Source organism: Pelobates fuscus, chromosome 6 (genome assembly GCF_036172605.1).
Source record: "Pelobates fuscus isolate aPelFus1 chromosome 6, aPelFus1.pri, whole genome shotgun sequence".
Lineage (NCBI taxonomy): Eukaryota > Metazoa > Chordata > Amphibia > Anura > Pelobatidae > Pelobates > Pelobates fuscus.
Window position 1 is genome coordinate 113240815 of NC_086322.1, and position 72089 is coordinate 113312903.

The following is a 72089-nucleotide window of genomic DNA, read 5'->3' on the forward strand; positions in this document are numbered from 1 at the left end:
GAAAATCACAGTGAGAGCACGCAAGCGTCCATAGGAAAGCATTGCAAATGCTTTCCTATGCGACCGGCTGAATGCGCGCGCAGCTCTTGCCGCGCGTGCGCATTCAGCCGACGGGGCGGAACGGAGGAGGATCGGAGGCAGAGAGCTCCCCGCCCAGCGCTGGAAAAAGGTAAGTTTTACCCCTTTTCCCCTTTCCAGAGCCGAGCGGGAGGGGGACACTGAGGGTGGGGGCACCTTCAGGGCACTATAGTGCCAGGAAAACGAGTATGTTTTCCTGGCACTATAGTGGTCCTTTAACTATCCCTATAAGGGAACCAATAAGATGTTCAGTCTCTTGGGGCCCATTGATGTCCCTTCAATGGATGTAGTATATGGATATGACCCTGCTACAGCAGGATTTCTAACTCTATTCACTTAAACGATTATCTATATCTATTAATTAATCAATAAGGTCCTCCAAAAATACAGGAAAATCTCTAGCTACCACCTCATCTAGACCCCCTCTAGCTACCACCTCATTAACCCCCTCCATAAACACATATTCCAGCCCACTATTTGTCCAATCCACCTCTGATGCAAGAGTGCGAAAATTAATGGCATAACCAGCTAATGATTTGTTCCCCTATTTGATTTTCATCAGGGCTTTGGCTGCACTTCTCTCCCTACCTGGTGGGTCAAACACTTTAGGGAAAAATGTTACAAAGCTCTGACAATTGTATACCAGTGACCTTCCATAATGTATTAGTCCACTAGAAGGCCTTGTCAGTAAGTTGGTGCATGAAAAATCCGATCTTGGACCTGTCAATAGGGAAACACCTACTGAGAGATATCTGGGAGATATCTCAAAATGAAATGTACTTAATAAACCCACTACAAGTTTTCTTATCATCTTTAGGAGGTGGAGTAAGGTTAGTGAACATACTGCTGTGATTGGAAGATTCCAATACAACAGGCACTGTCTGTGGTGGCATGGGTACAGGGTGTAAGGATCTTACCTGATGTGGAGTCCGACGTGCAGGGTAATACGCTCACCCTTGCAAATAAACATAGACCAAGATGACCAGATAAAAAGTCACCTGGGCTGTGAGTCTGTGCACAGGTGATTTGCAGGAATATGACTCCAAGTCGCAGTACAGGCAAGGACAAGCAGAAGAGTAGTCATGGAAACCCGAAGTCAGGGAAAGCCAGAGGTCAGAATAAACGATGAGATAAACCAAGGTCAGGAGCCGTCTGGAGAACACTGGATCAAGAACACAAATACAGGGACCAGAATCAATGAACTGACACTGTCCTCAGAGAGGAGGCAGTGTTTTATATTTGGCTGATTAGGCATCTGCTTCAGGTGGACTGAGATAGACAGGAGCAGTCACAGGAAAAGTCCAACCCTCTACTGCTGGAGACATAGTCAGGTAGAACAGGGCTAGAAATACAGGAACTGCTTTGGCTTAAAGGCAGTAACACATGCTCAGGACTGCAAAGTCCCCAGGTTCAAATCCTCTGTTGGGCACTTATGGTATGACCACGTCTTGATGAGAATCATAACATAGGGTTGTCGAGAGAGGTAAGCAGTTCTTGCTAATCTATTTATTTATAAAACATTTTACCAGGAAATGTACATTGAGATTTCTCTCGTTTTCAAGTATGTTCTAGGTCCACAAATCATTGCATTGTTACATTGGGGTACAATAAAATACAAAAACAATAAATACAAAATTTAACATAGAACAGGTAGGAAATATATAATCAACCATGACAGGTGCATTCTGTTTTGAGGTATGTAGAGAAGAGAGGGATCTCTTAAAGGACTTTAGGCTTAGGGAAGATTTTAAATTGTGTGGGAGGTCGTTCCACAATTGCGGCGCTCTGTAGGAGAAGGAGGATCTGGCTGCTTTCTTTTTGTATTGAGGTAGACTAAGTAAAGTGTTGGTACTGGATCGGAAGTTATAGGAAGTGGGAACAGCTAATAATATCTGGAATGCTTGAGCCAAGTGATCCGACCTGTGATCTAATTCCTTAAACTTTGCCCTATCGTAATTTTTTGTTTTTGTTGAGATGCCCTATCGTAATGTCAAGAGGTAAAACCCTAATTTACAGGAAATGGCTAATCTCACTATCAAAGGTACTAAATAGACATATAAACAGGCTTTAGAGTGGCCGGACTTAATGTAAGAAAGATAAAGACAATGTTAGTAAATGCTCAAGTCAGGATTAGATAGAAATACGGATAACTGAATACAAGCCAGGTCAGGATTCCAGAAATACTCAAGGTCAGGATTCCAGAAATACTCAGCCAGAAACAATCCGGGTCAGAATACCAAAAATACACGAAGTATATCAAGATAGACTTATTATAAGCACTAAACATGTATCAGGACAGAACCAACATCAAGGCACTGAATACTGGCCCTTGTTGGTCAAAAAATATGATAATGGGGATCGCCTTGATGACATGGTCACTTTATAGGCGGGTGTGATGTAACATTATTTATACTATATAAGGATGCGCCATTAAAGTGGGCAGCATCCAACAAACAGTAGGGAAGAAGCGGCTGTCTACTTGAATTCAGCCAGCACAAACCAAAAGGACCGGTTCGCCAGCACTGAATTGGTAAATATGATTAACATTCGCTATTTCCCTTTTCTGATTACACGTCTTTCCTGTTTCCTTGAATTCAGCTTGCACGAACCAGAAAGAGGAGTTGTTCTCCGGTGCCAAATTGGTAAGTATGATCAGCATTCGCTATTTCCCTTTGCCGCCCGACGAGGGGAGCAGTTCGGGTGTGTTGAGCAGGTAAGTTGGTTACAGTCACTCCTTTGTAAAGCCGTCATGCTGACATCATTGAGGAGATTTGCCCTGCTTGGAGAAGCATCCCCAAAGCAGATCAAAGCAAAGAAGACAGAAGGTGGAGTGGAGGACACAATGTCTGCCCACGAAACTCGAAGATGACAATGCTGGAATGGAGGAGAGGTTAGTAAATCTCAATATTTTACATTGTTCACTTTAAGCAGCTGTAATGATTCATGGATAAACTGTGTATCCAAGTAAAAGGACAGGAACTGAGAAACTGTCTGCAACCATGCTATTGAACTTGAAAAGTGCTATAATGCTGTCCTCCACTAGGTGGAGACATACATCACATTTCAAGTTATAACATATTTGAGAACTATTGCAAATACTACAATATCAAGTGAAGCTTTATTTATTTTCATTGTTAAACATTATTTTGTTAAAATGTATAGTTGTTAAAAAAAAAATAGCAGGATATGAAGAAACATTTTGTTATTGTTGTCATTTCCCAGGTGCATGCCAGAAATAAGAATAATTGTGGTCTGCTGGAACCTGTTAATATATATATCTTAAATAAGACCTATTTCCGTTGTCTGAGTTAACCTGCAAATGTGGGAATGTTAAATTCTCTGATATATCAGGACAGAAGAGGGCCTAGTTATAGACTATTAGTTTAAAAAGGCACAAGAAAGAAGTACAACACAATGAGGTTTATTTGCTCATAAATAATATTTCTAATAGTGCCAAAATTATTATATAAGAGGTGAGCTATCATTTATATGCACATATTTTAAGTGCAAATGTCACAAGCATTTATTTTAAATATAGAAGAAAACTTTTGCTTACCACCATAGTGTATGCTAACTAAATACTATATTTAATTACATTTTATAAAATGAAATACCTAAATATCACACCATCATAACAAAATCACCAGAAAAGTAGAATAACCTGCCCTTGTATTCCTTAGAATGTCCCCAGTGTTTCTACACAAAACATACAACAAAGAGAAATAAATATAGACCTAGATCAAAATCATGGCGAATTACATATAGGTTAACCGGATAATTATTGTATGTAACGCACTCACAAGAGTGAATAATAAACAGGCCAATTACCAAATCCTGTATGTTTATAGACTCATTTAAATTGTTTTGTATTCTTTCATTAGTTATATATTACACCAAATGAAAGAGGCTATTGGTCAATAGGTCAATCAGACAAATGGCAAATGTGTAGAACAAATTACACTCACAAACATATATAATACAATTGCATATAATAAATAGAACACTGTTGGGCAGATATTGTACCATGTTGATTTGAGAAGGCTAGTTAAATTATTCAAGTTGCCTCTTAATATTCATTTAATTCATCTGCATTATATTTTTGAAAGATTGCCACCTTTTTTTCTATGTGTATTGATCACTGTCAGTAATTAAACATGTAGTATTGCTTAGGACTAGTTTTAACAATAAAGTATCACTTTTATCCAGAATGACAAATCAGGTTATTCCTGCCAACTAAACACAATGGAGTAGTTTATAAAGTTTCTCAATACGGGCAAAACTTACTTTAGATCACACTGGGTGACAACCATGATAAGGCAAATATAAAAAATAAAATAAAAACAATGGAACATAATACTGTGAAAAAAACGAATATGTACAAGTGTTGCTTCAAGTATAGAGAAAATTTATTCTTAATATTATGAACAAACTAACCATTACAATCATGTATAGATGATTACAATCATTGCAAATGATTTTGCTACCAGCAGAGTCGGAGCTACATTTTAAGCGACGGCTTTGCTAAGGTCCCTCACAGTCCCCACTAGGGAAGGTGATTAGAGCCCCTCTCACTGCTAAAAGGTAATGAGCAGTAGGGGGCTGAACAGGGAAATACAGCCTCCCCACATACAATCACTCCGTCACATCATCTCATCCCAATCCCCCCCACACACCGTCACCATATCACATCATCCCCCTCCCCACACATCCAGTTACCCTGCCACATCACCCCCTCCCTCCTGCACACACACAGAGTCACCCCCACAGTAACGCCTCACATGTCACAGCCACTCACCACACTTACAGTGCCTTGCAAAAGTATTCACCACCTTTGACTTTTTACCTATTTTGTTACATTACAGCATTAAGTTCAATGTTTTATTAATCTGAATTGTATGTGATGGGTCAGAACACAATAGTCTAAGTTGGTGAGGTGAAATTAGAAAAATATATACACAAAACTATTTTTTAGAAATAGAAAACAGAAAATTGGCATGTGCGTATGTATTCACCCCCTTTCACCCCTTTTTGTTATGAAGCCCATAACAAGTTCTGGTGCAACCAATTACCTTCAGTCACATAATTAGTGAAATGATCATGTGCACCTGTGTGCAATCTAAGGGTCACTTGATCTGTCATTACATACACACACTTTTTTTGAAAGGCCCCAGAGGCTGCAACACCTAAGCAAGAGGCACCACTAACCAAACACTGCCATGAAAACCAAGGAACTCTCCAAACAAGTAAGGGACAATGTTGTTGAGAAGTACCAGTCAGGGTTAGGTTATAAAAAAAAAATATCCAAATCTTGATGATCCCCAGGAGCACTATCAAATCTATCATAACCAAATGAAAAGGCACAACAGCAAACCTGCCAAGAGACGGCCGCCCACCATAACTCACGGACCGGGCAAGTAGGGCATTAATCAGAGAGGCAGCACAGAGACCTAAGGTAATCCTGGAGGAGCTGCAGTGTTCCACAGCAGAGACTGGAGTATCTGTACATAGGACGACAATAAGCCGTACGCTCCATAGAGTTGGGCTTTATGGCAGAATTGCCAGAAGAAAGCCATTACTTTCAGCAAAAAACAAAATGGCACGTTTTGAGTTTGTGAAAAAAAGGCAATGCCGCACATGCGCATTAGCGCTCCCCATAGGAAAGCATTGAAAATGAAAATCCTTGCTACAAACCAGGAAGTGACCTCTAGTGGCTGTCTAGTAGACAGCCACTAGAGGTGGAGTTAACCCTGCAAGGTAATTATTGCAGTTTATAAAAAACTGCAATAATTACACTTGCAGGGTTAGGAGTAGTGGGAGTTGGCACCCAGACCACTCCAATGAGCAGAAGTGGTCTGGGTGCCTGGAGTGTCCCTTTAAAGATTGCTGTTCACAAGCGCAGACCATTCAACTTGAAAAAGCTGGAGCAGTTTTGTAAGGTGGAATGGGCAAAAAACCCAGTGGTAAGATGTGGCAAGCTCATAGAGACTTATCCAAAGCGACTTGGAGCTGTGATTGCCGCAAAAGGTGGCTCTACCAAGTATTGACTTTAGGGGGGTGAATAGTTATGCACATTTACTTTTTCTGTTATTTTGTCCTATTTGTTGTTTGCTTCACAATAAAAAAAAAAAAAAAAAATCTTCGAAGTTGTGGGCATGTTCTGTAACTTAAATGATGCAAATCCTCAAACAATCCATGTTAATTCCAGGTTGTGAGGCAACAAAACACGAAAAATGCCAAGGGGGTGAATACTTTTATAAGGCACTGTACCCCTCACACAGAGTGGCACTGCAAAAGTCACCCTGTTATACTCACTCTACAGTGACCATGTCACACTCGCTCAGTCACAACCACCCTGGTACAGTCACTCTCATAAACACACAGGCATAGGCACCACTCCACAGACAGTAACCCTCATACATACACAATCACCCCTTACACATACAACAAGGCTTTTCTGTAAACCCAATGCACACAGCAAGACTAAAAGCAGTCCCTTTCATACACGCAACACAATGCAAGCAGTTCCCTCCACACAAACACAGAGATGCACAGACACACACAGATACAGACATGCATTACAGCCACAGTCATGTATACACATACACACAGATCTACACTCACAGATTCACAAGCATACTCACTGCCAGATACATACTTTCAGGTACATACATGCTACTCAATGCCAGACATTAACACACAGGTACCAATATACTAATGCACACTGTCAAACACACACTGTGATTGTGTGACTGGATCAGTCAATGTATGTGTCATTATGTTAAAAAAGAAGAAAATTATTATTATTATTATTAATTTATTATTTATATGGCGCCATCAGATTCCGTAGCGCTGTACAATGGGTGGACTAACTAGCCAACCACTCTAGCCAATCAGCGGCACCCATGCCTGACGTCAATCTGCATTTCCTGACATTCCGTTTCAGAAGCCAAATACCACTAAGTGACCTGGAGATTTGGAGCTGGAGGAAGCCTTTTGAGAGAGGTTTAACCCTTTAAAGGAAATAGAGCATCCAGGGGCCTCCTGGCATCATAGAATTTTGATTTAGTTGAAGTTGTAATGGTGACCTGAATGTTCCTTTAATTTGATTAAAGGAACACTATAGTGTCAGGAATACAAACATGTATTCCTGACACCATAGTTGTGAAAACACTATTCACCCTGGCTTTATGTGATAATGACTATGCCCCTCCCCTTCATGACATTGTAAAAAAGGGGTCAAGCATGGATGTCATTACAATTATGCCCCCCACCCCCCCCCCCCCCCGGAAAAATTCCATGGTGCCCATGGAGTCCCCCTCAAAATTAGCACGAACTGTGTATATTAAGAGTAAGTCAGACTACGCATAGTGTAAGTAGACATTACTTATAAATAATCTGCACTAATGGGATCTGTTGCATGGTTGATGACTATAAGAAATATTTGGAAAATATATTGCAATTATGTTCTAATTGGTTATGTATATATTAAAAGACCACTATAGGCACCCAGACCACTTCAATGAAGTGGTCTGGGTGCCAGGTCCATCTAGGGTTAACCCTGCCTGCTGTAAACATAGCAGTTTCAGAGAAACTGCTATGTTTACCTATGGGTTAATCCAGCCTCTAGTGGCTGTCTCATTGACAGCCGCTAGAGGCGCTTCTCACTGTGATTTTCACAGTGAGAAGACGCCAGCGTCCATAGGAAAGCATTGAGAATGTTTTCCTATGGACTGACTGAATGCGTGCGCGGCTCTTGGGGACTCTCCTCCTTCTTCGGTCGTCATCAGCTGAATGCGCATGCGCACGCATTCAGTCAGTCCGTAGGTAAGAATTCTCAATGCTTTCCTATGGACGCTGGCGTCTTCTCACTGTGAAAATCACAGAAAGGTAAGTGATTTAACCCCTTCCTCCCACGTCAGCCCAGCGGGAGGGGGGCCATGAGGGTGGGGGGGCATAGTGCCATGAAAATGAGCTTGTTTTCCTGGCAGTATAGTGGTCCTTTAAGCATTTTATCTTAAAAATTGGAACTATGTGAAACCATTTGATGTAAAATTTTATTTATAATGTATTTTGCCCACTCCTGGTGACAGAGAACATTTTAAAGAACTTTGGGAACCCTGTCCACTGAAATGCAGTATTACTAAGGAAGGGAGGGCAGGAGGCTCTTTCAGCACATGCTAAATACTCTGCAAGGAAACATTGAAAACATTTCCCAGCTAAACTGGCATATCCAGATTAAGTTTTAAGAAAGTTCACATTTGACTTAAAAAGAAGAATGTTATTTATTGGTAATTGCAATTCTATGTCTAACAAAATATACCCTTACACGTCGCTATGAGAACAACAAACACGAGCCAGTTGAGAATAAATTGTCTCTGAGTTTGACTATGACTTTTGTAGATCTGTGGAATAAGGGCTGCCAAAGTATACTTCACTGCATTGACGATATCTTTGAAAACACACAAGAAAGAGGCTGTTAAGGGAACTTAGATGTATTCATCTTTAGGGATCTAAAAGAGACACAAACAGTAAGCTAAATCAGTAGAGATTGTATGACTCACTATTGCAGTGTCTATTACACATTCTGCAAGCACTACCTGAGAAGTATGTCTACCATTCTGCTTGATCCATTGTGGTTGCTAAATCTCTTTGATGTGTGCTGCAGTATAAGAGACTTTTGATGTTGTAATCCTATGATGTTACTTTAACATCCCAAAACTCAGCACAGCAAGGCCAGCCTCACAATGCAGACTGTGACTTTAACCCAATTTCCTATGACTAGAGTACATAATTAACATTTTCATGACTCACATATGCTATGTCTCTTTGAAGGTTATATTCTCAATTTGCAGGTCACAGTACATTTACATTGTTGAAACGGTACTTTCAGAAAATGTATTCCGAAAAGACAAGCAATCAGTTGTTCTTACTTTATTTAGAATAGTCCTTGGCTGAAAAGGACTGTGCAAGATTACTAGATGGCAGGGAACAGACTGGCACTGGCATGGAAATGCACACAGGGCACATGATACATGGGTCAGTAACTACTTCTTCCTTACGTCATTGCCAGATAAAACTATGCTGGGGTACGGCGATCTACATGCCAACTATTCTGTATTTCCATAAGGCGTCTTTGACCAATAGCTGGTCTCAAACACATATCTCTGATACTGTTCATTTGTTATATAGAGGGTGATTTATCAAAGCTAAACATGCTATTTGGGGTGCAAAGTGCTAAATGTTGTAATATAATCTACTGATTTCCATGGTAACTGCACTTTATTCCGCACTGTGCCCCAGAATAGCACATGCGTTTTCATACATATATCTCTCCTATAGTTTACATGCACAAGCAACTTGTATTAAAATGTACACATAGGCTTCTGTCAACTGGAAGATTATAAAACACACCATAGAGGCTTAAAGGACCACTATAGTGCCAGGAAAACAAACTCGTTTTCCTGGCACTATAGTGCCCGGAGGGTGCCCCACCCCTCATGGCCCCCCTCCCAAAGGGCTGAAGTTGTAGGAAGGGGTTAAATAAACAAACACTTACCTTTCTCCAGTGCCGGGCTCCCTCCTCCTTTGGACGACATCGGTTGAATGCGCATAGGTGGCAAGAGCCGCGCGCACATTCAGTCAGTCCATAGGAAAGCATTCTCAATGCTTTCCTATGGGCACTGGCATCTTCTCACTGTGAAAATCACAGTGAGAAGCGCGGAAGTGCCCCTAGCGGCTGTCAATGAGACAGCCACTAGAGGCTGGATTAACCCATAGGTAAACATAGCAGTTTCTCTAAAACTGCTATGTTTACAGCTGCAGGGTTAACCCTAGAGAGAGCTGGCACCCAGACAACTTCATTGAGCTGAAGTGGTCTGGGTGCCTATAGTGGTCCTTTAATATTTAATCTTAATGTGTCCATTGTGGTTTAAAGCCTATAAATGCATTCCTTGTCGTTTTATCCAAAAGCAAGGTGATACAAAGGTGATCATATGATTTTTGTTATTAAAAAAAGCTGATTGACGGGGGGCGGGGCCTGACCGCCAAGCAGAGCGGACGCTACTCGGAACAGCTCCTGCTACCAGAGGCAAAATATTGCGATATAACAGCCCCAAAACTACCTAAGCTCGAAATATAAGACTACCGAGATAGCGGTGATGCTAAGGAGCTTCTAATGACACCAACCATGCAGAGCTACCTGCGAGATTACTCCGATCGTCCTACGAAGCCGGCAGGCGCGGGAGAGACGGCCGCTCTCCCGCTGCCACACGAGGCTGGAAGGCTAAATACGAGCCCACGCCCTCCCCCCTATGGACCGACGGGGGTTATCTCGGCCCCGGGAGGCCACTCTCCTGCTTTAAGGCAACAACTCCAATGTAAGCTAACTGATCCCGACATGGCGGACCACCCACATGGGCCCTCAACAGCGACGCAGCAAACCACAGACGACAGAATCAGCGCCATCTTTGAGGCCTTCTGGCTTAGGCTGGAGAGGAGAATGAGAGACTCTCCCCGGTCCACACAAGGGAACTCACTCGAGAATGACCAAGAGGGACTCCCAACCGGGCAGGTAACCACCAAAGCCCACAGCCGACGGGACAAACCTCGGAGGCCTCCCAAACCAGAAGCTCAACCCTCTGCCGACCAACAAGGAGCCCCAGTAAACGAGAAGAGAGTGATACCTAACCACTCTCATGCCAGGGGCCACCCGAAAGCTCTGCAATCATCAACAATTACTTACCCCGCAGCCGCGGTGAAGTCGCAGGGGCAAGGAAAGTCTGACCACACCGCACTCCTTCCTGGGCCGAAGGCCCCCCGGAGAACACCTCCACGGCACCAGCCACACCGCCGGAAGCCCAACCATCGCAGGCGATGGCGAAACACCCGAGCTCTCCAAGGCGCCCAACAGAGGGTAGACCCGGCCTCAACTACAAGATACCGTGTCTGTGGCCCGCAGGTGCTGGCCTTCATACCGGCCTGGGGCTGGGGTGCTCACTCCTTATATCTAAAACCTACCAAACTCCTGCCGACCCGACCAGCGCGAGATGCCAGCCTCCCCAGCAGGGGCATCGGCTGACAGATGGCCCGCCGGCCCGCAGCCCCACTTCCCGCCGCCCACAGCCGAGAACACCTTGGGGCACAGCCAGGACTGTCCGTGTAGATCCCATTAACTGAGCTCCCACCGAACAGCCGCGTTTACTCTGCGATCTTCTAGATCAAAGCGCATAGGACTGGCTTCGGAGGGTTGGTGGGCAACCTAGTCTGGGCCTCAACATGCTTAGCAACCTCTAATGGCTACCCACACCGGGACATTGCTTTCTGGGCGACTATGTCAGCGACCAGTGAGTCTCATTGGACTACATCGCTTAAACTTGACAAATTGTGTAATCAGACGACCTAGCATGCAACACTAGTGACACTGCCACTTTTAGACTAAGCTTGTTCAAAAGCATTACAAAGCCCAACCTGCATGGCTAGTGCTGCAAGGTTATATTGTTATTCACCCCTGGCACCAGCTGAAATGTACATATTCTTGCTAGCCTAAGTTTTCTCTGTCCTTTTTCAGTATTTCATTATACATAGTTTAAGCTGGCATTGAGTTTCCCATGCCTGCACCATTATAATTAGGCTGTATTCTCTTTACATAGCCGTACTTAATAAGCTTGTGTCATTGCGATATTACTAATATTGGTGCAATGACGCCTTAGGAAATCATGCATAAAACAAAGCTATGTTTATCTGCTCTATCTGGAAAGCACTTCAAGCGAGGAACTATGTATTCCTACTCAATAGAAATGTATGATCTGCCTAACGTGTAAGATAAATGTTAATCTAGTTATGCCTTATTAATTCACTCTGGATAGTAGATTGAATTAACTTTGCTTACCACGTTGCCAACTCGTATAACGTTATGCTATTATCTTATTTTAATCTCTTTTTTTAAATTTTATTTGGAAAACTACGCTACAACCCTTTAGCTTACTCTTACCATAGCGAGACACAGGGAATACACTCAACCTACACAGCCTAGCAAACATAGGCACCTCATACATGTGTACACGCCTGTCATGTGGCCAGTGAAGTGTAAAAGTAAGCTCTCAGTAAACACACACAGCCATATTTGCTTAGCCTTGCGCATAGCCGTCACTGTATGCACGTTTAGCGTAGTTTCCTCCTTACAAATGTTTCTCCTACTGATGAATACTCAAACAGTTATCTAGCTTGCAATGCTCTTGAGTGTTCAGCCTGACACCTTACTCCTCTAATGCGTGTCTATGATGTTATATAGCCTACCAACTATCTATTTTAACAGTTCACCTAGATAGGAACTGTTTTTGGTTATAATATGTTTATGCTACAACACCACAAGCCAATGGAAAAATGTCTTAACAAAGAGAGTGGCGTCCTATAGATGTTTAAAGATCTTTGGCATATACCTGTACATACGTATTAACGTTGAAAGCTACTGCAAACATACGACTGCCTGCTAAGGTATTACCCATTCTTGTTTCATGCTCAGTTTACGTTAAACGACTTACAAATTTATATAAAAAATGAGGCACTGATAACATGGAAATGTAACTAACGATGTTATTGCTATTTTAACCCCACTCTGTGAAAATCCTTGCATTTCCCTCTCTTTTTTTCTGTACCCTTCAACCGTGCCTTAATAAAAGAAAGATTGACAAAAAAAAAGCTGATTGACAAATATATTTCACATAAAACTAAAAGGAAATGTATTGTTAGAGCCAAAATCTAAAGAACTTGACGTGTTACCCACAAGGTTTCATCTTATGCCATGAAAAGGGCAACAATTTAATAAAAAAAAAAGTATAAAATGAGAAAAAAACAAGATAAAACATACGAAAATGGAAAAATCAATAGTCTACAAGATGATTCCATAGTTGTGAAAAATAGCACTGAAGCAACATTGGATTTATAACCCCTTGTTTATCACGTATGGAGCAGACAGTTCTAACCAATTCCCTTTATCTGTTATTCACTTCCATGAGAAACGATTTGCTATCACCCAAGGGCATTTAATGGGGGTTAACTCCTGAGTATCATGTGTATATTTGTCCAAGCACATTTATTAACTCAGCCAGTGCTGTTTTTTTTGTTTTTTTTATTCTATTTTTTTAGATTTAACTGTTGGTAATTAATGTAATGGCAAACGATGAAGAGATTACTTAATCCAAATTTTGAATGCCAACATTCTATCCAAGAAGGGTTTAGCGGCTCCCAGTTGTGTGTTGGTTGGTAAAGCCAAAATGTAGTAAATGCTTCCTTTGTAACTCTGTAAAGTGGTATAAGTAATACCTACACCTTAAAGGGACACTATAGTCACCTGAACAACTACAGCTTAATGTAGTTGTTCAGGTGAGATCTATTGCTCCCTGCAGGCAATCTAATGTAAACACTGCATTTTCAGAGAAAATACAGTGTTTACATTGATTGATAGGAATACCTCCAGTTGCCGTCACTCAGACGTCCACCAGAGGGACTTCCTATCAGGTATGGCCCTAAAAAGGCGCCTTCTCGCTCCTGCCTGTCAGCAGAGGAGAGGGGGCAGGCAAAGACAGCTCAGCTCGCGGCCGCGCACACCGTGCGCATGCGTGGTAGTGCGCTCAGGACTACATAGAAGTATGTGCACATGTGCGGCTAAGCCGCACTTGCGCACAAGAGAGCAATGAAGCTATCGAATGGAAGCGTCTGATTGCTCCCTGCTCGCGCTCGCCTATTTCACTTTGACGAAATAGAGGGCGCGGCTTCACGAGGCTCCCGGCGCTGGAACGAGGTGAGTAAAAAGGGCTGCCTGGAGTGTCCCTTAAAGTGGAGCGCTAAAATATATATGTAAAGGGGTAAACTTACCCCATGTAACCTTGTTAAACTCTTTGACTTGTGGTACATTTAAAAGATAAAAAAGATACCATATAGTGCAGATGGTATACAAAATTGGATAGCATAAATGGTGGGGAAGTAAAACACTCACATTTGAGGGAGCCTATATATAAATACTGGCTCTGTGCTTTTAAGGCAGCATCACACCACATGTCCACTTGTCCAGAGCCTTACAATCCTGGCTCTGAGGTATAATGGTATTGTGCCAATTTTGTGGGTATGGAACAACCCCTATGAACTATGTACATACTATGTATGAACTTTGTAACTATTCACAGCAGCCAGTTGATTTTATTGTGAAGAGTATGTTCAGTTTTAGCAACATACAGATTACAAAATATATTTTACTTTAATACTATAGAGCTTTTCATGTTACAATTTTCAAAGCCTAGTTATATAAGCAAACAAGCATTACTGAACACACAAAAATGCATAGATATTAAAACATTTATATAATTCCAATAAATGTTTTCCTTTCGTAGTCCAGTTACATTGAGAATGGCAATTTGTGACAATTTTCTTATCATCCCTCCTCTGCTGCTATGATCCAATATACATCATTGCACAGTTTAATGCCCAGTGCAAGGATTTTACCACCCTAAGCAAAATCCAGCTCACTGCCTTCCTTCAGCCTATTTTTAAAGGATCACTATAGTGTCAGGAAAACAAACCCCCTCCCCGCCCCCAGGGTTCCCCTCCCTTGGCACTGAAGGGGTTAAAGCCCCTTCAGCTACTTACTTTAATCCAGCGCCGGGCTCCCTCGGCGCTGGTAACCTCTCCTCCCACTCCAACGTCAGCTCCCGAGTGAAGCGGAATGCGCATGCGCAGCAAGAGCTGCGCGTGCATTCAAACAGTCCACAGGAAAGCATTTCTCTGAAACTGGTATGTTTACATCTGAAGGGTTAAATCCTGGGGGATCTGGCACCCAGACACTATAGTGTCCCTTTAATATTTGAAAAATACTCCGTACTATCTGAGGCTGTAGTGTAGTGATCAGCACAGGTTGATATTATTGTAAGAACACTTACCTGCTCCATGAGGAGCTGCTCCCCTCCTCATGCCGCATGGGCTGAACGTGGGCTGAAGTATTATAGGAGAAAACTCTAAGCTGTTATCTTGGAAAAGGGAGTTAGCACAAAGAATTTACTAAAAGGGTACTAATCATTCTCCCACACATATATTTAAAAAATATTCGTTTTAATAAATCCGTGTTGTGTTTGCAATTGTTTGATATCCAAGAAAGCAGATTATTTTTGCGTATATCTCTTGAACAAAACATCATAAAGTTAAACAGTAAGGACAATTTGTCACAGCCTTCTTTTCTCATATTAAGCAAGGGTGCCAATATTAGTTGTGAGCACCAGATATTGTATGCTACCCCTGCAAAGGTGACTTATCTGCCCTAGCGTTTCTATCTTAGGTCTCTTCTTTCTGTCATGTCTCATGTATTATTACGTTAATGCCCAGCCTGTGCCACTTCAAATGAACCTCACTGTATTGTTCTTGTGGGAGACATTAGGAAGGCAACATGTTATTTTCAAATATTCCTCAAATGAAAGCGGTAAGACTTCCACTGTGTCTAGGTATGTGTACTTATAAATACACATTTAAAAATATATACTTTTAATATAAACATGGAGCATAGTGTCATATTTACAGTTCTTCCTTGAAGCAGAGCTAGAAAGAATTGGAAAACATATCAGTAAAATATTCCCCATATCTCAAAAACTAACAATTACTTATATCAATATTATAATGTCATATTATATTGGTGACTATAAAATAACTGTTAATGTCGTCTACTCTTTGACATTTGACAAAAGGACCTTCCCCCATCACCACCCAAAATAAAATCACAAGACTTCACATTTTGGTGATTATAGGATTAACTTGACATTTTATCTTGACCATAAGCATTTGTTTAATTCTCAATGTGCCCATAAATCTGTCCCCACCTCTCTGCCTTCTCTGGTGACTTAATCCCACTTCCGTGTTCTTGATTTAAAGGAAGCATGGATGTATAGAGAGTTATTTCATCTTATGCCCACCCAAGATGTCACTTAGCTATCTTTGTGTTTTGTCCGATTTGTTTAATAATGTGCCAGGTGCACATTATAATAAAGTCTACAATAAAAACATATGATCAAAAAAAATGACATTTTATGGTTCATCATATCAAATCCAAGGTCAAAACTATAACTTGTAAATAATGTTGAATATGAGACTTTTCTAGCTGTGTTTATTGAATTTTTTTTTTTTTTTTTACATAAATATGTGCTGTGGGAACTTGCTTATACACGTTTTTTTTTTTTTTTTTGATGCATTGAAATGTAACAATGACAAATGAATAAGGATCAAGAGAATTTCCATTCCGGGCAGAAAACGTTTAATAGGGGCATGCATTTGTGTCAGAGCTGTAACAGTGCAACTAAAGAATGAAAGCAAAATGACCACCTTGGTTTGAATAATGTCACCGTATTGACCTTCTGTGCTTTAATGCAAAAGTTTCAGAGCTATAAAATACATATTTTTATGAACCTTCCAGCTTTTCTCCTCACTATGTATTCATCTATGTGTATGTGAAACACTGTGCAAGGTACTTTATTCTAAACTACAATAAAAAAGCCCGCAAACTACAGAAGATTGGTACAAATTAGAGAACTCTAAAACCCTTAAATCAAAGTGGTATCTAGCACCACTGTGTGGACAAAATTATATTTACACAAATATGTACTCAATGTCAATTAAGGTAAATTATTATGAGTCTGTTTTTAGCAATATCATTTAGGAGTGAAGTGGCAATGGGGGTATGGGAGTGGGGGAGGCGGTGTGCGGGGGGGGGGGGAGGGGGAGGGAGTAATTGGCCCTGTAAAGGAGGACTCCATTGATATACACTAATCAGCCACAACATTAAATCCAGAGTGTGTATGTCTTTAACCCCTTAAGGACACATGACATGTGTGACATGTCATGATTCCCTTTTATTCCAGAAGTTTGGTCCTTAAGGGGTTAATGTAGTGTGTGTAGGTGGTGTATTGTGTGCCTATAGGGGATCTATTGTGTGCATAGGGGATCTAGTGTGTGTGGAGAACCCAGAGTATGCATAGGAGATTTAGTGTGTGTGTGTGTGTGTGTGTGTGTGTGTATAGAGGATTCTGAGTGTGTATAGGTATTCTAGTGTGTAGGTGTGTAGAGGATCCATAGTTATGTATGGAATCTAAAGTGTGTGTATAAGGGATGTAGTGTGTGTCTAGAATGTAATGTGTGTTCAGGTGCAGGGTGTGCACTGTGTGTGTGTAAAGGGTGCAGTGTGTGTGAAGGTTGCACTGTGTGTGAAGGGAGCACTGTGTGTGTGAAGGGTGCACTGTGTGTGTGAGGGTGCACAGTTTGTGTGTGTGAATGGTGCACAGTGTGTGTGTGTGCATGCTTGTGAGGGGTGCAGTGTGTGTTTGGGGTGCAGTGTGTGAAGGGTGCACTGTATGTGTGTTTGAGGGTGCACTGTGTGTGAAGGGTGCACTGTGTGTGAAGGGTGCTCTGTGTTGTTTGGGGTGCAGTGTGTGTGTGTGGGAGGGGTGATGTGTGGTGTGCAGTGTGTGAGGGGTGCTGTGTGGTGTTTGGGGTGTAGTGTGTGTGTGTGTTTGGGGTGCTCTGTGGTGTATGGGGTGCAGTGTGATGTTTGGGGTATAGTGTGATGTTTTTTGTGTAGTGTGTGCATGTGAGGGGTGTAGTGTGATGTTTGGAGTTTAGTGTGGTATTGGGAATGTAGTGGGTGCATGTGAAGGGTTCAGTGTGGTGTTTGAGGTGTAGTGTGTGCCAGTGGCGGATCCAGAGCCTGATCTCGGGAGGGGCACTTGTAGATTATTTAAATAAATAATCCTGGCACAAGGACCACTACAGATCAGTGTAGTAGTTATGGTGCCAGTAGTGCCAGGATCCCACCCCAGAGTAAGTAGTCATACCGTTTAAGAACAGTTTGAAAACTTACCTGGGGTCTGCTGGGATATAGGGCATAGGAGCAGTGGTGTGTGTTAGGGGTGAAGTGTGTGTGAAAGGTGCAGTGTGTGTGTGAGCGGTGAAGTGTGTGTGTGAGTGCGTAAGGGTGGCAGTGTATGTCAGGGTTGCAGTGTGTGTGTTAGGGGGCAGTGTATGTGTGGGGCAGTGTGTGTGTGTGAGGGTGGCAGTGTGTGTATGGGGGCACTGTATGTGTGTTTAGGGCAGTGTGTGTATGGGGGCACTGTATGTCTGTGTGGGGCAGTGTGTGTATGGGGAGCACTGTATGTATGGGGGGCACTGTATGTATGTGTGGGGCAGTGTGTGTATGGGGGGCACTGTGTGTATGGGGGTCGTGTGTGTGTGGGGCAATGTGTGTATGGGGGGGCAGCAGTGTGTGTAGGGCACTGTATGTGTCTGTGTGTGTATGGGTGTGCAGTGTGTGTATGGGGACAGTGTTTGTGGAGCAGTGTGTGTATGGGTGTGCAGTGTGTGTGTGGGTATGCAGTGTGTGTATGTGGGGCAGTGTGTGTATGGGTGTGCAGTGTGTGTATGGGGGGAAGCGTGTGTATGGGTGTGCAGTGTGTGTATGGGGGCAGTGTGTGTATGGGTGTGCAGTGTGTGTATGGGGGCAGTGTTTGTGGGGCAGTGTGTATGGGGGGCAGTGTGTATGTGTGTGTGGGGGCAGTGTGTGTATGGGGGCAGTGTATGTGTGTATGGGGGACAGTGTGTGTATGGGTGTGCAGTGTGTGTATGGGGGCAGTGTTTGTGGGGCAGTGTGCATGGGGGCAGTGTGTATGTGTGTGTGGGGGCTGTGTGTGTATGGGGGCAGTTTATGTGTGTATGGGGGACAGTGTGTGTATGGGTGTGCAGTGTGTGTATGGGAGCAGTGTTTGTGGGGCAGTGTGTGTTTATGGGGGGCAGTGTATGTGTGTATGAGGGCAATGTGTGTATGGGGGGCAGTGTATGTGTGTATGGGGGCAGTGTGTGTATGGGGGCAGTGTGTGTGTATGGGGACAGTGTGTCTATGGGTGTGCAGTGTGTTTATGGGAGCAGTGTTTGTGGGGCAGTGTGTATGGGGGGCAGTGTATGTGTGTATGGGGGGAAGTGTGTGTGTATGGGGGGCAGTGTATATGTGTATGGGGCAGTGTTTGTATGGGGTGGGGAAGGAGGGTAGGGAGGCTTTTTAATAAAAAAAAATGTATTTAATAAAATATATATATTTATGTCCCCCCTCCATTCTTAACTTTATTGAGGAGGAGGGGGGACATTTCTCCGTCCCTGGTGGTCCCAGTGGGAATCCCTGGTGGTTCCAGTGTGGAGTGAACTCTAGCCCACGCCCACCGCGGCAACGCTCCATGCTCACGAGAGGAGGACCCGGAGGAGCTGCAGGCTGAGCTCACTGATCTCCCTCCCCGGTCCACAGGCACATAGCAGGGCTGGCGCTTGGACAATGCCAGCCCTGCATTAGCCGTCAGGGGAGAATCTGGGGGGGCAATTGCCCCGTTGCCCCCCCCCGGACCTGCCAATGGTGTGTGCATGTGAGGGATGCTGTGGGGTGAAGTGTGTGCATGTGAGGGGTGCAGTGGGGTGTTTGGGGTGTAGTGTGTGCATGGGAGGGGTGCAGTGGGGTGTTTGGGGTGTAGTGTGTGTGTGAGGGGTGTAGTGTGATGTTTGGGGTGCTGCGGGGTAAAAATAAAAAATATGTATGCGGTTTTTACATTTTTTTATTATTGTAATATTTATGACCTTATTGCCCTGGTGGTCGGGTGAGGAGTGAACTCTACACTGTAGTTCCTGGGGTAGAGTTCACTCTAGCGAGATCGGAGCCTTGCCATAGTAACCGCTGCAACGCTCCGCCCTCGCGAGAGGAACCCGGCGGAGCTGCAGGTAAGAGCTCCCACGGGTCCTCTCTCCCCCTCCCCAGCCGCATCTCAGTGCCCGTGGACCAGTGGGGAGATAGTTTGTCTCCCCACCGGCCCATGAAGGCACACAGCAGGGCCGGCACTCTGTTAGCGCTGGCACTGCATGGGCCAGCAGGGGAGATACACTTATTGGCAGGGGAGATACACTGATCTTCCCTGTTGGCCTCAGCCCAGGGCCATCGCGGCCCACCGTGCATTTGCCCGATGGCCAGTCCAGGCCTGAACTAAGCAATGAATTGCATAGACCAAATTTTGTCCAACAAGCAGTTTCTTCTTCATTTCATTCATTGTAATTTGTATTCGTCTTTCAGGTGAATGACCGAATTGCCGTAAATTTGGATGAAAATGTGTTCATCCGAAAACGAATGCCCAAGTCTAATAGCTAGCATTAAAGTTACAATTAATGTTGAGGTTAGAATTATTAGGGTTTACTATATTTCACAATAAGGATTCTTACTTCATCTCAGTAAAGTACCGTAGTTTTATTCGTTTTTTTTTTTTTAATTCTGCCATTGGCTCTTATATACTACTTGCAGACTTTATAAAAAAAGAACTGTTTTTGGCCCTGCAAATGAAAAGATCATAGATGTCCTGGGGATTGGACGTGGTTGAAGCAATCTGTTATACCCAGTCATTTTCGGCCAATGCTGGCAGTAAGGAAGAAATTGTCACTCCTAAAGAAACAAAGCTGCATTTATGCTTCAGTCCTTCAGCCCACTCCCTCAATCCTTCTCCATGGCCCCTTGTCTGGTACTGTACTTCATTCTACGCTCACTTGTGCAAACAGGACAGATCTTGCAAGAGGTTACAAAAGAGCACAGAAAAATATTGAGCAATTAGCAGGTATGGTGCCTTTTATTACAAATAACAGAATGTAAGCATTTATAAAAATGAATGTTACGCGTGCATGTTTGATCACTTGTTAATGTCAAGCACAGGCAAAAAAAAAACATCCTGTATTAAAAACAGCTAAACTCATTTGCTTGATCGTGTGTTTCAAGCACATCTGTGCCTTATTTGTCTCATTTGTCTCATCTGTCTTAATGTCTTAAAGTAGGTGCTACATAGGTAAATGTGGATTAGAACGAAAGTGAGGACCTGTTGTCAGAGAGGAATTCATTAAATGCAGTGTCGGCTTACAGCCACATCACTGAGTGTAGGATATATTGAACTGAAACAATTGAACTTTAGAGGCTTGAATACCACTGAGCATCTGAAAGACTAAGCAGGATCCCGCAGCATATTATGGTGGAGGAAATAATTCTCCTCAATAAAAGTGTCACTATTTCATTCAAACTGATGCTTCTTTTAAAGGGACTTTGACACATCTAAAAGAACCGTGAAAGAGATAGACAAGCACTGTATAATGACCCATGGGATTTGCCTAACCGGAGTAAGGGGAATAATTCTTGCTATTATTTTTTGTTTTTGTAAACTGCATCTTTATCACAATGTTCTTCTTAGCTAAAGGCTTAAAATTCCATTTTGTGTTTAGAATAATATATGTTGGCATTTTGTAGGCACATAGATTGTGCCATGCATTAAATGCTATGTAAGTGCTGTGTCCAGCAAATTACCATAGCAGGTCAGTTTAATGGGTTAAGAGACAATACCATTAGATCATGTTTAATTTATGTTCCGAATCCTGGAGGCTGGGTCTGTGCAGAAGCAAGTCTAACTGTTTATTTCATATTATTTATTCGCTTGGAAGAAACACCATTCTCAAAGTGGCTCTTGGAATAGAATTATGCTGCTAATGCATTTTACAAAGACGTTATTCAAAAACCCATATTCCTGTGGCAGAGATTCATGTCGTTTTGCACACACTGCATTCAATTCATGTTTATAATCCTTTGGCAAAGAGAGAATATTTATCACATCTTAAACTATAAAATTCTAACTACTGCTGAACCACTGAGCAAATGTTCTTTAATCAAACTAAATTGTAATAAATGTACATATTGTTCATTTGGCTACAACTGCAGCATTGTTCTTGGTAAGAGGGAAAATTATTATTTTTTAATTAAATCTAAATTTAATGCCAATTATGAACATATTTTCAGTTATTTTAAATTATGAAACAATACATGTAAACCGCAAAGTGGATTGTGTAACTAAGGAAAATTGTTTCATACTTACCGTAATTTTATTTTCCTGATCATTATTCATGGCAGCATTTACTTATGGGTTAGCTCCTCCCATCACAGCAATAAGGACAGGAAATAGAACTCAGAATTTGGTATAAATAGATCCACCCCCATCCCGTCAGGTAGTCATTGTACATAACTCTCACAACTCTCAAAGTAGATGGGTGAGCACATAATGTATAATAATAAGGAAAAGAAAATTATGGTAAGTATGAAACAATTTTCCTTATTCCGGACCAAACATCAGGGCCACCATCAGGGCATGGCGATTGTCATGGGCCTGGTGATCTTTGGAGACCCGAACTGCTCGTGAAGGCACGGAGAGATGCATGCGCCATATTCCCAATGTGCATATATATATATATATATATATATATATATATATATATATATATATAGATAGATAGATAGATAATCAATATATAATGCAGGATCCCAGCTGCATTCCATCTTCAGTTTCCGTCAGCTCCTCTCTCCAACTTTCACTAGCCCCTGGCTATTAGAGCATTGCTGCAAGTTACCATGGCTATGCTCAACATGGCACGCTTGCGAGAATTGGGGAAGCTGAAGATGGCGTTGGCTGGGCCCCCTCTTCACTATACAGCACCTGGCAGCCTGCACAATGGCACCGGGACACAAGGAAATGTATTGTCCCCCCCTCCGTGGCCACAGGTAAGAGGCATGGTGGGGGGAGTAAAATTACATTTATTAAAATAAATAAAATAAAAAATAATACCTTTTTTCCCCACAGAATGCAGCCCCTATCCAACTCCACATATTTATATGCACTACATCCACTACACAAACACTCAATGCCCACCCCCCCCCCACACTGCACCCCCCACTACATTCACTGCATTTACTGCATACTACATCCACTACACGACACATTCATTGTCTTAATCAATGAGATGGTACCTGGCAATACTCTGGTCAGTGGCAAAACTACCACCTGCGACCGGGTTCAGCTGCCTGATGCACAGGGCTGGACTGATGGGCTGACATAACTTCAGGGCCGGTGCACAGCCGCACTCATACAAAAAGCATATAATGGACACATGTACATGGGCTGTGGCTTGAAACCAACTCATACACAAAGCATATAGTGACAGACATCCCAACTGTCATCTGGGAGCCTCAATTAATTTGCGGGAGACTCCAGGATGCTCGCATAGTCTACATAATATCCCTGAAATCTATTTTTTTTTAGAACGAAAACTCTCTCTTGTACTAGAACAATTATTTCTGGGATATTACAGTGCGACTCCATAAGGGAACCGCATAGGAGGACCAGGTGTCACGTTACTACCCAACACCCATTCTGACAGAGCGCGCTGGACTTCAAGGAGCCACCCTCCCCTGCCATGACAAGTAAAAGAGTAGGGAGTGGGGCATCAATTTGTAGGTGTGCACAGCTGGTGCTAGCTTCACCTAGAGTGATGGCTCTGTGAAGGAGGCAGCTATCTGCTGTTTGTGGAGGAAGGAGGAGGGTGAGAAACATGAATGGGAGGAAGTGGGGGGATGGGAGGCAGGGGGGGGAGAGCTCGAGATGCAAGGTGGAGGGAGACATGGATATAGGGTTGGGGAGATACATAGGAGGGAGACATGGATGAAAAGAGGAGTGTGGATGAGACATGGTAGCAGTACATGGATGGAATGTCTACCCCAGTTTTTATCCCCACTACATTTTCTTTTTTTTTTTCAATTCTTTATTTTTGCAGTGCGTATAGTGGTTACATGCATACATATGGTACCCCAACGGCATTCCATATGCTGATTTCAAGACATTAGTTACAGTGGTGGGTAGATAGACAATGCACGTTTTTGTTTTTGTTTGATGTTACATAAAGATATCAAGCTAATCGATGTCGCTGTATGGTATAACATGCTAAAATTGCGTCTGACTTAACTAGTTGCACATCAGATTGTAGTTATGTTGCCATGACAGTAATCTAATACAGTCTAAGGCATAGAGGTTGCTTAACAAATGTAAACAGCTTAAACCTATGAAACAAGATGGGCATCCAACCGAAGCTCTACCAGACAGTACACGGCTGTAGAAATCCACAGTGCGTGCAATGTACCATGAGGGACATATCTCTGTCACCCAAGTAGTAGTTAATGCCAGTATGGTTGTGGGTGTAACAGCAAAATTAGGGTCACAACAGTGATAGGTACACAGTAATTGTAAAGACAGGGTTACTCATATGTGTGAAAGAGATGCTCTATCATTAACGTTCCTGCTCTCCTGTTTAACGTTTTATCATGCTTGCTGCTATGCTAGAAAGGGCCTATTAACTCAGTTTATTAACTCACAGCTTAGTAGCTCACGGCCTGCCCTAGCGTTATACAGATGCTAGGATGCTCATTCGTGTTCTACGCTTATCATGTTACTGAAACAGAAAAAAAATTTGCTTTTAAGAGTTATAGGCAGTGCTAGGCAGCTGCTAAAATTCCTATAATGCTGTAAACTTAGAGAAAACAAACATGCTTTGCTTTTTAGAGGCTGAGTCTATGGTGGAGATAGTCACTGTGGTCTGGTGTTCTCCTTGGTGTCAACCGATGCCTTTTTTCGTCTGTCGGCAGGGGCCTGTCTGTGGGATCTTACAGAATTGGTAGGGCAACTTGGTGCCGAGCTCCTCTTCCCTCTCTGCTCTCATCTGGGCTCTCTCCCCCATGGGTCGTGGATGAGCTCTCCGCCATTTTCGTCCTCCGGATTTCAGCCTTGCTGTATCCCGATCAGCGTCACCGCGGGCTTTGTGGGTGGCAGTGTGCAGGTTGGTACTGTGCTGGTCCACGGCTTCTGGAACCGCTGAGTGAGGGGTAGGTCTGGGCTTTACCTGTGGCACAGGCTCGTGGGTTGCAGCAATCGGGGGACCCTGCTACATTTCCCGCCTGTTTGAGCTGGCTTTGCGAGGGGGATGCCATTGCAGCGTGCGCCGTGTGGACGGGCGGATCCACGCCGCCACCTCTCTCATTGCCATCCGGTGGGGTTGCCTTCGGGCTTTGAGCTTTGCCCAGAGATAGGTGCAGAGCAAGCTTATAAAGTCCCTTGTGTGCTTGGGTGGTGCGATGTGTGGGTGCTTGTTCTGAGGCCGCAGCCGCGGCGCCATCTTGGTTGGGCCCTGTAAGCTTTGTCTGGTAGATGCCTTTGTCGCTTGTGCAGGCGTGATTGTGGGGGTATTCGTCCCCAGCGAGGACCGAGATGACCCCCGCCGGTCCATAGGGGGGGTAGCAGGGTTGTGATGGGCTTCCGCTTAGGAGTGATTCCCGGGCCGGGAGATCGTCCGTCTTCCTCGGGCTGCAAGCTTCGCTCCATTGTAGGTCGCATGGTCATTTGAAGTTTTGCCGCGGTGCTTCGGTGCCGGGTACGTATCATTGCATTCACGATGCTGTTCTGCATCCGTTCCCGGTCACCAATTGCCGCTAATGCGATCGTGTCGATCGGTAGCTTCATGCTTTTGTCCGTGGTTGCAGGAGCACTTAAAATGTGCGGCTGGCCATCTTGGCTGTCAGGCCCCGCCCCCCCCCCCCACTACATTTTCTAACCCCCCATTTACAACTCAAACCCCCCACTATAGGCCATGAGAGCCCCTAACTCTTCAATTACAGCCTTTATCACCCCACTACAACCCACTACCAGTGCTCCTCCTGAGATCAGTTTATGAATTTGGTCCTGCCACGTCAGCCACTTCAGGTAGACACCGGGTTCTGGAGAAACTGAGTTACAGACATAGTGAGAGAATGACACAGCAAGCGTGCATAGCCTATTGCAAAAGGGTATGCACCCTAAAGCACAAACACACACGCCGCATATATATATACATACACACACACACATACACTGCTGTGTGTGTGTGTGAGGGCACTGTGTGTGTGTGTGAGGGGGCTGTGTGTGTGTGAGGGCACTGTGTGAGTGTAAGGGTGGTGTGTTTGAGGGTGGTGTGTGTGTGTGTGTAAGGGTGCTGTGTGTGTGAGAGGGTGCTGTTAGTGTGTGTGTGTATGTGTAAGGGTGCTATGTGTGTAAGGGTGATGTATGTGTGTGGGTGCTGTATGTGTGAGGGTGCTGTTAGTGTGAGGGTGATGTTAGTGTGTGTGCTGTGTAAGGGTGCTCTGTGTGTTGGGGTGCTGTTTGTGTGTATTGTGTGGGGGTGGGGGGGACCATTTAGTTAATAGCCCCCCTCCCTTCTTACCTTTTGAAAGGAGGGGGGACCATGATGCAGCCATCCCTGGTGGTCCAGTGGTGAGTGAACTCTAGCCTGCAGGGCAACGCTCCAACCTCGCAAGAGGAACCCAGCAGAGCTGCTGGCTAGAGCTCCCCGGGACTTTCCTGCCTCCCTCCCTGCCTGTGGGCCGGTGAGGGAGATCTTTTATCTGCCTCAGCGGCCCATGGAGGCACATAGCGCGGGTCGCTGGGATTAGGGTGTGCCCATGCACACCCGGCACACCCCGTGCGCACGCCTATGTATGTGTGTAGTTAACTCAATTACCCAGGGAAGCTTTGTCTTAGCATGGGTATTGGCTTTTTGTCTATCTTCAGGACTGTGGTGTTACAGCAGACTTGATACAGCCAGTATTTCCATTTGGAGCACTCTTTTGTAAAATGCATCATTAGACGTATAAACTTGCCTAAATGCTCACTACAAACGTCCTAAATGTGACCTATTTGTTGGAATAAAGTCCAATGTAAGCAACTGGGAGGAAGTGAGAGAACAGAAACCCAGGTACTTAGAATAATCTTTAGTCTAAACTACTAATGTATTTACCTGAGGTGGGAAAACTTACAGACAGATGAACTGCTGCAGGCCTGTCTCAGCCAGAAATTGGGATTTGAACAACTGACAGCTTAAAGGGACACTATAGGCACCCAGACCACTTCAGCTCATTAAAGTGGTCTGGGTGCATAGTGCCAGGTCCTTTAACTCTGCAAAGGTAATTATGGCAGGGATGGGGAGCACTATAGTGGCACTATTGTTTCCCTTTAAATTAAAAGCTTCCATACCCACCCTTATGCTATTCATCAACACCAGTGGGGAAAGGTCTAAAACACACATGATGTTATACATAAATGAGGCATACCCAGGAAGTCACCTTATGGAAGTCTTGTTTACTGGGTCCTCAGGTAAAGGGGCTTAGCCGTGGCTTGTATTCAGTGGACCACTGAATACAATACTGATAAAGCCCATATTGAGGGGAAATGCGTTTGGTGGCATAGCCCTTTAAATACACAATAGGTTTAAAGTGCTCTTATATATCCGACGGAATTTTGCTGAACACGAACACGAGGGTCTCAATACAATCTTCAGCCACAGCTGCAGGATCCGTGCTACATACATTAGTCTGTGAGAAAGGATACAGTTTCTCCATACAGGTTATATTATAACTAGTGACATGTTGGCAACTTTTTAATAAATTTTAGAGTCTAATTAAATGTATGTTTACCTAATTTTATTTGTTTATTAGTTTATTTACTATATTGCCCTAAAAGCAATGTTGAACTCCCACCCTCTTATCTTTCCATATATACTGTATATATAAACATACTGGCATCTACACAGAGGATTGGGACTATGTTATACTGTTCTCTTGGAAGACTACAAAATGTGTCCATTTGTTTATTAATGTGGGCTACAATCATACATGACATATTTGACACTTGTCCTCTAGACCATGGGTTCCTAATTATTTTTTCCCATGGAACACTGACATAGTGTATCAAAAAAAAATTGTACGGTGTGTCTGTGTGTTAAGGTGTGTGTATCTGTGTTTGTATGTGCCAGTGTGTGTATCTGTGTGTCAATGTGTATCTGTGTGTATGTATCTGACACAGCACATACAAACACAGATACACACACTTTGACACACAGATACACACACTGACACACAGAAACATACACCTTGACACACAGTGTGTATCTGTGTGTGTGTGTATGTATGTATCTGTGTGTCAAGGTGTATGTGTCTGTGTGTCAAGGTGTGTGTATCTGTGTGTCAAAGTGTGTGTATCTGTGTTTGTATGTGCTGGTTTGTGTCTGTGTATCAAGGTGTGTGTATCTGTCTTTCTATGTGCCAGTGTGTATCTTTATGTCAGCGTGTATGAATCAGATACACACACTAACACACAGATACACACACTTTGACACACAGTGTGTATCTCTGTGTGTGTGTGTGTCTATATGTGTGTCAAGGTGTGTGTATCTATGTGTCAAAGTGTATGTTGTGTGTACCTGTGTTTGTATGTGCCAGTGTCTGTATCTGTGTGTCAGTGTGTATTTGTGTGTGTGTGTGTGTGCATGTATGTGTGTGTGATACACACACTGGCACATAGTGGCACACAGATACAGACACACACACCTTGACACACAGATACACACACTCAGATACACATACGCACACTCAGATGCACACAGTGGCACATACACACATCTTGATTTACAAATACACACACACTCACATACACACAGTGATATATAGACACACTTGCACCCACAGATACACACACTGGTACATACACACACTCAGATACACACATTGACACATACACACAGTGTCATATACACACACTGACAAACACTCAGACACACACACACACTGACATACACACACACACACGTAGGCACATACAAACACACTGAAATACACTGGCACATACACATGCCAATACACACATACTGACACCCACACACACACACTCAGATACACAGTGTGATACATACACAAACCTTGACACACAGATACACACACTGACACACACTCAGAAACACATACTCTTTGACAGACACATATACACTCTCACTGACAAACACACATATTCTTTGACAGACACACATACAAACACATACTCTCACTGACAAGCACACATACATTCTCACTGACAAACACATACACACTCACACTCAGTGACAAACACACTTACACTCTCAGTGACAAGCACACATACACACACACTCACTGACAAACACACATACAAACTCCTCAACAGACACACACACACACAATTTATTTATTTATTTAAATTTCACTCCACCCAGCCTCCTTACTTTTGGGAGTGCTGGCATGGAGTATCTATTTTCCTGGGGTCCAGTAGGAGTACTGGGCTGAGCGGTTTGCGTGCAGTCCCTGGGGTCCAGTGGGGCGTACAGTGCGGGTGGCGAGGGAGCACTGATCTTCCTGCTCAGCTCCCTCGCGCTCCTCTTAGTGATGCCGGAGGCGGAGTGACGTCATATTCCAGCTCCGGCATCACTGCGTTCAGATTTGCGAGAACACAAATGGGGTTCCGACAAAATTTCGGGTAAACAAAATGTCAGCCGCGATAATTGAGGCAGACAGCGAGGGAGCACTCTCCCCTGCTCAGCTCCCTCGCCGTCCGAACACCAATTGGGAAACGCTGCCCTAGACAGATCGGTCCTTTTTGTTTTGATTTTTTACATTTTCTGGTACAGATAGTTTAGCGATTTTGCTCTATCTTTAGGATTGCTACCATTAGTTGAGTTTTATATGTTAGAGGGTTTGTTCTATTCATGTTTTTATATGTCCTGAGTAATGTTTCTGTATATCTATCTATCTATCTATAGAGACATGGAATATGACAGCAGATAAGAATTTCGTCCATCTAGTCTGCCCAAGTTTCTAAATAAATTCATTAGTCCTTGTCTATCTATCTATCTCTTTTTTCTAAGTACAGAGAAGTTATACTACTATTTTCACTCGTATTTTATATATTTACAGTATTTTAGGTGACCTATCATCTCCCTTTTCTCTCTCTCTCTCTCTCTCTTTCTCGATCTGCACTACTTATATATTAATTATATAAGATTATCATTTATCATAGTAAAAAGAGATAGCATCTTATAAATACCGCTAAAGGAAATACACAAAAAGAAGAATCACAACATATGCCCATTATTTTATAAAAAGATGGTTGAACACAAGATCCAGATAATGGTAATAATCAACAAAAAATATTTAGATGTTGATGTGTAGAGCGTTCATGGTTAATTGAAATAAAACTACAACTGTAGCACATTTCAATCCATATTTATTCACTTAATAAAGCTGTTTGATGCTATATATTGGTTTTTTTTTCTATGAAGATTAGAGTCATCAGTAAAATCAACAAAAAATTATTGTTTAAAAAATCTTTGTGTTAAAGCTCAGAGAAACATTTACATTTACTTGCCGAGTCCTGATAATTTTTTAGCACATTTTTCGCAAGATCGAGTTCTAGCCATACTGAGTCATTCATGTCAGTCAGCAATGGTCTACAAATAATATGTACCATGTTGGGTTTCCTTTTTATCATTCTCAAGACCTCACAGCATGCAAATCATCCAATGCTGGATATAGGTTATTGAATGAGAAAATGTGCAATGTGTCGGATCAGATTGCCCTGTCTTGGAATACACATAACCACACGTGGGGATTTCAGAATATATGCATGTGGCTTTTCACAAGGGATCGAGGCTCATTGTATCCATTATAAGACTCTATCTTTAAATTCGATTTTGCAGATGGTCACGTGTGGCTATGTGGAAAATGAGATCAGACACACACACAAATGCGTGTGGCCACATGTGTCTGTCTGATATCTAGCAGTTCAAAAACAACCTTTCCCCCTGTGGGATGGCTCTCACCTGTACAAAGGTACAAAGGCTACCATGAGGACCCATACTCGAGGGTTTATTTCCTTTCCATTAACATCTGAAGGCTGGTGCAGTATCCATGTGGACTTTTACCATCTGGGAGCTCAAGACTACTTAAAGAAATCACAAAAGTTTCAATCAATCAAATCATGACCTATACATCCAATGTCATTTATTAATCTTTGACCAGTTTAAGGAGGGGAATTTCACAAATGGATATCGATACTTACACATGTAAAAATAGCCTACAAATGTAAAACCTGCCCCATTATTGACTGTTATCACACCTACAGCTGGTCGTTTTATCTACCTGGGACATAAAGACTCACAATCTTTATTTCTTCACTGCCTTACAAATAGCTTTGCTTGGTTTTCACTTGTTGAACATGTGTGTTTTTCTTTCTGTTGTGGCTTGTTTTCTTCATGTGTGCAACTACAATCAGAATGCCTTCCCCAGAAGAGGTGCAGGATATGGGTGCAGTGTCTTGCTGCACAAACACATCACCAGGTATCCAGGTCCAGCAGAGGGGGCCTTAGAAAGAGCACATGTAGGACATGAATTGTGATTGACTGCACATTTTCATTATCTAGATAGCTCTGGTGTATCTTCTCTTCTCCCCCAAAAGGTTGTTGACAAGATAACTGCACACAATTGCTTAAACAATCGGGCAGGGCAAGACCGACATTTGAAGAACCCCAGGATCAAGATATTAAGATGGAGATGCCAGAACATAAGGACAGGTGTGGAAAAAATGCCAGGAGGCTGACAGGTTCAGAACATACACTGACAGACACACACACACTGACACACACACACGTAGGCACATACAAACACACTGAAATACACTGGCACATACACATGCCAATACACACATACTGACACCCACACACACACTCAGATACATACACAAACCTTGTGATACATACACAAACCTTGAGCAAGGCTCCAAATCCAAAAGGAAAGGTTTATTCCGAAAGGTACATAAACAAAAAGGGGAAAGCAAAATCCAAAGAGAAATATTCCTTACATGTTTCGGACCACCGGGTCCTTAGACATATGAGGTTCAGAGCTACCTCATTCATAACATTGAAATTTGAACGACTGAAACATATGTTGAGCCATGCCAAAGACACTAAAAGGTATTACATGTGCACAACTATCATGCTTAAAGGCACACTCTAAGTACCATAACCACTACAGAGAGCAGTAGCATGTGCTAACAGGAAAGGATAAAAGAAACAGCTGCAGTGATTAAAATGCATTTAAAGGGTTATATATAGAACTTATTTTGAGCACTGCATACAGCTCATCTGTCAGCCTGAGGCCACTAAAGAAAATATTCATGTAATTTGTTTTGCTTCTTTTTTTTGAGGCTATATGAAATCTTAGCTTGCAATAGCTGCAGATCTAGTATGTGCAGCTAACTGCAAGCCCATCCCGTCTTCCCCAGCACAGACTTTCTGTGGCTGTCCAATCACAGACTTATCAATGCTCTGCTGTATCACAGATCCTTGAGAAATATTTGCAATGCAGGTGCTCTGGATGAGAAGGGAGCATCTGTCAGAATTGCTTAACCCCTTATGGACACATGACATGTGTGACATGTCATGATTTCCTTTTATTCCAGAAGTTTGGTCCTTAAGGGGTCAAAGGACCACTATAGAGCCAGGAAAACAAACTTGTTTTCCTGGCACTATAGTATTAATAATTCCCCCCTACTCTCATGGCCCCCTTCCAGCCAGGCTCTAAGGGGAAGAAGGGGTTAAAATATTACCTTTCTCCAGCGTCGGGCTCCCTCGGCGCTGGGGACTCTCCTCCTCCTTCGGACAACATCGGCTGAATGCGCATGCGCGGCAAGAACCGCATGTGCATTCAGTCAGTCCATAGTAAAGCATTCTCAATGCTTTCCTATGGACGCTGGCATCTTCTCGCTGTGAAAATCACAGTAAGAAGCACAGAAGCGCCCATAGCGTCTGTCAGTGAGACAGCCACTAGAGGCTGGATTAACCCTAATGTAAACATAGCAGTTTCTCTGAAACTGCTATGTTTACAGCAGGCAGGGTTAACCCTAGATGGACCTGGCACCCAGACCACTTCATTGAGCTGAAGTGGTCTGGGTGCCTATAGTGGTCCTCTAATGTTTTTTTTGCAACCACTAGTCAAGAGATCGATGTCCTATCTTAGGTACTTAGGATATGTCATATCTAGGTTTTATAATTTTCTTAGGGTGGATATCTTTAAATGGTTGCCATTGGATGTGGACACTATAGTCACCAGAACAACTACAGATGATTGTATTTGTTCTGGTGAGTATAATCATTCCCTTCAGGCTTTTTATAGTAAACACTGTCTTTTCGGAGAAAATGCAGTGTTTACATTACAGCTTAGTGATAATGCCAATGGCCACTCCTCAGATGGCTGCTAGAGGTGCTTTCTGGGGCAGGCCTGCACAGTGAGCAGCACTGCCATTCAGTGTCTCCACCCTCTGCATGCAGACACTGAACTTTCCTCATAGAAATGCATTGATTCAATTCATCTCTATCAGGAGATGCTGATTGGACTGTGTTTGACTTGTGTTGGCTCTGCCCCTAATCTGTGATTGGCTCAGAGCACCACTTCTGATGATCAGTAGACAGGAGGCAGACCGGGGCAGAGCCAGCAGCTGCAGACTTAAATAAAAGTAAGATTTTACTATGTTTAGGGAGGCAAGTGGGGTCTAGATGGTGGTTTTAACACTGTAGGGCCAGGAATACATGTTTGTGTTCCTGACCAATTAGTGTTCCTTTAAAAAATCCTCTAAAGGAAATAGTGACTACAGGGAACAACTGATTGGCTTTATTTTGAAAGCTACAGAGTATTTATTGACCCACAACTATTTCTCCTTTGACTCAGCCTTTTACCTGCAGAGGTGTGGAAATGCTATGGGGGCAAAATATGTCCCCTGCTATGCAAATCTATTCATGGGTTGGTGAGGGGAATCCCACATCTTTGCAGGTGGGATAGCAGAGTATTTGTGGGAGATATATTGTGGTGTACAGCGAGGCTGTACAGATAATTCGTTTTTTCTAAATTTTGAATTGGAACATTGTAATGGGTCTGTGATAAAAAAAAGAAAATGGTTTCTGCTTGGTATCCAACTTCACAACTGTAAGGTACTCAGTTACACACACACCGCAAGCTCATCATTCCATTTAGAGATAGAATCTCACACAAATTTACATAATCAGAAGTGACAGCTGCAAACACTACCTTTTATCAGCACATACCAACACTTTCTTAACCCCTAACGCCCAATCCATTCCAGCATACTTTTCCCTGCTTTCTACACCACATCATCTGCTCAATTGCCTCTCCTGACCTACTCCCCCATCTCCAAGTTTTTTCTGAAAGTGCACACTCATCTGAGCAATGCTCTTTCTTCTCCTCCTCTTCTTTTCCCTCTTCTCCCTCAGTATCAAAATCTCTCCTTACACACACTTCCCTCAACCCACCAATAACCTCCACATTTCCCCCTCCTTGCTACACTCCCCTTCCCTCATCTTATGCCCTGCACTCTTTTCTTTACACTCTCTCTCCTACTTACAAACGATGTCATCCTAGACTAGAACCATACAAAACCCATTCACACCTCCTGTCACTATCTCTCTTCCTGCTTCTAGCAGTTGGTGATGTCTTTCGAAAAACAGGGCGCTTCACCTCCTCTGCTCATGCTAAGGCAACCAGAAACTAAACAAACCTCATCCCAATACCTTGCCATTTATCTTTATCTGCCAACATTCAATGTACATTTTTGAACAACCTCTCCATCTGCAGTAATCTGAAATCGACAACCATACATGACCACATCATCTCAAATTCTTTAATACTTATGCAAAGAAAAGTCGGCTATGGAGAATGGAGATAATATTATTAAAGGATCCGGAAATATTAAACAATTTAAAAAAGTAAACGGCAGCATTTTTTTAAAGTAACGACGGTTCTGTAGATTCGAAACAAATAGTATGGCTCTCTTATACAGCTTATATAAGAATGGCAATCAAGGTTAAAGGACCACTCTAGTGCCAGGAAAGCATACTCGTTTTCCTGGCACTAGAGTGCCCTGAGGGTGCCCCCACCCTCAGGGACCCCCTCCCGCCCGGCTCTGGAAAGGGGAAAGGGGTTAAATCTTACCTTTTTCCAGCGCTGGGCGGAGAGATCTCCTCCTGCTCTCCTCCTCTTCTCCTCCCCGTCGGCTGAATGCGCACGCGCGGCAAGAGCTGCGCGCGCATTCAGCCGGTCACATAGGAAAGCATTCATAATGCTTTCCTATGGACGCTGGCGTGCTCTCACTGTGAAAATCACAGTGAGAATCACGCAAGCGCCTCTAGCGGCTGTCAATGAGACAGCCACTAGAGGACATAGGGGGAAGGCTTAACCCATTCATAAACATAGCAGTTTCTCTGAAACTGCTATGTTTATGAAAAAATGGGTTAACCCTAGAAGGACCTGGCACCCAGACCACCTCATTAAGCTGAAGTGGTCTGGGTGCCTAGAGTGGTCTTTTAAGGAAGCAGAGAGGCAAATCACTAAGAGAGCTCCATATAGAACTTATTATATTAGATAGAGAAAATAAAAAAAACTCCTTCTGATTTAAAGATAAACAAAATTCGAGAAATACAATTACAAATAAATAGAATTCAACAACTTTTGGTGGATAAATCTGTATGGGTATCAAGGTCAAAATAGAGCAGGGAAACTCATGGCCAACAAGTTGAAACAAAATTTAAATAAGGGTAGAATAATTAAGTTATTATACAATAAATACATTTTTGTTAAGCCGGGAGATATTGCCGCATGTTTTGAAAAATATTATCATGATCACTATAATCTACAACCCCCAAGTATGGATAATGATGGGAAAAAAGGGAAAATAGTTGACTTTTTGGATAAAATTTGTCTTCCTAAAGTCTCCCAAATAGAGTTGCTAAAGTTAAACGAGGACATTACGGAACAGGAAGTTAACTGGGCAATCTCAAAATTGACAATGGGCTCAGCGCCTGGCCCAGATGGTTTAATTAATCAATTTTATTCACTCTGCAAAGAGGAGATTGTTAACTATTTGTCCCAAACATTAAATGAAATTAAGAAAGCAGGCCAAGCACACCCGGAGTTGCTGGAAGCACAAATAATTACAATTTCTAAAATAAATAAATCAACACCAGAATGTAGTGACTTTAGACCTATATCTCTGCTCAATGTGGATATAAAGATTTATGCTAACATTTTAGCGGAGAGATTGAATCAATATATCCACAAATTGATTAATCTGGATCAAACATGTTTTATTCAGGGGAGATTGGGTTCAGATAATATCAGGAAATTATTGAATTTGATCTCAGTGATCAAATATAACAAAATAGCAGCAATCTTTATAGGAGTTGACGCTGAGAAAGCTTTCGACAGGGTGGACTGGGACTTTATGTTCCTCACCCTGTCTAAATATGGTCTAGGTGAATTTGCCGACAAAGCGATAGCTGCATTATACTCTTTACCGACTGCTGGTGTTATTGGCCAAAACTTTAGTTCAGGAAGGTTTGGTATTTCAAATGGCACCAGGCAAGGTTGCCAACTATCTCCATTAGTCTTTGCCTTAATCATTGAACCATAGGCGATTGCGATTAGAGAGTCTTCAGATATCACAGGAATAGAAGTAAACCAAAGGCACCATGTTATTTCCCTTTATGCGGATGATGTAATAATAACACTAGGAAATCCTGAAAAAACTTTAAAAGCTCTTCAAGATATTATAACAGAGTACAGTGCAGTTTCCAATTATAAGTTGAATGTAAAGAAATCTGAAGCATTGTCCTTTAATATGGAGCGAATTGTGAAAAATGCATTAATTCAATTATATCCATTTAACTGGCAATATTCAATAACTCATTTAGGGATAAAACTATTTGTTGAAATTAAAAAAAATACTTACAGTTAATTATCAATTAGTTTATTCTAATATAACGCAAATTTTGGCTACATGGAAAAATTGTAATATCTCCTGGTCGGGTAGAATAGCAGCGATTAAGATGACAATACTACCTAAGATCATCTATATCATGCGCTGCATACCCTGGCAGTGTCCCGCTTATTTGCTTAATAAGCTGCAGAGGGCGATTGATTTATTTATTCATCAGAATAAAAGAATGCAAATTAAGATACCGATTTTAGTTAAACAATTCTCGAATGGAGGGTTAGCATACCAAGACATTAAGAGATATCAGGAAGCCGCCCTACTGGCACACATCCTGAGATGGGAGGAAGAGGAAAAGAACAGTAATTGGATGTCGATAGAAGCTTTTTTTTTTTTTAAACAAACATATCTGAACTCCATAATCTATCGAGAAGATGTATCGACAACTTGGTGTATTGCTAAATGTTGGCTGAAATTGAACTGTAAATACTCTCTGATTCCATTACCAAGCCCTATTACTCCTATTGTTTGTTTGTGGGAACACATTCAGTCTACCTTGCTTGAGAGGCTGTGGAAGGTGGGTTGTAGGCACTTAAAGGATTTGTATGTTAATAATCAATTTTCTTCATTTGAGTGTCTACAGTCTAACTTTAAGCTCCCTTCTAGTTTATGGATGGAATATAACCAGTTGAAGTCTAAGATTTCATACTCAAGGTATCATTTAAAGCAGTTTAGACAATTGACAGCCTGTGAAAAAATAATAAGCTCAACTAATAAGAAATATTTGCTGTCAAAATGTTTTAATGTTCTGAGAGATAGGGAGTTGGATACAAAATTTCTAAGTATAAGAATTTGGGAAGAATAATTATGTCAATCCTGGCCTATAGAAGTATGGGTGGAAGCCTTCACTTTAACCGATAAATTAATTAAACACGTTTCATATAGGTAAACATACATTTTAAATAGATGGTATGTAACTCCGTTGGAAAATAAAGAAAGATGATACATATAAATTATGCTGGCGGGGCTGTAATCAAGTAGGCTCAGCATTGCATATGTGGTGGTCCTGCCCCTACATTCAAATATATTGACAGGAGGTAAATATTGGGATATCTCGAATTGCAGGTGAAAATATTAACTTAACGCCAGAATTGGCTTTATTCCATCTTTTACCTAGCCATTATATGAAAGAACTAAAATCCCTTCTCCTTCAGAGTCTATCGATTTCGAAATGGTTAGTTGCTGTAAATTGGAAGGGAGGAGAGCTCCCAAAGTGGTCAGAAGTAGAGAGGGTGATGCAGAGAAATAGAACATTAGAAAGAGAAGATGGACACTTAGGGGCATCTATAAACCCAAAATATAGATGGGCACTATGGGATGATTATTGTTTGACACCTGGATAAAACGTACTATAGTTATTCCTCTTCGTCAGCCTACCTTCCCTTTAGATCCTTGGAACAATGAATGCGGTAAGTGTGTGGTAGTTCAAGTATAGGCAACCGAAGATACCTCTTGGGATTTGTCTTATTCCTAGGCTTAAAGTTTTATATATTAAAGTTATATATATATATTATTATTTTTTTATATATATATATTTAAATTTAGGAGAAATTGTGTAAGAGCCGGGATGAGAACAATATGTTGAGGTAATTGACAGTTATAGGGTAATACCTGTATTGTGTTATAATAGTATAATAATATATTGTGAACTGATAGGTTGATTGTTTTATATGTTTTATGTAACATTGTGTCAAAGTGAAATTATTGTGAAGAAAGTTGCACTTATTTGAGTTTTTTGTATTTTGTGACAAAACCAATAAAAAATCTTTAATACAAAAAAAAAAATCTTTTATACTACTAGCATTCACTGAGACCTGGCTGACCCCCTCTGAAAGCACTACTCCTGCTTAATTATGTTTCAGTGGGCTACAATTCTCCCACACTTGCAGACTTCAATGTACATTTCAACCAATCTTCCCTGCCTTTTCATTTCCATCCTTTGAAGTTCACACTGTCCACCTATTTAAACCCACTTTGGGAATTGCCACTTCAATACCTTTCGAATTGCCAACTTACCCTGTTAACAGTCTATAATGAATGCGGCGAGGCTCATCCTTCTGTCCGCCCGCACCTCCCACGCCTCAACCCTCTGTCAGTCCCTTCACTGGTTTTCCATATAGGGCTCAATTTAAAATTCGGATACTTTCCCACAAATCTCTACATAATGCTGCTCCAACCTACTTATCCTCCCTAATACACAAGTATGTCCTACCTAGGCCCCTATGCTCTGCAGAAGAACTACATCTATCCGCTGTTTGTACTTCAACCTCTGATGCTCACCTCCAAGACTTCGCTAGGGCTGCACCGTTCCTGTGGAACTCCCTTCCCTTCTCCATTAGACTTTCACCCAATCTCCATTCCTTCAAAAAATGCAATGTAAACTAATTTCTTCAGAAATGCATATCAATAAAACTCTTAATAGTTTCCCTCTCCACACCTTGATTCCTTTCCAGCATCTGTCATCTAAAAAAAAAAAGTACCACTAATCCCTCAGTGGATACTATTCTTGCAACCTACTTTTCTACCCTACCCTTACCTTTTCTATCGCAATACCCCACTCTCCCTAGCATGTAAGCTCATTGAGTAGGACCCTCAACCCTCTGTTCCTGTGCATCCAACTTGTCTGGTTACAAATTTGTGTTTGTTAGTCCACCCATTGTACAACACTGCAGAATTTGTTGGCACTATATAAATAATAATAACAATGAGAGGTGCTACATGAAACATAGGTGGGAATTATGAATGAGTAAAAGACCACCATCTAAAATAACAACAAAACATCTAGTTACACAACATTTGAACATAGCCAAGGCAAAACTGGTATCACAACTGGAATTGGGTCATGAGGAGGAGGAGGCACCTATGACCACAGAGTTACAGTATATGATCATACATTGCATAAGCCTGCCACAACACCAATGTATCCTATTTTTGACCATTCTTTGAAAATGAATATCCCATGTTGTATCTAGAGTTTACCACCAGCATATTTTTTGCTAGTCAATGCAACCTTTCTGTTGTATGTATAATATGGGAGCAGTTGCCAAAAATGCCTGGTTTTGCATCCCTCCCTGACACGTGGCTAATTGTAGGACACTATTTAAACATTGAATAGAACATGTCAAAAAAGGGGTATTGGTGCTGTAAATGACTTATACAGTATCATAAAGTACTCTTATTAAATCCCTATCACTATTTTACTTAAGTTGGATAGTTACATTATCACTATTTTACTTAAGTTAAAAGTTTATAAATATTTAAAGGGTTTTAAAGTTAACATGAATTGTTATGAGATATATTATTTACTTATTTATTTATAAAATATTTTACCAGGAAAAGACACATTGAGATTTCTCTCGTTTTCAAGTATGTCCTGGGTCCACAAAACATTGCATTGTTACATTAGGGTACAATAAAATGCAAAAACAATATTAATGCACAATATATACAAAATTTAACATAAAGCAGGTAGGAAATATATAATCAACCATGACAGGTGCATTCTGTTTTGAGGTATGTAGAGAGGGATCTCTTAAAGGACTTTAGGCTTGGGGAAATTGTGCGGGAGGTCGTTCCATAATTGCAGTGCTCTGTAGGAAAAGGAGGATCGGCTGCTTTCTTTTTGTATTGTGGTAGGCTAAATAAAGTGCTGGTTCTGGATCGGACGGTATAGGAGGTGGGAACAGCCGGTAGGGTGGGAGTTTCTCAGAAAAGCTCTTAAACACAAGGCTGGAAAGATGCGTCTGGATTCCAGCGACAGCCAGTTTATTTCTCTTAGCATGTCACAATGGTGTGTCCTGTAATTACATTGTAGCACAAATCGGCAGAACGAGTTATACAATGTGTTGAGTTTATTAAGGTGGGATTGCGGTGCAGATGCATATACTACATCCCCATAATCAATGATTGGCATCAGCATTTGCTGTACAATCTTTTCCTTTAATGTGAAAAAATACACTAATTTACATACACAGTATGAAATAGTGAGAGTGTGTAGCGCTTAGTTTAGTGAACTTACTCCACAGGAGATCCCTCAGAGTATAAAGGGTTGATAATCTATTTGAACAAAAATAGAGAAAAATATAGTGCACACTGTGTAAAACGTAGTATCAATACACCACACAATAAAGGACGCACTCACGTGGTTTAGAGCCTATTAGGATTGGCTCTGATCACTTGCGCCTTGTGTCCTTTTAGGTGACACACACCTTACTCTCCAAACGAAATTTTTCCTCAAAAGGGAGAGAGAAAGACAGGGGAAAATTGCCCTAGTATTGAAATCTTTAACGTAATCTGGTAGCAAGTTTAAAAGCACATAGGTGAAGATTGCTTCTCACCTGAAAGAGAGCCTGTGACCTGGCTCAAAGTAGATCAGCATATGAGTCCTTTTAGGGATGACTCTTTCCCTCTTTGATAGGATGGAAAATGCACCAAATATGTATCTAATAAAAAATAACTATTTATTTCACAAATTATAAAATCAACTGATACATACAATATAAGGTGAATCCGAAACGCGTTTCGCCGGTTCCGTCCGGCTTTCTCAATCGGTATTTTCCATCCTGCTTACTTCCTGGTTATAAACCCCGCCTTTCGTCCTGATTGGATGCCGGAAATTTGATGTCATCCAATCACGGGCGTCGCTGCGAGGGAGGGCAGAGTATTTCCAGCTGTATTAATTTATCCCTTAATGCGGACGTCATCACGCACGCACGTATGATCGTGCGGACGGCGTCACTTCCGGGAATGTGAAAGGGTTGTATTTCTCCTGTTGATCTATGAGATCCAATCATTTTCTTCTATACATGTCACTTCCGGTCTCGTAGGTTCTCTCCTCTAGTCTGTTTATGACAGTTCAAACGTCCATTTTAAGTGATGGCAAAAGTCCTGGAAGACCGGAAAGGTCATCCATAGCATTATAAATATCCTTCAATCCTAGAAATATGCTCATAATGAGCATAGATGACAGACAATAAAGTGCATTAATGGACTATAAATATACCAAGGTGATACTACACATCTATACATAGAGGGGGGCATATTACAAATTAAAAGATTAAAAAATTAATTAAAAAATTAATTAAAAAATTAAAAATTAAAAAATTGCATAGAGGGGGGTATATTAAAAGATTAATAATATGATACACATGTGTTAATGATGTTTTAAGCCATAGATCAACAGGAGAAATACAACCCTTTCACATTCCCGGAAGTGACGCCGTCCGCACGATCATACGTGCGTGCGTGATGACGTCCGCATTAAGGGATAAATTAATACAGCTGGAAATACTCTGCCCTCCCTCGCAGCGACGCCCGTGATTGGATGACATCAAATTTCCGTCATCCAATCAGGACGAAAGGCGGGGTTTATAACCAGGAAGTAAGCAAGATGGAAAATACCGATTGAGAAAGCCGGACGGAACCGGCGAAACGCGTTTCGGATTCACCTTATATTGTATGTATCAGTTGATTTTATAATTTGTGAAATAAATAGTTATTTTTTATTAGATACATATTTGGTGCATTTTCCATCCTATCAAAGAGGGAAAGAGTCATCCCTAAAAGGACTCATATGCTGATCTACTTTGAGCCAGGTCACAGGCTCTCTTTCAGGTGAGAAGCAATCTTCACCTATGTGCTTTTAAACTTGCTACCAGATTACGTTAAAGATTTCAATACTAGGGCGATTTTCCCCTGTCTTTCTCTCTCCCTTTTGAGGAAAAATTTTGTTTGGAGAGTAAGGTGTGTGTCACCTAAAAGGACACAAGGCGCAAGTGATCAGAGCCAATCCTAATAGGCTCTAAACCACGTGAGTGCGTCCTTTATTGTGTGGTGTATTGATACTACGTTTTACACAGTGTGCACTATATTTTTCTCTATTTTTGTTCAAATAGATTATCAACCCTTTATACTCTGAGGGATCTCCTGTGGAGTAAGTTCACTAAACTAAGCGCTACACACTCTCACTATTTCATACTGTGTATGTAAATTAGTGTATTTTTTCACATTGAATTACGACAGGATTGGAGAGTTCCTGTTTTTGTGTGGGAGCAGCTGTCACATTAGAGCACTTGATGTAATTTATGCAAAGCGCCTGTAAACACAGAACACTTTTGTTATAATCTTTTCCTTTAGTTTAGGGCTTAGGCAGGATTTGTTTCTGTACAGGGCACCTAGTTTTGGATAACGTTTGGATGCAATATATATATATATATATAATCCTACAAAAGGAAAAACACTAAGAGAGTGCAATAGAAATACGTAAAAGTAGTCAATAAGAACTATATACAGGTGTAAGCAGCTAAAATGCATAAAAGAAACCTTTCCAATTTTTACATACAAAATACAAACAGTGCTTAGTAAATATGCCCCCAGATAAAAATTATATTCAAGGGTACCACAAATGGACAAATTCGAGTTCCTATGAATAGTTATTTGAAGGGTGTCTTGTAAGAGTTCCTAGAGTTCCTAGAAGGGGAATTGGGGATGTTATAACTAAACTAAAAGTATTACACTATGTTGCCATTTATTGTAATTTAAGATGGATACAATATAACCTTGAAGTTACACGGAAGTGGATACTGTTCAAGCAATATCCCATACAGCGTGATTGTTTTATCGTTTATGCTGACATCCTTCAAACAACTATTCATTGGAATTTGTCCATTTGTGATACCCTAGAATATATTTTTTAGCTAGGGGTATATCTACTAAGCGCTGACACTTCAGTTTGTATTATATATATAAAATCCTGATGAAAGTTTGAAAGACAAGCTGAAACGTTGAGATTTTTAATGTGATCAATAAAAGCTAAGTTTTATTTTGTACTACAACGTCCTTAGAGTGCTATCTTATTTTGGATATATATAAATATATATATTAATATTTTATTTTTTTCCACAAAAATTATAGGTTAGAAGTTTAGCTTATAACATCTAAATACTAATTTCAGAATGTTCTCGTTTGGTCAATCAGTAGTGCTGTTTAACATGTATCACCCATTGACGTTACTGAGACTCCCTACTACACTAAGTTTATCTTCTTGCTTACATTGGCACACAGTCCAGATTTAATTTGCAATGATCTCTCTGTGGCTACATCCTATCCAAAAAAAGTACATGGCGCCGAGGAGCCTGGCTATTTGTTACAAAGTCAATCCACTGTCAAGCCACTGGTTCTCCCAGGACCAAGGTGAAACAAGAGAACTGTATTTCAACTGGAAAAGTTTCATATCTTAACTACATTACCCTTCAACATGACTGTTATTTTAAAGGGTTTAATCAAACTGGAAAGTAAAGTAATATTTCTGAGGAGTAAAATCCCTTTTTCTGACGATCATGGAGGTACAGAAAAGCAGTCTAAAATATCATGTGGTCAAAGGTGAAGACTTCAACAGCCCATAAAATAAATGGGACTGTGTTTGGCAGCCTGTGACCCAGCAATGGAGCCTCACAATATACGAGTCTGTGTACAGGAAAGGTTTGAAATGTTCTAGAAATGAAGAGCCATGTATAAGAATTCAGAAGCCAACGCGTATTTAAGTTATGAGTATGCACCATTAATTCTAAGAGCCATAACTCCAACTAGCTTATGAAGTAAAATTATTATTTTCATTAAAGTAAAACTCTAGTGTTATAAATATGTATTTGTATTTACAATATTAGAGTTTTCCTAGTGAATATTAGATTGTTGTTTCCTTTCTCCACCCCCTCTCCCCCTCCCCCCATAAAAAGTTAAATAATAAAGCTCACCTCTCATGCAGTGGCATCTTGGTCTTACCACAGGAAGTGCATATCTGTCTTCTGAGATCATCTGGTTGGATGATCTAAGCCAATCAAGTGCTTCTCCATAGAGAAGAATTGAGGACTTACTGTGCATCTGCAGTAATCGTCATGCTTAATCAATAGGTTTCCTTATTAAAATGCTTCTCTATGGGAAGACTTAACTGCATTCAGTTTTGTCACAGTGTTGTCATAGTCTTCGTTAGAAAGTCCATTTAGTGGCTGTCTGATTGACAGACAACAGAAGCACACTGACTGACAAACTGCTCTATCTCATAAACAGTAATGCTTACATTTGTCAGTAACTTGGCACTAAGGCCACTACATAAGCCACTTAACCCCTTAAGGACCAAACTTCTGGAATAAAAGGGAATCATGACATGTCACACATGTCATGTGTCCTTAAGGGGTTAAGGACACATGACATGTGTGACATGTCATGATTCCCTTTTATTCCAGAAGTTTGATCCTTAAGGGGTTAAGAAGTGATTTGAGTGTCTGTAAATAACTTCAAAACTAGTGCAATGGTGTCACATGGCAGGCCTCCAGCTATTATACTTCAACACCCATAATTCTCTATTAGACAGACGAGTGTCTATTGATCTTAAGGTGCTTGGATTTGCATTGATCTCATTGAGACTTTAGTGAAGAATACTGACTCATAATTACAATTAGCAAGTCACAATGAACGTTAGAACTGGACTGATCTTAAAGAAACTTAAAAATCAGAGCATCACCAAAAAATAATTCTGCAAAACAAATAATGACCGGACTGTGACATATTGTCAAACAATGCAAAGTCATCATCATCTGCCCTGAACATGTACTCAAAAAGAACAAAAAGGAAGGAAATACAATTCCCAGTACACTAAAAAAGATACTTGAATCCCACAGTCTTCTTAATAGGGCTGCTTTAAAACGTTTGTGCATTTTTATTACACTATGTCATCAAATCTTCCTTTCACACGCTCCGAGAAATTGAACACCTAATATCATACCAATTGCACAAGTGCTGAAAATTATTTCAAGATTGTAAATGTAATTTCTATACGCTGCAGTTAAAATGAGAAATGCCCTATCTACATGGATTGGTTCCTAATAAATTATATTCACTACATATTTGTTATTAATGTATTTCATATTTGATTGCTATGCTGCTCCACCACTGTACAGAGAGTAATTAATGCTATTAATGCAACACTCTAGAGAAAAATATAAATAAAGTATAGCCATAGCAGCTTGACTTGTGAAGAGTATCTGTATGCTAGCCCATTATTGCTTAGTATAGATCAGTACATTCGGCCCCTAAGTATTCTCCAGCCCTGTTCAGGCTGTGAACCTTGAATTTGGCTGATACACTACTCAAAGAGATTTAGACAAAATGGTCCAGTCATAGCTTCCACTACTAAAGTCCATGCTGGTTAGAGCATAAAACATGACAATTCTGTCAACGATAAATCCTGCAACAGCTAATAATGCAAAAGGGAATTTCTATTATCAACAAGACTTAAGGTTAACTGCTAATCCTGAATCCTGGTAACTACACAAATCTAACAGATAAAACAAATTCCCTTGCAGCTTCCTTGTGTGTATATATATATATATATATATATATATATATATATATATATATATCACACTTCTGATGAAGCCCTGCTGGGAGAAAGTGTGAAATTGCTGCCCCCTATTGTTTTTTATTGTGTTCCGTATGGATTTTACTATATATTTTAGCTTAATAAAGTAATTTGTTAAATATATTTTAAGTCCTATTTTATAATTTTGTGTTGCTGACTCTTCCTGGTTCCTGCACATCACAGGTGGGGATTATACCACCAAAGCTGTACAACACCAGAGCAAGTTTTTGCTCTATAAGTTGTAAGTAGGATACTGAGTTTTATATTTTTACTTCTGAGATTGACATACTACACCATTAAAGTTTCCACTTCTGTTTTATTGTTTATATATTGGAACACTACCGTACACCATCTGGAGGATCTTCATACATCCTGAGACAGGGATTGTACCATCCAAGCGGAAAAAAAAGCAGAGCTCTAAATAGCTCAGAAAAGTGTGAGTTAGTTCTCTTAAACATTTATGAAGGATAATCACTTAAAGTGACATATTGCACAATAATCTGTTTCATTTGAGTTTTATTCTTGAGGATTTATTCCTATTGGGTTATATCTAAAACCAGATTGTAACACCTGCCATTCTTTTTTCTGCTGCATTTGCAAGCTCTTCCCTTCTAACCCTGCCCAGACTTTCTGTGGCTGTCTAATCACAGACTTCCCAATACAGCTCAATATGAAGTATTTTCAAGGCAGGTGCACTAAGCATTAGCTGTCTTTTGAGTTTAGCTCCAGTCAGATAAGCAAACCCGGAAGTAACAAGACCGGCTATATCCTTGAAAGCCTGAGGGGTGTAACCAGCTTAAATAATAAAAGTGTAAATTTCTATTGAAATCTGCACTTTTTGTAAAATGAAAAAAAGAGGAAACACTCTTCACACATAAAGCATTTCAGCAAGCTAAAGTGTTTTAGGGGTCTATAATGTCCCTTTAATGTAAGTCAATTCTAAAAAAAAAAAAAAAACAGACAGCTTTTATCAAAGCACTGTGTTGCTACCAGAAAATCTTCCAATAAAGTATTTTTAATAATTTCCAGCATCCACCACTAATCCCTATTTAAACCCAGGTCGCTAGATAATCAGTGCTCAATTGAGTCTCAAGCAAATTTGTTGCACTTCTGTGTACCTGCTCTCCTTCAGCTACAGTTCGCCATAATTAACCAATTTAGTACCTATTTGGTTACTCTCTGACTTCTTTGTGGCCTACAGACCATGGCTCTGCTCATCTGGCATCTTTCCATCACATTTAAAGGGACTCTCCAGTGCCAGGAAAACAAACCATTTCCTGGCACTGCAGGTCCCCTCTCCCTCCCACCTCCCATCCCAAGTAGGCAGCCACTAGAGGAGGAGTTAACCCTGCAAGGTAAATATTGCAGTTTATGACAACTGCAATCTTTACAATTGCAGGGTTAAGGGTAGTGGGAGTTGGCACCCAGACCACTCCAATGGGCAGAAGTGGTCTGGGTGCCTGGAGTGTCCCTTTAAGCCCCTTATACGGCAGTCACAGAGAAGCAATTGACTGGACTCTTCTCTCCAGCACAGAGCTCATGTGTGCATTCTGAGTCCGGTAGGAGGGGGACTGGGTGGAAATAATAAATAAAAAGATGACAGTGGCAGGGAGGGGAGACGCTCATTAGGTCTTTTGTCAGCATTCAGACGGACATAATTTTTGCACATAATTTACATTATGCAGCTTGGAACAGAGTCTAGTTGGCGGTGCAACTAGCCCTCGACACAAAAGTGCACATATTTCTGTATGTTCAGCATTTCAAACAGAAACTCTGCATTTACAGATTAGTACCACCATGGCCACCTCTAAAGCAAAAGTAGTCATGGTCTTAAGAGTAACCCTTTAACCCCTTAAGGACACATGACATGTGTGACATGGCATGATTCCATTTTATTCCAGAAGTTTGGTCCTTAAGGGGTTAAAGGGAAACTCCAGTGCCAGGAAAACAATCCGTGAGCAGAAGTGGTCTGGGTGCCTGGAGTGTCCCTTTAAGTAAGAATTGTTTCTCTAGATTATCGACTATCCTTATGATATTGGCCTCTGGATCATAGTTGTGGGGGTTATAGTCCACAACTATGTCAATCCAATATCAAGTACAGAAAGTATATATTATAATTGTCTTGATTTAAGTTGGTTATATTTGAACATTGTGAAATCAAATGTAATTCAGTCCCTTTGATGGGATTGTGCCTTTCAATTTATGCAAGAGCTTCCCAAGCAAAAACCTTTCTATTATTCTTAAGGTTATTGTATCCTTCCATTGTTGCAAGTTTTAATACAAAAATCACTGACACGTGACATTTGCACAAAACTTTAGTCATGTAAGTGATTATATATAATTTTTTACTTTGGACACTAGAAATTTTCAATAAATGTGAGAATCTTCTTACCAAAATACCTGTTTCAGTATATATAGTGTATCAAGTGACTTGCACGTGCAGTCCTGCGGCTGGCCTAAATTGATGTCAGAACCAATAACTGAAAGTACTAAGAAAGTAATTGTGTCTATTTAAAGAGATGTATACATTAAATTGCAACATAATATATAAAATGTAAACAAATGCAAAGTGCACACTTCTTCTAAATGTCCAAAATAAGTGAAGTTATCTAAATCCCTTACAGTGAATAATTATGTTTTTGTTTTTTTTTCAGATATAACATTTTATATACAAGGAAATATGAAGACTGTACAGGTTGTTGTTTTGATGGTTGCCGTCTTGGGAGTAATTGCAACCCCCACTGGTCGACTTTCCTGTTACAAGAAAATCCTGAGGGATCGAAATTGTCATAACATCCCAGAGGGACTGGACCATCTTAGATCCCTGGATGGAAATCTCCAGGACCTGTTTTGGGAAGGGAACAGATGTGAGATGGTCTGTTACTGTAATTTTAATGAATTGCTCTGCTGTCCAAAGTAAGAATGACTAATTGTTTCTTTTTCTTTTGTTAAAATATCTTTAACTTGTCCGCCAGTTACTTTTTAACATTTTATTCTTAGGAAGTAGTTGTTTCAGTTGTGATAGCAACAGTAAAACATTTTTCAGGTTATTCATCATGGCTATAATGATGCCACAATGATGCCTGCAGCAAACTGTGACTGCTAGAGCACATTTCAGAACTAATGATTATATCTATGTCCTATTGGTAAGGTTATATAATGCATATATACATACTTCCACTTTATCACACAAGTCTTTGATTCCTCATTAGATGAGACAGCTGCCCATACATCAGAAAATAATCACACTGTCTTATAAAAGAATGATTTTAGTTATCAATTTAGCACTAACCTCCTTAACGACCAATCAGTAAACTCAAATCACAGTGCCCCAGTGACTAACACAGCAGCCATTGCTCTCACCACCACCATGCTGAGCTATCATGGTGGTGATTGGCTAGTGATAGGCCAGCATTCTCAACCTACAACCACCATCCAGGTTGGCTGAAATTGACATTGCTAGTGTAGAAGTGTCAATTCTGTATTATCATTGGCTTCCTGTATCCTATAGGAGTCAATTCAAAGTGCTAACACATACATATAAAGCACTGAACAATTCTAGCCCCTCTTATATCTCTTCACAGATCCATAGGTATACCCCTCCTTGTTCCCTCCGCTCTTCCCGTGACCACCTCCTGACCGCTGCTCGCACCCGTACAGCCAACTCGCGCTTGCAAGACTTCTCGCGGGTGGCTTCCTTCCAATGGAATAGCCTACCTACCCCCATCAGACTCTCCCCTAGTCTTCAATCCTTTAAGAAGTGCCTAAAAACCCATCTCTTCAGGAAAGCTTATGGCCTCCCAGAGTAACCTCTACCTTACATACCTGTCTCTTGCTCTCGCCTAAAGGGGTCTACTCTCCTCCAGCTCTGCCTCACTCCCACCTTATTTGATTGCAAATTCCTGTCCTATTGTGTTTTACACCCCACCTCCTATAGACTGTAAGCTCGTTTGGGCAGGGTCCTCTTCAACCTATCGTTCCTGTAAGTTTTCTTGTAATTGTCCTATTTATAGTTAAATCCCCCCTCTCATAATATTGTAAAGCGCTACGGAATCTGTTGGCGCTATATAAATGGCAATAATAATAATAACAATAATAATAATCATTGCAGCTGAGGATGGAGCAGTTTCTGGGGATATGGGTAGCCTGCTGTTTGACAAAAGTCAGGGGAACAGTGTTGGGAAGTAGAACGTGACGGGAAGACTCAATTAACCTATTTTCTCTCTTGCTTTCTTCATATTTTCCTATTTTACTTACAACAATAAAATATTTCTGATAACAATAACAACCAGTTCTAAACAAGGCTGAATAAATGTAACAGGCTGAAAAGTAACATTACTTAAACATATTATTCATCCCCCGACGGTGCGAAGCATAACTCCTTACTGGTAATAACTATTCCCGCATTTCCCTCTGCAATATTTTATTCTTCTATTTTCAGAGGCAAATTCATAATGGCAAAATATGCAGAACGGCGTCACAAATCTTAAATCTAATTTTGCACAGTTCTTTTCATCAGACAGGATATAATGTTACTTGAAATATTTTTTTTGATAGCTCTGGTAAAATTTGACTGCTTCATAAGAATATAATTTTATAGGTGCCAAAGTATTTAAATACATTTTATCCGACTGAGGACACAAATTTTGCAAGATGACATGCATTTTAGGAAAATGATCTGCCATTCTTTTACTAAATGCTGTAATAATGTTTGTCTCGTGTTTTAATGAATTCTTTTATTTAGCATAATATACATTTTGAACTCTCAGAGCAGGAAAAACTTTTCTGAATATTTTGGTAAATCTCCCCCAATGTTTCTGCTACTCCTTCCCTAATGCATAGTGTGCCCTGGCCATGCCAGGACTAAACTGAGCTGTGATGTCAAACTGCTAAATCTTTAATATACATTTAACAGGAAAGGGAGAACAAAACATTTTTTAGTGTAGATTTCAGAAGATGCTGATTTTTTAGAAAACGCTGGATGTCCTCATGCAAAGCTTGAGGACATCCAGCGACGATGAAACTCCGTGAAAGGCCAGGAAGCGTCTCTAGCGGCTGTTTGATAGACAGGCTCTAGAGGCAGTCTTAAACCTGTTACGTTTGCAGCTACAGGGCGAAGGGGACAGGGACACTGCACCCAGACAGCTTCAAATAGAGGATGTGGCGTTTAGTGTCCCTTTAATTAGTTGGTTAGATTATGCTATTCTGATACTGGAGCAGGAAAATATGTTTCTCAGAGACCTCTGGATTTTCCCGCCAGTTGTAACCAGGCCTTTTGGCTGTGAAAGCAGCAGTGGAGAGTCAGTATACACTAACAACGCGAGCTCTGTTCTATTTCTTTAACCAACAGAGAGAATATCAATGTATATTTCCTTATACTCTAAAGTACTAAACTCTGTAATTCATCTGCTCAGAATTACTAAAATTAATACAATTCTATGATAAATCCTGGTTACTGTGAATAACATTTAGTATAATCATTCAAGAAACATTTTTTTTTTTTTTTTAGTTACATTTATTTCTGTATTGTTTATTGAAGGATTTTTTGCCTTTTCTTTTTAGAGATATATTCTTTGGACCGAAGATATCTTTTGTGATTCCTTGTAACAAGCCTTGATAAATAATGAGTTGGATTAATTACAACAAGAAGATTGACTGACCATGAAAATGTGATATTATTAAACGTATTACCACAAGCACGATGTAAATAAAGAACATGAGTACCATGGATTGTGTGGTCATTGAAATTGAAATGTAGGATTTATTTGAAACATGGGATGCACAAATATGTCATTAAATAGGGACAAAACAACACCTTTGTACGCAGACTGCTCTTCACGGAGAAACAAAACGTAAAATAAAGTGCATTTTATAAAGTATTACCTTGTGTTTTTCAATAGATGCAGATAGATACAGGACCCAATATATATATTTTTTTATATAAAGCCTCTGTTCCCCCCACTACGGCCCCTGTCCCCCCACTACATCCCCTGCCCCCCCCCCCACTACTGCCCTTTCCCCCCTCTACAGTCCATGGCTCTCCACCACAGCCCTTGCCCACACCCCAACCCACAACAGCTTTATGTGTAAAGAGTGTGTCCCCTTTTTTTCATTTTGAAAACAGTGCATATTTCAATGGAAATTAACACTTTTATAAATTAATGGACCCCTATAGTGCCAGGAAAACAAACTTGCTTTCCTGGCACTATAGTATTAATAGGTCCCCCCCCCCCCCCCCTTATGGCCCCCCTCCCGCTGGGCTGACGTGGGAGGAAGGGGTTAAACACTTACCTTAAATGCACTTTATTTTATGTTTTGTTTCTCCGTGAAGAGCAGTCTGCATACAAAGGTGTTGTTTAGTCCCTATTTAATGACATATTTGTGCATCCCATGTTTCAAATAAATGTCTACCCGCCTCTATACTGAACACAAAAGTGTACAGTGCAGCGCTAAAAATACTTATTTCATGCTAACAAATCAAAGCTTACCAATCAGGTTATGCAGCATGAATGTTAGTATATAAATGGAGAAAACAAAGAAATATATAATAGTAAAATATTGTTGGGTAAATCAACAAAGTTAAGTAAAAATAAAAAATGCTCACAATTATAGAGCCTCTTAAACATTTTGACTCTAATTAGGCGGCTGCCTAAGGTCTCGCGCTGTATGGAGCCTTTTGGCCGCCTGAACCGCCTCAGGGCAGACTGTGTCGGGTTCTTGGTCAATGACCGAGGACCCGACACCAGAAGGGGACCCGGCGGCTTGCTCAGTATGTCGCCGGGTGCAAGGTCCCTCCAGTCTGCCTGTCCCAGCCAGAGAGCACCCACCGCAGGTCTCGCGAGATACATGGTCTGCAGCTCTGAACACTGCAGAGCTGCAGACTGGATATCCTGAACACTGGACCACCAGGGAGACAATACTGGACCGCCAGGGAGCCCACACTGGACCACCAGGGGAAAAAATGGTATTTAATCACCCCCTTCCCTCCCAGTATCCCCCCTTCCACACAAACACCCCCTTCCTCATCTTGTCACCCCCTCCCAGTATCCCACTCTTTCATTCTATCACCCCCTCCCTCCCAGTATCCCCCCTCCACACCATCACCCCCTCCCTCCCAGTATCTCCCCTTCTTTCACACATTTAACCCCCTCCCTCCCAGTATCACCCCTCTTTCACCCCTTCAACCCCCTCCCTACCAGTATACCCCCCCTTTCACACCTTCAACCCCCTCCCTCCCAGTATTCTCCCACTTTCACACCTTCAACCCCCTCCCTCCTAGAATCCCCCCTCTTTCACACTTTCACCCCCTTTCACACCTTTAACCCCCTCCCTCCCAGTATCCCCCATATTTTACATCTTTAACCCCCTCCCTCCCAGTACCCCCTCTTTCATACCTTTAACCCCCTCCCTCCCAGTCCCCTCCTGTTTTCACTTTCAATCCCTTCCCTCCCAGTATCCTCCCTTTTATATTTTCAATTCATTTCCTCCCAGTATCCCCCCTCTTTTGCACTATCTACCCCTCCCTCAGTGTTCCCCTCCCTCATATTATCACCAACTCCCTCCCAGTATCCCACCTCCATAATATTACCCACCTCCCTCCCAGTATTAACCCCCTGCCTCCCAGTATCCCCCTTCCAGTATTCCCCCGCAGAATTCCCCTTCACAGCATTACCCCCCCACAGTATCATCTTCCCTCACTCACACCATCACCCCCTTCCTCACACCATCACCCCCTCCCTTCTAGTAGCCCCCTCATATTATAACCCCCTCCCTCTCAGTACCCCTTCAAAGAATTACCCTCCCCACTCTATTATCACCTCACTCACAATATCCCACCCCAACAGTATCACACCCTCTTATACACTATCTCCCTTACTCACAGTATTACGCCCTCCCTTGACAGTATTACCCCCTCTCACACACCATCACCCTACTCCCCGACAGTATTACCTACTCCCTCACAGTTTTACCCCCTCCCACACAGTATTACCCCTTCCCACACACAATCACCCACCTCCCTCACACTAAGACCCACCTCCCTCACACAACACTCCCCTCCCTCACAATAGCACTCCCCTTCCTCACAGTGTCACCCCCATCTCACAGAGTGTCACTCCCATCCCACACAGTGTCACGCCCATCCCATACAGTGATACAGTGTCACCCATGTCGAACACAAGGTTACCCACTGTCTCTCAAGGGGTCACCCATTGTCCCTTACAGGATCACCCACTGTCCTTCACAGGGTCACCCCCCCACATACACACGGTGTCACCCCCTCACACACACTGTCACCCTGCCTCACACGCACAGTCACCCCCCACAATGTGGTGGCACCATACTCTCACACACTGTCAGCCTCCCCACACATTGTCACCACTCACACACTGTCACCCCCCTAAGCTTTCAGCCCCCTCACCTATCCACACTCACATTAACCACTCCTAATCCTATCACACCCGCACCTTCCCTCGCTCTGCCACACCCTGTCAAATTGACCCCCTAATTCTAAACTCACCTTCTCTCACTCTGTCACACTCTCCCCCCAACCCTGCCACACTTATCCTGTCACATTAATGCCTCTAATGCAATCACACTCTGCCACACTCACACTGTCACATTAACCCTCCTTTAATCCTGTCACACTCCCTCCTCCAACCATGCCACATTCACCCTTCACACTAACCCTGTGATACTTACAGCCCCCCAATTATGCCACACTAACCCTGTCACATTAACCCCTTTAATCCTGTCACACTCATCCCTACCATGCCACTATTTGTCAGGAATGGAATGGGATACAACACGTAGAATGTAGACAAAAGGTAACGTATACCGGACCTTAGAATGGCCGGACTAATGTTAGAAGAACAAAGACTATTCAGAGTCAAGCCGAGGTCAAGAAGTCAAGGTAAACAAGGTGAGTACAATGGGGGACATCCCTGGTCATCACAGAAGGCACCCTGACAGAACCCCCTCCCTTCCAGAACCACCCACCGGGTGGAAGGGCCCCGGATGAGACGGAAAACAGTAACGGAAAGAACGGAGAAGACAAGGAGCATGGATATCGGAACTGTCAACTCAAGACGTTTTCAGGACCATAGCCTTTCCAATCCACCACATATTGCAATTTACCATAAGAGAAAGGAGAATCAAGAAGAGATCAGATCTCGTATTTCACCATACCCTCCACTTGCACTGATGAAGGGGCAACAATATGACTGGTAAACATATTACAGGTCAAAGGCTTTAATAAAGAAACATGAAACACCTTAGGGATTCGAAAGGTCAGGGGTAAATCAAGACGATAAGCAATAGAGTTAATATGGCTACCACCTTATAAGGGCCAATAAACCTAGGTGCCAGTTTCATAGAAGCTACTTTCTGGCGGATATGTTTTGTGCTTAACCAGACCTTATCACCCGGTTAAAATACAGGGGCTGCACGTCTATGCTTATCAGCATGTTTTTTTATCGAGGTTGGATTTGCTAGAGAGGAAATATTGAGCTTGCTTTCAAGGTGTACATCAACCATCGGCATTCCCTGCAATAAAAACGCTGATGGGAGAACAACTGGATGAAAACCATCATTTAAGAAGAATGGGCTGGAAGCAAGCCAACCCAGTCATCCCGATGAGCAGATACAAAACATCAAAGGTATTACTCAATCTTCTGATTAGTACGTTCTGCTGCCCCATTAGATTGGGGATGATAAGCTGAAGATAAACTGAGAGTTATACCCAATTGTTTACAGAAAGCCCTCCAATATTTAGAGATAAACTGCATGATTAAGGCTCTGTTGAGCCGAAACGTTGTACTTTGCACTTTATGAGGTGGTGTATCCAGAAATAAACGTACCTTCTTGATCCTAGAGTGTTGCCTGTGTTCTTCTGCCTTTTTGAGTATTCTAATGGATTCAGCGTTGTTCACCTTTGGCACAGAGCACCTCCACAATAGAGGGCCGGTATTTGCAGGCGGAACCAGTGTGCAGGTTTTTTTGTTAAACTGCAAACCCCTGTCAGATATAATTTCTCCAGGTATTCCATGGATCCGGAATATTTCCCTGGCAAAGATCTTTGCCAATTCTGATGAAGTGGGTAACTTCGCCAGAATTACGAAATGCGCCACTTTGTGAAATGCGCCACTTTGACCTGTCAATGACAATGAAGTCCATGGCTATACTGACCCAGGGTTTATTAGGAATATCTAAGGGTTGAAGCAAGCCACATGGGAGAGCATGAGACAGGTAAGTTCTCGTGCAAACCGACCAAGCAGGGCCGGCGCGTCCATAAGGCCGCCTTAGGGCACACGGGCTCTGGGGGCGCAATATTTCAGTGACCGGCAGGAGGGAAGCTCTCTCCTGCCAGGCCACCATCTCGACCACCGGCGCGGCGTGGGGCAGTGCTGTGATCAGATGCGGCGAGGGAGCTCTAACCTCTCTGCTCTGCTCGCGTGCTGTCTGCTGATGCCACGGGATCCGGAATATGACGTCATATTCCGGCTCCTGCGGCATCAGTAGACAGCCCGCAAGGGAGCAGAGCGTGGAGATTAGAGCTCCCTCACCGCGTCTGATCACAGCACTGCCGCACGCCGCCCAGTTGGATACCAAGCTAGCCATGTCCCGTTCCTTGTCCTCACTGATGTAATTGAAGGTCTCTCTTCCTCCACCCAGGAAGCGGGAGATGGAAAAAGATGCTTGGTCGGTCCTCCTACTTCAAATTTGGGGCACTGCGCGTGCAATCTAATGTGCCACCAGATAGGAGTGGTGTGTTAAGTAGTACTATTTCATGGTGTAAAACTGCGGTTATCACGTGTAAGGGGATGGATTTGTGAGTAATCACAGCCACTTTAAGTGGTCTACCATCTATGGCAGTGATGGTGAACCTATGGCACGCGTGCCACAGGTGGTACTCTGGGCCCTCTCTGTGGGCACACGGCCATAGGTTCGCCATCAATGCAGAGTAGGCACCTGCCTGCCCAAAACGGCAGGCGCCTACTCTGCTTTCTTGTCGGGAAGACCGGAAGCAGCTCTCCTGTCCTCCCACGAGCTGTGTGGAGCGTTGCCATGTGTTACCATGGCAACATCCACACAGCATCGCGCGGGAGGACAGGAGAGCATACTTACCACCACCGGACAACAAGGGATGGCTGTGTTCCCCCCCTCCCCTTCACCAAAGGTAAGAAGAAGGCAGGGGGGATACTGATTTCATATGTATTTAATATGTTTAAAAATGTGTAATGCATCTTCAACTCCCCCCCACACACAGCACCCCTACCCCCCTACACACAGCCACCCTACCCCCCCAACACCCCTACCCCCCTACACACAGCACCCCTACCCCCCCTACACAGCATCCATACCCCAACACACAGCACCCCTACCCCCTACACACAGCACCCCTACTCCCCCTACACACAGCACCCCTACTCCCCCTACACACAGCACCCCTACTCCCCCTACACACAGCACCCCTACTCCCCCTACACACAGCACCCCTACTCCCCCTACACAGCACCCCTACCCCCAACACAGCACCCCTACCCCCCAACACAGCACCTCCACCCCCCCCCACACACAGCATCCCTACCCCCCCAATAAACAGCACCCCTACCCCCACACACAGCACCCTTATCCCCCCACACACAGCACCCCACACACAACACCCTACCCCCACACACAGCACCCCTCACACACCACAGCACCTCACACACAAACACTGCACCCCTCAATGCAGTATATATGTGTGTGTTCAGCAGTCTTTATGTATTCAGCAGTGTGCGTGTGTATTCAGCTGACTTTTTGTGTATTCAGCTGACTGTGTATATTCAGCTGACTGCATGTGTATTCAGCTAACTGTGTGTGTGTGTGTATTCAGCAGACTGTGTATTCAGCAGAATGTGAGTGTGTATTCAGCACTGTGTATTCAGCAGACTGTGAGTGTGTATTCAGTAGACTGTGTACTCAGCGGATTGTGTGTGTGTATTCAGCGGACTGTGTGTATGTTTTCGTGTGTGTATTTAGCGGACTTTGTGTGTATTTAGCAGTCTGTCTGTGTGTCAGTGTGTGTATGTATTAAGCAGTTGGGGTGTGAATGTATTCAGAAGTCTGTGTGTATGTTTTGCATTTGTTGGAGATACTAATAAATATAGGCTTAATTTATATCATTAAACAGTGTTTTTTTTAAATTTATTTTGTATTTGGTTAGTGGAGTGTCCCTTTAACTATTCTGTTTTTAATTAAAAAAAATTAAAAAGCCATCAAGACCTTGTTATATGTACAGAATATATTAAAACATCCTATTTTTATCTCCCTTAACATTTATTCCATACATTTCATAGTATCTTTTTGGGCAGCAAAATGTGATTGGTTTAATCTTTTAATGACAGTGAGCATTCTATCCCGTCCTTTTTTAGGCGGACTTAAATGCCGTCCGGCGGCATAAAACGTCCCTGCTGTTCTTTGTACTTACCGAGTCCTCGCCGTTACCCCGACGGCGGTCGCAATCCTCGGGTCTACCTGGGAGCTCAGGCAGACCCCCTCTGCCTGATCCAGTCCCCCCCGGCCATGTGATCACGGGGTCCTCGCGATCACATAGCCGGAATAGCTGGCTTATGCAGTGCCAGTAGGGGGACTGCCGGACCTTTCAGGCTTTCCCCCTCATGTCTGCAAAAAGTTTGTTAAAGTTAATAATAGTTATAAAACAGTGTTCAAATTTAATAAAAAGTACTTATATCATATATATATATATATATAAAAAATAATCAAACTGAAAAAAATTCAATAAATAAATACATAAATATATGTAAAATACATATAAAAATACATAAATAAATTAAAATTTTAATAAGTTTTAATTTGTTCTAACTGTATTTTGATATTAATATACATATATTAAATAAAAAATACATTTAGAATGACGTTATAAATACATATATGTATATATATATATCTTTATATATATATATATGAATAAAAATAATAAAAAAATTTATATATATATGTATATATATGCACATATATATATACATATATATTTCAATTCTACAAATATATTTATATAATATTTTTACATAATCAAGTCATTTTTTTTAATTACAATCTAAGGGACATACCCGACAACCCAGGCAGTAAGTCCAGAGAATTTGGCTCGCAAGCCCTATAATTAACTCTAATTTTCCAGGACACCATAAAACCTATACATGGGGGTACTGTTTTACTCGGGAGACTTTTCTGAACACAAATATTAGTGTTTAAAAACAGTAAAACATATCACAACAATGATTTCGTCAGTAAAAATTCAATTTTTTTTCATTTTTCACACACAAACGGTACTTTCACTGATTATATCATACGTTTTACTATTTTGAAACACTAATATTTGTGTTCCGTGAATTCTCCTGAGTATAACAGTACCCTCCTCCCCCCTCCCATGTACAGATTTTATGGTGTTTTCAAAAGTTACTGAGTCAAATATAAGGCCTGAATTTCTTTTTTTCACATTGAAATTTGCCAGACTGGTTATGTTGCCTTTGAGACCGTATGGTAGCCCAGAAATTAAAATTACCCCCATGATGGCATACCATTTGCAAATGTAGACAACCCAATGTATTACAAATGTGATATGTCCAGTCTTTTTTAGTAGCCACTTAATCACAAACACTGCCCAAAGTTAGCATTCGATTTAGTTTTTTCACAATAAAAAATTTGATGTGACATGAGATCCCTGTTTCTCATTAACAAAATGATATATGTTAACCCCTTAGGGACACATGACGGAAATATTCCGTCATGATTCTCTTTTATTCCAGAAGTTGTGTCTATAAGGGGTTAAGTGTGGGTGCACATAATATGACAGAACAGACATATAGCGCAAATTCCAGGTTTTGTTTACGTTTTGTTTTAACCACAACTTGTACAATTGGCTCAGTCCTTAAGGGTTTAATGACTAAAATAACTAAACATAGATGTGAACTAAAAACAAGGACAACATTTAGGCTAAAATAGCCAACACGTTGTTATAACTGAGCAGGTCATTTTTTTTCCCAAATAAGCTTTTTTTGTCTCTTATGATTTGGTTTTCAATCCATTATAATTCAGTATTTAAATAAATAAAACCTGCAGTTTAAGATTAATGCGGTTTTGACCACTATCTCTTGACATTTTTCCTAATTACATCGTAAATGTCAAGAGTTTAGTCAGATGATTACTTACTCGGTATTATTTCTAGAGAGGGCTATTATGTAATTTACTCTAAAGAAGTAGAACTTCTTGGGAACTCGAGCTATATAGTATGTTGACAATAATAAGTAGTAAACTTACCATCTCTACATAAAAGTCATAATTATTACAAGTGTCGATGAAAGTGTCCCAGAAAAAGATATCCTACAATTAGAAGTGAGATTGATACCGGAGAAACTGACGGAAGCCAAGCACAGAGAGATGGACACAGGTTTCTTCAGGAAGGAAGAGATTCTTTATTGGATCACCGATCGGGACTCAGAGGGACTAGCGTCACCAAAATACAGCAAAGTCTGAGTACTGAATACATAGAGTACATTCCTTATATAGCACTGTAGCTCCTCCCACAATTAACTACACCCACACATACCCTTAACCTATTTAATGAATAGAGTCTAAACTCATCCATCCGGTCTAACCACGTGGCTCATCTGATACAAAGGAGAGGGACGCGTAATTCCAGTTCTTACATTCCTGCACCTGGTCAGTACAGTGATGACAGTATCTTAGCTACGTGTTATTAACTAACTGATACTACAAACACATATACATACATATGCCTTGTGGCAATCTTAGCCTGCTAAACTTGTATTTTACTGGAATTACATCACATTCCCCCCTTTGATGCCTCTGATATTTCACAATTACTTGAGGCATCACTTAACCTTGGTTTGCATATACCTCAGGTTACCATGAACCAGACCAGACTTATCTTATGATGTGAATCTTTTAACACTCATCTTCCTGCATTGGTTCTCCTTGATCTAGAGCCTTATACTTATATATCGCCATTATCTGTGCAGCAGCCTTCCTCTCTGCTATACTTCCTATCAGGCTTTGCACAGACCTAACTACTAAGGGTATAAGACACGGTAGGAGTAGACACAACAGTAAAATCAGTAGGACTCCACCTACCACTGCCTTAAGCCCTCCAAACCACTCATACCAGCTACCAAACCAACTACTTGGATTGTACCCTTTCCATACCTGAGTAGGCACATGCGCTAGTTTAACCATATGGCTAGTAAGCTCAGCTATTGCTTGCCCTTCGTCATCTATTTGAAGACAGCAATTACTTAGGTTAAACTTCCCACATACACCTCCCTCTACTGCCAAAAGGTAATCCAAGGCTAATCTATTTTGGTACACTGCTGTCCTCATCCTGGTATTATGCTTCGCTAGAAGATTGAGTGCTTGTGAGGTCTCATTAGTAATAATCTCAACCACCGCCTGTAATCTTATAATACGGTTGAGCATATAAATTGGGGTTCTATAACCAAAGGTACCATCTTCTGCCCACGTGGCTGGCCCATAATAATCTATGATACGCTGGGGAGGCCATTCATTATCTTCCCAGGTGCCTATCTCTAAGGGTCCCCTTTTCTTCCTATGATTCACATCATACACTTTAACACCTAAAGTCTCACCTGTTTCAATCGGTAACAAGAAGAAGGATGGTTTGAGCATACCCAACACACATGCCCCTTCCCAGTCCTGTGGCAACTCCGAATAGGCTTTCTTACCACAGATCCAGTACAAATTTGCTGGGGCTCTCCAGGTAGATGTGATGGATAAATCAAACCACACATCCTTTAAACTGGCATATCTAGCAAACGGGTTAGATGGTTCTGAGACATTTGAAGCCGACCACCAAGTTGTATTTTTAGTATCATCATCATAAGCTTTTTGCCCTAGACAAGTTAATTCTCCTACAGAAGTATTATACATTATTCCTTTCCTTGCTATGCAAACATAACCTATGATGGAGGTCTTTAATCTCCACTCAGATTTACCTCTAACACTCAAATGATAATCGGCTTGTGTAGATATTAGTTGGTCAACTGCCTCAGAACCGGACATTACCTCCTTTGCTTCCCAAGGCCATTGGTCTCCCATGTTAGTACCTCCACACACATAGCAGTTGGTAACATTAAGACTACCGGCAATACTTTCAGCTAAATCGATGAACAGGTTTTTAGCATTATGGGGGATCTTATTATCTATACTCATCTCTTCGTAAAAGGAATGGTATACTTGATGAGTCTGGGAGGATACCGTATCAGTCTCTATTCCTATAAACAATAATGTCCCAGGATCTAAACCCGTCCCGTATATTTGAAACCCAAATAAATTTCCATACTTATCTAAGAACTTGTCGGGGTTATTAATGAGTATATGGACTGGGTTGCATTCCATAGACTTACAATAAGGGCTAGTCGGCAACTTAGTCACTATCATGTCTTTATCTACTGTCTGTCCCCAAGTCGCCCACCCCACACAAGACCAATATGGGCAAAAGTTATAATCTCTATTTGGGCATCTAGGACTTACATATTTATTTTTACTACTGGGACAAATATATTTATCATTAGACCCATACGTCCTCTCCCATCTAAGATCCCCACATACATTCCACGGCTTTCTACCACTTGATATCGCCTTACATGCATCAAATAGCAGAACACCCGAAGAATGTACGGATTCTAACACCGTCTTATTAATTAGGGTCCCCTGAGGATCTCCATTCCTGAGAGTCAACCAAATTGTACGAGGTTGATACTCTGGACTGAAGCACTTAGGTTCTCCTACTCCTAAATGGCACACACTATAATCTATATTTAAGTATCTACATCTCGATACATCTCCTTTACACTCGTATTGTGAATGCCAAATTAGGGTTTGGGAAATATGGTTACCTGTTCTCGTAGTCTTAATGCATACCTCACAGCTAGGAGTGTCGGTACCTCTACCTTCCTGAATATAAAAACACATGTAAATAAACACAATCAAAAGCACATCTTTCGCCGTCATCCTCAGTCTTCGTCCGTGCGATGGAACCTCAGCTTCCAGGATGTGAGGGCTGCAGGGAATGGAGTTCTGCTCGTCTTCACAGGTGTCCCTTCGAGACTTTCCTGGCTTATACACTATGTGATGGTAAGCGGACAGGCTTTATTATGGCCTTCTCACTCACACCTGTAACAATAAAATTTGTAATCCACAATAATTCCTCGTTACTCCGACTGAGTAGTGCGTTTCAACCGGATCTTGCAGGGATTCTCTGGATCTGCTGTAATTTGCCAAGAATCGACTGCTGCTGGTTTAACCCTGGAGTGATGTATCCACGGAGTCACTTCTGCTACTTTTATTGCTGTAGGGGTAGACAAAAGAACAACATAAGGACCTCTCCACTTGGGCCCTAACGGTACATTATTCCACTCTTTAATCCACACTTGGTCTCCTGGATGATAACTATGAACAGGGGGATAAATATTCACAGGTAATCTATCTTGTACCCATTTCTGTACCTCCTCCATAGTCTTACCCAACTCTACAACCTGCTGCCGGGTAATTCCTTCTCCCAACTGACTCAAGTCCCCCCTTAAGTTACCAAGTACGGGAGGTGGTCGCCCATACATGATTTCAAAAGGAGAGAGGCCCATCCTTCTGGTAGGGGTACTGCGGATTCGCAATAAAGCTATGGGTAAGAGAACGTTCCACTTAAGTTGGGTTTCCTGACACATTTTAGCCAACTGGTTCTTTATAGTTCTATTCATTCTCTCTACCTTACCAGAACTCTGGGGTCTATATGCAGTATGAAGCCTCCACTTTATACCAAGCATATGAGTCAGTTGTTGTAGGCACTGATGAACAAAAGCTGGACCATTGTCCGATCCTATAGAACAGGGTAGTCCATATCGGGGTATTATTTCTCGTAGCAGGAATCTCACAACTTCTCCTGCTTTCTCTGTACGAGTAGGACATGCTTCTACCCAGCCTGAATAGGTGCACACAATTACCAGCAGGTAACGATGTCCACCCGATTTAGGCATCACTGTAAAGTCTATTTGTAGATCGGACATGGGGAGTCCCCCCATAAACTGAACTCCTGGTGGCTTTACTGGTCCTTGTCTTGCATTATTCTTAGCACACGTTACACATCTGCGTACAATGGCCTGAGTCAAGTTGGACAATCTTGGTATGTAGAAATGTTTCCTGAGAGATTCTTCAGTACTGTCTCTCCCAGAATGTGTCCCGTTGTGATAATTTTGGACAATTTCTACCGCTAGTGATGCTGGTATGACTATTCTTCCATCTTCTAGCTGATACCACTTGTTCTCCAAATACTTTCCCGGTTCAGTCTTTAACCACTCCTCTTCTTGAGCTGTATAAACTGGAGTCCATTGGGACAGTGGAGTTGGTATAAGAGCAGCTATATGCCCCACATACTCCTGTCTTCCTGATTCAGCAGCACGCTTAGCTGCACTATCTGCCATCCGATTTCCCTTGGTTACATCACCATCTCCTCTCAGATGCGCTCGACAATGTATGATACCGACTTCTTTCGGCTCCCACACTGCTTCCAATAGTTGTAGGATTTCAGCTGCGTACTTGATTTCTTTGCCTTCTGAATTCAGTAGTCCTCTTTCTTTATACAAAGCTCCGTGGGCATGAGTGGTTAAAAACGCATACTTAGAGTCCGTATAGATATTTACTCTTAAACCTTCAGCCAATTGTAACGCTCGTGTTAGTGCTATTAATTCTGCCTTTTGTGCTGATGTTCCTTTCGCCAGTGGCCGAGCTTCTATCACCTTGTCTATTGTTGTCACTGCATATCCTGCATAGCGGATCCCTTCTTTCACATAACTACTGCCGTCGGTGTAATATTGAACATCGGGGTTCTGGATGGGAAAATCACGAAGATCTGGTCTACTTGAAAATACTTCATCCATTACTTCCAAACAATCATGTTGACTTTCAGTAGGTTGCGGCAAAAGGGTAGCTGGATTTAAGGTGTTTACAGTCTCTAAATGCACTCTTGGGTTTTCACACAACATTGCTTGATACTTGGTCATACGGCTGTTACTAAACCAATGATTTCCTTTGTAATCCAACAACGTCTGTACTGCATGTGGGACTCGTACATAAAGTTCTTGACCCAGAGTGAGTTTATCGGCTTCAGCTACTAGCAGGGCGGCTGCAGCTACGGCTCTTAGACAAGGTGGAAGTCCGCTGGCCACTGCATCCAGTTGCTTAGACATGTAGGCAACAGGTCTTTGCCATGATCCCAAGTACTGTGTCAATACTCCCACAGCCATTCTTCTTTGCTCGTGTACATATAAGTAGAATGGTCGTGTGTGATCAGGTAGACCTAATGCTGGGGCACTCATCAAAGCCTTCTTCACATCTTCAAATGCCGTTTGCTGTTCTTGGGTCCATAAGAAGGGGTCGTGCTCTGTACCTTTGATGGCTGCGTACAGAGGTTTTGCCAGTATCGCATAGCTGGGAATCCATATCCTACAGAAGCCTGCTGCCCCCAAGAATTCTCGCACTTGTCTTCTATTCTTGGGTATTGGTATTTGGCAGACAGCTTCTTTTCTCTCTGGCCCCATAATCCTTTGACCTTCAGAGATATGGAATCCCAGATACTTGACAGTTGGCAAACACAACTGAGCCTTCTTCCTGGACACCTTGTATCCTGCCTTCCAGAGAATATGTAGTAGATCGTGCGTTGCTTGCTGACATTTTTCTTTTGTAACTGCTGCTATCAACAAGTCATCTACATATTGTAACAATACACATTCTCCTGGGATAGACTCGAAATCCAGTAGATCTTGACTTAGAGCTGAACCAAATAGGGTAGGTGAATTTTTAAACCCTTGGGGCAGTCTTGTCCAAGTCATTTGGCGTTTTGAGCCCGTTACAGCGTTCTCCCATTGGAAAGCGAAAATACATTGGCTTTCTGCGGCAATTCGGAGGCAAAAGAAGGCATCTTTGAGATCTAAGACTGTGAAGTAAGTAGCCCCGCCCGGAATTAAAGCAAGCAGGTTATATGGATTGGGTACAACTGGATGTATGCTAACAACCGCATCATTGACTGCTCTTAAGTCCTGTACAGGTCGATACTCATCTGTACCGGGCTTTTGAACAGGCAGCAATGGGGTGTTCCAGGGGGAAGTACAGAATTTTAGGATACCATACCGTATGAACTTATCCAGATAGGATTGGATGTTCTTCTTAGCCTTCTGCGGAATGTGATATTGTCTTAGGCTCACTGGATAAACCCCATGTTTCAGTTCAATTTTTATTGGTGGAATATTGCGGGCCAGTCCTGGTGGGTTGTTCTCTGCCCAAACTCCTGGTATGTTAAACAATGTCTCATCACTCCTAGGGTTTTGGCTAGTCAACACTGTATAAAGTCGCCACTCTTCTTCCTTTGGTACGGATAAAGTCATAATACCTGAAGGTCCATTAAACTTTAAGGATGTTGTTCTGGATCACCTCAACTGTCTTCGACATGTTAATGGCTTTCTTTCCTCCGGCTTTCATGCCAGCAATTATAGCGTCTCTATAGGCTCTGAGTTGAACCATATCAGCACCATTTACGTTCCAATCGGGATCGGTGTTGGGATAGTGTGTCGCGGCCCATGCTGCTGGATTGGCTTGGTTCAAAGCACGGGCTCTATCCTCTAATGCTTTAATGGCTGCTTGATTTATTCTTGTCCTTTCCTCATTGTTAAATAAAGTCATTAGTAACTGCTGGCAATCAGCCCATGTCGGATTATGCGTCTGTACTATTGAGGTGAACAGATCAGTCATAGCTTGTGGTTTCTCAGTATACGAGGAATTATGGGTCTTCCAGTTTAAAAGATCGGTTGTGGTAAATGGGACATATACGAAGACTGGGTCAGCGTGTGCCATTTGACCTGCGGCATCGATATAAGCTGACCCGGGATTCAGACGAAGAGGCATCTGATAGTGCTTTAATTGTTGGGCACCAGTCAACTGTCGGGTTTGGATGGGGCTACGTAGAGAGGCGTCAGTCATGGGTTCCGGTCGGGGAGAGATAGGGTATGGGGATGTGGGAGGTCGGTTTTGGGAAAAGGTAGTGAATAGAACACTTCGGGCCGAGCTAGATGAAGCTTGACCGGAAGTCTGAAGTGGCGCCAAATCAGGATATTCGTTTCTAATGGGGGTGGATTCTGGTTCCGGAAGGGGAGATTTAGTACGAGGGGGGGTGGATCCTGTACTGGAGGAGGAAGCGGAAGTGGATGAGGGTAATGAGGGGAGGGGTTACAGGACTTCCTGCGTTTGCGTCACTTCTTCTTAACGGAAAGTAAGGGGGCGGCAAAGGGATCTCGGACTCAGGGGGCGTGTCCAAAATGGGCCTAACACCAGTCCTAGTGGACGAGCAAGTCCTAGCTACCATGAGGCGACACTGCTCCTCGTGGCATGTCCGGAGCCATTTTGGCGAGTCATTTACGGCCTGTCTCCAACAATCAATATAAGGAAACTGGCCGTAAAGTTCAGGCCTACCTGATACAGCCACGTGTAAGCGCTGTACCAGAGTTGGATCCAAACTGCCACGTGGCGGCCATGCCGCAACCAAAGTAGGCCACTCCCTAGTGCACAAAGTGACCAAACGTACAGGGGACATCTTAACCCCAAAATCACAAACTTTGAATCCCTTTTTAAAATTCTTAACCATACATCCTAAGGGATCCGGAATCGTTGACTGCGACGCACCCATACTTAACAATGGAACGTCGTCGACAACGAATACTATACACGCGTACTATTCAACAGTCACACCCGTTTCCTCTGGCAACAGCACCACGTGGTACGGTTATCAAGTGAAACGTACACAATAACAATAAACACTCAGGGAATTCCCGTACACACACAGCTGTTACACCAGTCACTATATAATCAATATTATGCCCTTTGGCGTAACTATACAGTCACCCACGCTATAATTCTCTATATACGAATTACCCGTCTATAACACACCCCAGTAACATCGTCTTTTACAAATAGCGGTTACAGTACGGTTAGCATAGGTCAAAGCACAAGTTAAGGTCACAATACAATTATTAGTGGTTATGGTGTTAAACATGCAATGGACGACAATGATTAGTACTTATTATATAATGTCAGTAAATATACAGGGTTATGGTACCGTGCACTATAATACAGCAACACACTATTAACACTCTCGCTAGACGGCTGAGCTCGCGCTATCTAACAAGATATACACTTTACTAAAACAATCGTTAACACATTTACAATTCCCAACTAAACTATTGGCCAGTACCTTGAATGGACTACCTAAAACTATATACACCCGTTTTGGTTAGCCACACTGCCCAATCACCACATATATAGCGAGCTAGAGAACCGAATTTACACAGGCGCCTCTTAGTCGCACTATCAAAAGTCTAGTGGGTTCCAAATTTACACGCCTTCCCACTTAGCCCAGATAGGATGAGAACTAGCGAACCGAATTTACACAGGCGCCGCTTAGTCTCCCGGTCCCTCCGACCTAGCGAACGTAATATACACCCTAGAACGCTAGTCTAGACAAGACACCGGTGTCCGGCTAGGGCTATTTACACCAGGACCCCGCCTGACTAACCAAATCAAACGGTCTGACTAAAGAGCGTTCGATCGAGCGGTGCGCCTTCGCTCCTTCCCTCCGACAGAGGGGGCAGATACACAGATTCAAAACCCCTTTGGGCCTACCGCACAATCGGTATACCCCTAGTGGGTCCTGCCGTCTAAAACAGCAGTTATCTTACCTCCTCGTTCCTGAACCTGAGTTCACACTCATCGACGGGGACACCCCAGCACTTCTCACGTAGAGGCCGATGATCTCCTGGACAACAGACCAGTGGCGCCGAGACGAAGGGAGGTCCACGCAGAAGTTCAGGGGTGCAGCCGTAGAGAACGTGGGCAAAGATAGACCGTCTCACGCCTCTGCCTCTCAGCTACCGTTGAACGATGAGCTTCCCGGCCAATGCACCAAATGATACCGGAGAAACTGACGGAAGCCAAGCACAGAGAGATGGACACAGGTTTCTTCAGGAAGGAAGAGATTCTTTATTGGATCACCGATCGGGACTCAGAGGGACTAGCGTCACCAAAATACAGCAAAGTCTGAGTACTGAATACATAGAGTACATTCCTTATATAGCACTGTAGCTCCTCCCACAATTAACTACACCCACACATACCCTTAACCTATTTAATGAATAGAGTCTAAACTCATCCATCCGGTCTAACCACGTGGCTCATCTGATACAAAGGAGAGGGACGCGTAATTCCAGTTCTTACATTCCTGCACCTGGTCAGTACAGTGATGACAGTATCTTAGCTACGTGTTATTAACTAACTGATACTACAAACACATATACATACATATGCCTTGTGGTAATCTTAGCCTGCTAAACTTGTATTTTACTGGAATTACATCACAAGATCAGAATAGCTATTCTGTTACATGACCCTTTAACCTCTCTTAATTTATCCATGACCCACTTACTAAACAACTAACAAAAAAAAAGGGTTTCTTTTGTGTTAGACATGCTGCTTAATCTTATGCATCTCTTCCACCACATTGTGCTGCTGAATAACAGTCGCTAAGGCCTCCTGCGGTTTTCCTTGTCAATTCTCTTGGCAGAACTATGGCAAATGGGAATATAATGACAATTTTTGTATGTCATACACAGTTATATTCTATTAGTCACATATGTGCAGAAGTCCCCAAGAACAAAGACAAATTCAGGATGATCTGATATGTACTGTTAGATAAATTACAATCTCATATCTAGTATTTGTCGAAATGTTAACGATGAACAGTTTATCGAGATGATCACCATCATATCAATCGAAAAACTTTCCAACACCACTTCTACCAGAGTTAAAATCTTATCTTATGTTAAACATTGCAGTTTTATCAGTCACAATCCTACCAGAAATTAATTTGATAGGATCATTGAAAACATGGTGAATTGAGCGCCCCAAAAGTCTTGGTAATGTTTTTTTTTTTTTTTTTTTAACAAATAACCAATACCTCAAAAAAGTGTTAGCTCATAAGCAGAAAAATCACTACAAGCATTCATACCGCAACAATTTGAAGAATTAAATGACAATTAGGCAACATAACAAATATGAGCGTGCACAATAATTGAAAAGTACATTTAACACCTTTAAGAAACAAGCAGACACTGCAATGACCTGTGGAAGCGTATAGGTTTATTACACATTTGCCACCTATTCACAACAGCAATTCACTATCAAATATGGCACTGCAAAGTAGGAAACTTGGCAAGTTGTACCCATAATGCGTGGCTTGACTACAGCAGTCCATGCAGAAACCAGCAACCGCCTCAGCACCAACATCAGCAGCAATGAGTTGTGGAACATGGGAGACCAGGTGAGGCTGTGAGAGGGGCTTGCCAGGTGAGAGAGGGAAAGACAAATCATCAACAGCAGAGGGTCCCTAAAAAAACATGCAAAAATGGGGGATGGAGACATAAATGAGTGTTGTCACTTGACATGTGCAAGCATCCCTGATTTGTATGATCTTCTCATGGATGATTAGAAACTAAGTTCTCAGGTTTATAATGCACTACAGAATCTGTTAGCGCTATATAAATGGCGATAGTAATAATAATAATAATAATAATATAGGGCAGGCTGATGCACTGGTTAAGCTGCCACTATTTTATGGGTTCCTTCAGCTTCCAAAGGAACATAGTCCTTTCATGTTGGATTGCACAGTCTACCTGTTGAAATGTATTGCTTATCTTCCTGGCTACCACAAGCTCCCACTTCTGGAGCTTCAATTCCTTTCTCTCAAAACTAGTGTTAAAGGGAACTTCTGCTAACATGGATCATGGCATGCACACACTATACCACAGATTCAAACACTATACATTACAAGCAGAGATATGTATATATATATATATATATATATATATATATATATATATATTTGTGTTCGGGGCATTCTCATATGATATGGAATACTCTGGTGGAGAGTAATACAATAAAAGGAAATAGTCGGTTGAGGTGTGCCGAAACCAATGTATGCTGTAGACCGGTAAATAAAGTGGGCTTACATAGGAAAATATATATAATTGAGGGAGTGGAGGGTGGGGCTGTTCGTCTAGACCAACGAAGGTAAGTGAGGGAAGGGGGGAGTCCCTTATGTATGTCTATAGCCCCTCCCGCAAATACAGGCCCTGCCTTCCAACTTGTGTTCGGGGCATTCTCATATGATATGGAATACTCTGGTGGAGAGTAATACAATAAAAGGAAATAGTCGGTTGAGGTGTGCCGAAACCGATGTATGCTGTAGGCCGGTAAATAAAGTGGGCAAAAAGAGAAAGCAAGATAACCATTTATTTGGTAAACATAAATACATTAAATACATACATATTAATTAGGAAGACATCTTAATGAAAGCCCTCCTAAGCTCTTGGACTGGGTGTGGGATGTAGGTGGCGTAAGCTGAGGACTTCCACCGACCCAGTGTTTTAATGACATGAACGGGAACGTTTTGGCTAGAGGCTGTGGAGGCCGCTCCAATTCTAAAGGAGTGCCCCGAGTAGCTACTAGGGTTCAGACCAAGCCGGGTGATAAGCATTCGAACGTAAAGCATGAATTTTGCCGTGGTGAGAATGATACCGTGCAACATTAGTAGAGGTTTTGCTGGTTGTGATGATTGCGTGGCTACGAAAACGTCTAGTGCTTTTACTGGGCACCAACTGTTACCCGTGGGGTAGTAGTTTATGTGAACTGGTTCCCCCCTCTGACTTGTCTTAGTCTTAGGTAGAGACAGGACGTAGTAGTCTGTGTGTTTCGTGAGATGTGACGTGAGGAGGCCCCCTTGGCTATGTAGTTGGCCACTAACGGTGAATTCTCGTGGTCTGAGAAACCCATAAAAGGCCAGATACATGGCG

At 42.1% G+C, this 72089-nt stretch overlaps 1 protein-coding gene across 1 annotated transcript; it reads left to right on the forward strand.

The window, feature by feature from the left end:
- Window positions 1-20554: 20554 nt before the first annotated feature.
- SCRG1 (stimulator of chondrogenesis 1) lies at window positions 20555-51833 on the forward strand. The gene is made up of 3 exons (XM_063458169.1): window positions 20555-20738; window positions 48762-49023; window positions 51670-51833. The coding sequence occupies exons 2-3, from the start codon at window positions 48788-48790 to the stop codon at window positions 51722-51724; spliced, it is 291 nt and encodes a 96-aa protein (XP_063314239.1). The 5' UTR covers window positions 20555-20738; window positions 48762-48787; the 3' UTR covers window positions 51725-51833.
- Window positions 51834-72089: the final 20256 nt, after the last annotated feature.

What these genes read in the sequence shown, in the direction of transcription:
- SCRG1 (XM_063458169.1), top strand. Translation starts at nt 48,788, where the DNA reads ATGAAGACTGTACAGGTTGTTGTTTTGATGGTTGCCGTCTTGGGAGTA. An exon ending in GAATTGCTCTGCTGTCCAAA is followed by an intron (nt 49,024 to 51,669) that starts GTAAGAATGACT and finishes TTTTCTTTTTAG; the next exon opens with AGATATATTCTTTGGACCGA.